General features: G+C 40.7%; 1 long non-coding RNA gene across 1 annotated transcript; it reads right to left on the bottom strand.

The window, feature by feature from the left end:
• Positions 1 to 22,181: 22,181 nt before the first annotated feature.
• Positions 22,182 to 63,806, bottom strand: LOC124556530. Its single transcript, XR_006968618.1, has 3 exons — positions 63,547 to 63,806; positions 46,881 to 46,933; positions 22,182 to 22,538 (listed from the first exon to the last, which is right to left on the bottom strand). It is a non-coding gene; the product is annotated as an uncharacterized LOC124556530 (long non-coding RNA).
• Between the last annotated feature and the right edge of the window lie 8,283 nt (positions 63,807 to 72,089).

The raw sequence follows: 72,089 nt of genomic DNA, 5'->3' as shown, positions 1-72,089 counted from the left end.
GAAATCTAATTTTGATGTTTAATATGCTTAATTATTTTGCACATAATTCCATTGTATTTCTCGATGTCGTAAAAGTATTGATGTCAATGACCTGACATACTTCTGCGACAACAAAAGGAAAAAGATAACGTAAGACTGGATTTCAACATGGAGCCTAAAAGGTCAAACCTGTGCTGCCAGCCACTACTCTACCAACTAGCCTGGTATTACACCATGTGTGTAAACTGATGCAGTTGTGTCCAAAATTTGACATTCCCTTTCTCAGAGCCAACCAAGTGTTCGCACTGAAGTCAAAATTATTCAAGTGTCCATTAATTTTTGTCCTTTCACAATGTGAAGTTCTGGCTGTCAAGACAGCGACCTAGTGTGGCTTCTTTTTGTGAGACATTCTCCCACGAAAGTGCTGCTGTAGTTCCACGCTAGTGAATGGTACACTGACTTCTTGGAGTAAAGCCCGGTCCACACGCAACGATCTGTCTGCGCAGACATCGGCGCAGATGTCTGTAGATGTCTGTACATGCAAAAGATCGCTGCAAATGTGGTGTGTTCACACGACACAAACCCCAATCTACTACTCGCCCGCCATCTGTCGGTGTAGAAAAGAAATATCAGTGGCAAGCGACTACGCTCCCCGAAAACGTCAAAATTTAATTCAGTTATTTTGAAAAATAGAAATGGAGGAAGTTCTGTTGTGGTCTGTGTTCGCAACTTGTGTTGCAAAAAACATTCAGACCAACCGCAGGAAACAGAGAAAGCGGTCAAAATGGTGCAGACAGTGGCTGCTAAAGCGAAAGCAGTTTTGTCACGTAAATTTACTGCGAGAGTTGCACGGCGACCCTGTTTTGTTTTACATAACCTCCTGTTCCATTTCCTCGCACATTGGCACTCCAATTTCATCTTCAATTGTACTCCTGCTTGGTCTTGGCGTTTCTTGATCACTAAGAAAGCCAAGTAGATCAAAATACCATAACGTTGGCTGGTATACTTGATCTACTCCTACACCAGATCTTCTAGATTTCTGAACTTTGGATAACTCTTTTCGGTAAACAGTTCGCTAACAGACTAATTTACTTGACTTGCCTTCATGAACTCATCTTTCAGGAAAGCGTAAATAGCTTCACATGTGTTGGGTATTATTTCACTCAATGCTTGTTTCGATATTGCAGATGAAAATTCCAAATCATTGTAGCTCCTTCCTGTTGCTAGGAATCTTAATGTTACTGCCAGGCGTTCATGAGGAGAAATTTCCCTTCTCATACAAGTATTTTTCTCATAATATGCGGGGTTAGATGCTTTAAGAGATAATTATAAGTTTCGACATCCATCCGCAAATAATTTCGCCAGTTCGAAACGAAATTATTTTTTTTATTACCGTTTCTCTGTTTGCCGAGGCGCCAACTGCCCGCAATTTTTCAATTAGAGCATTGTATGCTGCTGTCTTTTTGTCTCGGTCACTATATTCTTTACTTTTAATCTTCCACAAACATGGCTGGTTTCTGTATATTTCAATGAATTCACTTACAAACTCTCGAGAACACTGACGAGTATCAGCCATTTTAATGCCCTGTGCACACAAATACAAACACTAGACTGAGCAAACAGCTGTTTCGCGCCAGATTTGCGACGATCTCCTGTCCACACGCTCCAACTTGTCTGCGCAGATGTGGTTTGAACCGACAGATTTGAGAGGTTTCGCTCAAACCTCCAACTCCAACTTCCAGGTTTGCACACACCTCAGGTTGGTGCAAATCTTCTGTTCACACGCAACGATCCGTCTGCGCAGATATGATGTGCGCAGACATTTGCGCAGACAGATCGTTGCGTGTGGACGGGCTTTAATACCGCAGCAGAAACATAGGAACTAATATACCACAGAAATTATGCACCACGTCCTGCATCCTTCACCATAATTATGATTTAATTATGCTTGTTTAACTAAGATTAAACCGTATTTATTCCATGGAAAGTGATATTTCATTTCCTGCTATTTGTGGACTTCTTTTATTCTCCCTTGTTGACACTCTTCCCAAAACTGAGCTTTTCAATGAAATTTTACGGTGCTAGTTGGAAACTGCATTGCAACTGTATTAGAATGTCGACAGTATTGGGCGGTGGTGGAAACACCCGTTTCGAGCGACTCAAATAAAATCTTCAGTTACACGTATTTGGCATTTAACTGTCTAGGGGCGATTTCATAACTGAAATACTTATGTAAGAAATGATTTAAGTTTCATCTCAAAATGTTTAATTTATTTCATCAACGTCATTTCATCCGAATTCGTTGACTTGGTAATGCTTCAGTCACTCAAGTTAGGCCATAGGCCTATAAGGAGTGAGGTGCCTAGTCTCTATACCTATTTGTCCTTCTGGTTTTACCCTATTTATGTGACCCTCAACTTTGTAACTGAGCAAGAGCCGATGAGCAATAATCTCCAAGATGAAATTAAATTGCAGTTAGCGTTGTCCACCGAGTCAGATCCGGCCACCAGTGCCATAACATTTAAAATAGCTGTCTGTTTTAACAATTATACCTCGACAATCCACATATGAATGTTGTGATAGCCTAGAGGGGTCGTTAGTGGGAAGTAACCGAGAAATAAACTACGCACATAAAGTGCCAACTGTGAGATACTGCACGGGAACTCTGTGCCACGTTTGCTTGGTATAACATATTCTAGTAATTTTGATTCCTCACTGTCTTAAGTTGGCTGACAATCCTCTATCTGGTTTTTATGGAATGAATGACAGTTCTGCTTAAGGAAAAATGGTTTGAAGTACATAGTATTGAAATGAATGTTATTTACTCATAATATTAATAGCATCTGGTGATGATAAAGAGAATCGCTTCCAGTTAATTTTTAGTGTGCTTAACGCAGAAAAACAAAAATATCTACGATAGGTACAGAAAACGGCAACTGTCCAAATAATGTTCCCTGTTCATTTATGATGTTCGAGTCGCAGTCGGTGTATCTGGATATTATTTGTAACTACACTTCAGACCTAAACCAGTCACAGAAATGCTAATTAAACTAATTGGCCTATTTGGTACTTCTGCTCCCTATCACTGCAGTGGTAGCCGACGACGCCACATCGTTGCCATTGCCAGCAGCTAAAGATTTACATTGGCTGAGCATCCATATTCCGCCTATCGCTTGTCTAATGCAGAATTGACAACATTTTAGTCCGTTTGTCAACTATTTTACCATCGATTTACGTCCTAATTCAGTTCAGAATTATCATGGTAAATTTCTCAATAATTTCTTGTCATTTACAATAAATATTTTGTATTAGGCTACACTCACTTCAGGGATGACACAGAGGTAGCAGTATTATGGTTTTGAATCCAGGAAGCTCGTTCCACAGAATCTGCAGCTTGCTTCGGTACTTACGTTGCGAATTCTGTCTTGGCAATAAATGAGAAACAAGGGAGCCACTGTTTGACGGAGTTGTATGCCAGCGTAGCAGTAAAGTGTTCACCCTTTAAGCGGAAGAGTGCATTAGTTTTCGGTTCTAATCTTGCTGGAGACATGATTTTATCCTCTTCTGTGGATGAGCCTCTAGCAAGCAGATCGACACTCAGTAAAGAAATCCTAAGGTAACTTCTCCCCCACAAGTTTTGTTGCAACCTTGAATCGGTACCCCACAGATCTGCGGGTGAAAACTTTAACTGCACGCTTGTTAGTGCCTACTTTCTCTTCTTCTGTCAATTGTATTTGCATAATTGTGGTACTGAAAGATTTGTAACTGGATTTTGTTATGTATCGTTGTAATCTTTAACGCTACTTCAGTATGACAGTGGACTGAACATATAGACAGACCATTTACGTGCGAGATAGTCTAGTAGTTCTTGAAAATTTGGGAATCTGTTCTATTAAAAAAAAGACTTTTTATAACATTGTCATGGTAAGTTTTAATTCATTTGTGCATACTGAATAATGTATTTTCATTCAACATAGCACATAAGCGTAAGTGATTGATTGTTGTTGATGTTGTTGTTGTTGTGGTCTTCAGTCATGAGACTGGTTTGATGCAGCTCTCCATGCTACTCTATCCTGTGCAAGCTTCTTCATCTCCCAGTACCTACTGCAACCTACATCCTTCTGAATCTGCTTAGTGTATTCATCTCTTCGTCTCCCTCTACGATTTTTACCCTCCACGCTGCCCTCCAATACTAAATTGATGATCCCTTGATGCCTCAGAACATGTTCTACTAACCGATCCCTTCTTCTAGTCAAGTTGTGCAACAAACTTCTCTTCTCCCCAATCCTATTCAGTACTTCCTCATTAGTTATGTGATCAACCCATCTAATCTTCAGCATTCTTCTGTAGCACCACATTTCAAAAGCTTCTATTCTCTTCTTGTCCAAACTATTTATCGTCCATGTTTCACTTCCACACATGGCTACACTCCATACAAATACTTTCAGAAATGACTTCCTGACACTTAAATCTATACTCGATGTTAACAAATTTCTCTTCTTCAGAAACACTTTCCTTCCCATTGCCAGTCTACATTTTATATCCTCTCTACTTTGACCATCATCAGTTATTTTGCTCCCCAAATAGCAAAACTCCTTTACTACTTTAAGTGTCTCATTTCCTAATCTAATTCCCTCAGCATCACCCGATTTAATTTGACTACATTCCATTATCTTCGTTTTGCTTTTGTTGATGTTCATCTTATATCCTCCTTTCAAGACACTGTCCATTCTGTTCAACTGCTCTTCCAAGTCCTTTGCTGTCTCCGACAGAATTACAATGTCATCGGCAAACCTCAAAGTTTTTATTTCTTCTCCCTGGATTTTAATACCTACTCCAAATTTTTCTTTTGTTTCCTTTACAGCTTGCTCAATATACAGACTGAATAACATCTGGGAAAGGCTACAACCCTGTCTCACTCCCTTCACAACCACTGCTTCCCTTTCATGTTCCTCGACTCTTATAAATGCCATCTGGTTTCTGTACAAATTGTGAATAGCCTTTCGCTCCCTGTATTTTACCCCTGCCACCTTTAGAATTTGAAACAGAGTATTCCAATCAATATTGTCAAAAGCTTTCTCTAAGTCTACAAATGCTAGAAACGTAGGTTATCCCCGAGGTCGGCTTCTACCAGTTTTTCCATTCGTCTGTAAGGAATTTGCGATAGTATTTTGCAGCCGTGACTTATTAAACTGAGAGTTCGGTAATTTTCACATCTGTCAACACCTGCTTTCTTTGGGATTATTATATTCTTCTTGAAGTCTGAGGGTATTTCGCCTGTCTCATATGTCTTGCTCACCAGATGATACAGTTTTGTCAGGACTGGCTCTCCCAAGGCCGTCAGTAGTTCTAATGGAATGTTGTCTACTCCTGGGGCCTTGTTTCGACTCAGGTCTTTCAGTGCTCTGTCAAACTCTTCACGCAGTATTGTATCTCCTATTTCGTCTTCATCTACATCCTCTTCCATTTCCATAATATTGTCCTCAAGTACATCACCCTTGTATAGACCCTCTATATAATCCTTCCACCTTTCTGCTTTCCCTTCTTTCCTTAGAACTGGGTTTCCATCTGAGCTCTTGATGTTCATGCAAGTGGTTCTCTTATCTCCAAAGGTCTCTTTAATTTTCCTGTAGGCAGTATCTATCTTACCCCTAGTGAGATAAGCCTCTACATCCTTACACTTGTCCTCTAGCCATCCCTGCTTAGCCATTTTGCACTTCCTGTCGATCTCATTTTTGAGATGTTTGTATTCCTCTTTGCCTGCTTCATTTACTGCATTTTTGTATTTTCTCCTTTCATCAATTAAATTCAGTATCTCTTCTGTTACCCATGGATTTCTACCAGCCCTCGTCTTTTTACCTACTTGATCGTCTGCTGCCTTCACTATTTCATCCCTCAAAGCCATCCATGTTTCTTCTACTGTATTTCTTTCCCCCATTCCTGTCAATTGTTCGCTTATGCTCTCCCTGAAACTCTGTGCAACCTCTGGTTTAGTCAGTTTATCCAGGTCCCATCTCCTTAAATTCCCACCTTTTAGCAGTTTCTTCAGTTTTAATCTACAGTTCATAACCAATAGATTGTGGTCAGAGTCCACATCTGCCCCTGGAAATGTCTTACAATTTAGAATGTGATTCCTAAATCTCTGTCTTACCATTATATAATCTATCTGAAACCTGTCAGTATCTCCAGGCTTCTTCCATGTATACAACCTTCTTTCATGATTCTTGAACCAAGTGTTAACTATGGTTAAGTTATGCTCTGTGCAAAATTCTACCAGGCGGCTTCCTCTTTCATTTCTTAGCCCCAATCCATATTCACCTACTACGTTTCCTTCTCTCCCTTTTCCTACTACCGAATTCCAGTCCCCCATGACTATTAAATTTTCGTCACCCTTCACTACTTGAATAATTTCTTTTATTTCATCATACATTTCTTCAATTTCTTCGTCATCTGCAGAGCTAGTTGGCATATAAACTTGTACTACTGTAGTAGGCGTGGGCTTCGTATCTATCTTTGCCACAATAATGCGTTCACTACGCTGTTTGTAGTAGCTTACCCGCATTCCTATTCATTATTAAACCTACTCCTGCATTACCCGTATTTGATTTTGTGTTTATAACCCTGTAGTCACCTGACCAAAAGTCTTGTTCCTCCTGCCACCGAACTTCACTAATTCCCACTATATCTAACTTTAACCTATCCATTTCCCTTTTTAAATTTTCTAACCTACCTGCCCGATTAAGGGATCTGACATTCCACACTCCGATCCGTAGAACGCCAGTTTTCTTTCTCCTGATAACAACATCCTCTTGAGCAGTCCCCGCGTGGAGATCTGAATGGGGGACTATTTTACCATCGGAATATTTTACCCAAGAGGACGCCATCATCATTTAACCATGCAGTAAAGCTGCATGCCCTCGGGAAAAATTACGGCCGTAGTTTCCCCTTGCTTTCACCCATTTGCAGTACCAGCACAGCAAGGCCGTTTTGGTTAGTGTTACAACACGAGATCAGTCAATCATCTAGACTGTTGCCCTTGCAACTACTGAAAAGGCTGCTGCCCCTCTTCAGGAACCACATGTCTGTCTGGCCTCTCAACAGATACCCCTCCGTTGTGGTTGCACCTACGGTACAGCTATCTGTATCGCTGAGGCATGCAAGCCTCCCCACCAATGGCAAGGTCCATGGTTCATGGGGGGCGGGGGGAGTGATTGATTAATGTGTGTGAAATCTTATGGGACTCAACTGCTAAGGTCTCCAGTCCCTAAGGTTACACACTACTTAACCTAAATTATCCTAAGGACACACACACACACACACACACACACACACACACACACACACACACACACGCCCAAGGGAAGACTCAACCTCCACCAGGACCAGCCGCACAGTCCATGACGGCAGCGTCTTAGACTGCTCGGCTAATCCCGCGCGGCAGCGTAAGTGATAAATCAGCAACAGTATATTATCCCAGATAACCTAAAACAGTCTGACAGTGTTCTGATAGTTTTTCAGCTTTACGTCTATAAACAAAATGTTCGTAGCACTTTGTCTCCTTGCATGTTATGCTGTGTTAATGGACAGTAAAGCTGTCCAGTCTAGCACGAGACACTGTGCTCTCCAGATTTTAGCTGTAAAAAAAAAAAAAAAAAAGGGTAGAAAAGTGAATAACACCTCAATGACTGTCAGAAATAATGTTTATGGGTACTTATAAACACCATTAAATAACAGTAGGAAGGCTAACAAACACTTTCAGTAAAGACTTCCTAACATTTAAATGCATCTTTGACGGTAGCATGTTTGTCTTCTGCAAAAATCTGTTCTTGCTTTTGTTAGTCTACGTTTTATATCCATTTTACTGCTGCAACAGTCAGGTATTTTACTGCCTGCATAGCAAAACTCCATCTGTATCCCCTGACTCAATTTGACTATAGCTTATTGCCCTTCTTTTTACACCTGTACGTCAAAAGAACAGTGTCATCTACATATAATGCTTACTGCGTGGTTATTCAGGAAGCTTGTCCAGTACATGCAAACAGCATCTAGTGAATGAGCTTTTCAATTTGCAGTACACTTCTGACTGAAAGTACTAACATACGAGGTCTGTTCAAAATATTCCATAACTTTGTCCACAACATTTTTCTACACTTACCTTTTACTTACTGCGCATGGTCTCCTTCGAAATACTCTCCTCTATAACTGAAATTCCGCTCCCAATGCCATTTCCACTTCCATAAACTGTCTTGGTACACCTCTTGCTGGATTGCGTGAAGCGCCGTCTGAGCGTTTTCTTTTATCTTGTCTATCGTTCCAAAATCTTCCTCCTTTCAACTTTGAAAATAAGAAAAATCCCGTAGTGGCCTGTCTGGAGAGTACAAAGGATGAGGAATTCAGTGATTTTGGATTTTTGTGCGACAGTCACACACTAACAGGGATGAATGTATGGATGCGTTATCATGATGCAAGAACCATGAATTGTCTCGCCACATTTCAGGCCATTTCCTTCTCATAGATTTCATGACATTACGCAACTGAAATGTTACAGCCTTTTGCAATCTCTGACACTCAGTCTTCAATTGGCACATTGGCAGGCAAAATTTCGTTGATGTTCCTGACATTATCATCATCTTTAGTTGTCTAAGGGCATCCTGAACGAGGGTCACCTTTAACATCTGTCCAGCCATTTTTAAACCCTGTGAACCATTCATAACACTGAACTCCTTAAGCACTCATCACCATAGGCTTCCTGAATCATTTGCTGTGTTTCTGAAGCTTTTCTTTAGTTTTACATACAGTAATGCAGACACATTGGTCCTCTAACTCTGCCATCTCGAAATTCGCGAACTATGCAACACAATGTTCTACTCAATACAGCAAAGAACAATAAGTAACACACATACAACAATGAAACTTCCGTTAGTTACACAATAAACACAGGTGTGTGTAGGGATACCAACCGTGCTTCTCTCCAACACACCACTGGCCCTAAACTACAAATGCTTCGGAATTTTGTGAACAGACCTCGTAATAAGCACAATATGTTTACCAGATTGAACTGGAACAAGGCTTACATGGTGCTTTGAAGTTGGTAGTTTCCTCCCAATTTACTAGACTATTCATGCGTAAGCTATCCCTACTCTCATCTTTCACCTCATGAGCTATTCTATCTCAGTTACAGTTACAGTAGAGTTCACTACAACAATGCCTTGTATGCATAGTAGTTAAGTGCTCCCTTTCTAATACTGTAGCTGCTTTCGAAATCATTTCCACTTTTTTCTGCAAAAGCTGTATTCTAGCAGCTCAATTAAAGTGAAATCATTTCCACTTTTTTCTGCAAAAGCTGTATTCTAGCAGCTCAATTAAAGTGGTGGCAAATGGAAGTGATAACTGACAAAGTTAAGTAACAAATGTGAACACTGTGTCATACGTCCCCTGGCAGCCGCACAAGAGTAGCCACAGTCTGTACCGCAATACCATGTTACATTACCAGTGAAACAAGATAAAGTGACTCAGCAGATTCATGTGACTGACAGTCGCTTTGAACCTGTATTTTGTTCACCATCACAGTATCAAACAAGATGGAATAAATAATGGAAGCAATGAACAAGCTTCTTAGTATGCATTATATACGGTTTATCTGGAGGTGAAAAACCTATGAAAGTTTACAACTGCATATTTGCCTGTTTTGTTCCTACATCAGTAGTTTTATGTTCCATTTTTCTCTGTGAATCCACAATTTGTTTTACTACTCCTTGGAATCAACTTGTTACTGTATTACCCATAATATCTGCACATTTTAGTGATGTTCCTGATGGTCTATTTGTGTATGACACAATACTGGTGGTACACAAACTCCATTTGAGGTCAACAATGTGCAGTATCTTACTGCTTATTTACATTTTGGACAAGATCGTTTTGCTCAATTTTGTTAAAGTAATTTTTTACTGCAAGCCAAACAGGATAAGTGTTCAACTCATTTGTATTTTTCAGTGGTGTAATCCACTGTTGGTTAGAGGCTGTCCCTTAGATCAGCGTTTGGTAGCACACTTCCGCTGAGGGCTGGTTGGAATATGCTGTGGATAGTGAGGACATTGTGAGCTGTCCCTGAAGTTTTTCGTATTGCTAGTGCAGTTAAACCTTGGCAACATTGCTGACGATGTTCGGCACCTCATGATTATTAGCTCACTTTTAGGAATGGTGCTGAATGGTTCAAATGGCTCTGAGCACTATGGGACTTAACATCTGACGTCATCAGTCCCCTAGAACTTAGTACTACTTAAACCTAACTAACCTAAGGGCATCACACACATCCATGCCCGAGGCAGGATTCGAACCTGTGACCGTAGCAGTCACGCGGTTCCAAACTGAAGTGCCTAGAACCGCTCGGCCACACAGGCCGGCAGTGTTGAATGAACCTGCTAAATTCTCATAATATTCTCTTTTCATATTGATGTCATCTGAATAGTTATGTTTATGAGATCAATATAGCAAATTTAATTTTTCAACCCTACACAGGTAACTCCATGCTTATATTTCAGCAGGTTTTATATTTCACATTGTAAACTGACTGCATTAACTACCACCAGAGCTAAACAAAGTAGCATCTTGTTTGCTCCGTGGTGCCTTACTCATCTTGTGATTTAAGGCAAGATTGGTTCCTGGTTCTAATCTCTGACTACCAATGTGTACCACTTCAGTAGAATGCTAAGAAAACGTTTGCATTGCACCCTTTATTACTGTTATCTGTTCACTCAAAACAGCTTTTCTATTCCTATTTGGTGCCAATGCACATAACCAGAGACTTGGGAAGGTTGGATGTTTTGCAACACAGAATACTTGACATTAGAAAGTATTAAGAGATAACTGTGCACAAAAGCCAATGGCACTCAATCCTCCTCTGTGACTGTCCATGCAAGATGAGCATGACAAACATTTCACTACGTACCTGTCCCTAGCACAGTTAAGAATTGGCAACATCATTGCAAATATTTGGCAGCGTTGTGATAATACACTTAACGTCCGTATGTGGTCCTGAATCATTCCACTAAAAACACTTTGAAACTCCCTTCCGCTTTGATGACTTATGCTACATAATCCTCATCTAAGATGAGACCCCAGAACAGAAAACTTAATTCCCGGACTCCAGGAATGCTGTACTTCATGTGAGTAACAGCCGTTCTTATCTTTAACGTCCTCAGCTTCACCACCACATAATTTACTTTTCTTAAAAAAATCTGAGTTATTTGACATCATGGTCTACATTAGTAAAGAAACAAGGCACTTTTCAAAAAATTTTGATGGGTTTTTTGAGAAATTAATGTGTCATAGACAGCACATTGGTACTGAAGGCAGACAATTGTGGAATGAATGTATGTGACTCCATAATTTGTAATATTTATTTATTTACCAACTTTGATTCAGAAACAGATTTAATTGTACAATATCAAAGCATAAACATTTTAGAAACACATCATTTTTACATTAATTTTTTTCATTGAGTTCTGTCTATGTGAAAATATCGAAAACAATTTCTTCCTTTCATCAAGCTGAACTGAATCTTGCACTCTTTGCAGAAAATTCATGCTATTACACTTTTACATCCAGGCCATCTACAGTGATGAGTCTTTTCATCATTTGCAGCCTCTGATATGTGAATAGCACTGTCCTTTCATTTAGAATAACTAGGAATTGTCATTGGAGCACATTTCTTTTAAAGGAGGTACAAACAGTATCCATTTCTATATTTTCATCTACAGATTCATGCTTAATGTTGACTGTGTGGCTCTTCCTGATTGGAAGAGCCGCTCTGATACCTCAATGTGAAACTGCAGATAGTCCTTCATATTTTTTCTTTCTTTTCTTTGGTGCAGTACAATCTCTCCTGTACTCTATCCATGCTGCAGTACATGCAAAATCAAACAAATGCAGTATCATCTGCACTGTCCAGCTTCTTGTTTTTGGACTTTGTACACAGCAATGATATGATCCACTAATTCATCCCCTCCCCTTTTTTTCCATTATATTTTTTGAAAGCAAGAGGCCCACTGATATTTACATATTTTTTGTCTTGCTTTGACCAATGCCTGCATCGGCCCAGAGGCAATTTTCGTTCTGCGGATGAGGCAACAACAAGAGATTTATTGTCATGCCATTTAATAATGGCAACCAGTCCATCATGAACACACTGATCAACTGAGCCCCAACCTGCTTTTTTCCATTTCTAGATCTTATTAGAGATGGCTCTTGCTTGGAATTTTACAAGACAGTTTTGTTCCTGTATGCTGACAGCCCATTTGAGTTGAGACAATCTAGGAGCTCAACTGATGTGATGAATTGGACCATATAAATTACCATGCAGGTAGTCTACTTGTCTGTCTCACTACTACATTTCCACCAATGTCCAAGTGATTGTAGCCCTCCATTATAGTGTCACCTTTCCCTTCATACCTGAAGCCAAGTAGTAATGAGTTTGGAGACATGCAAATGAAATTTCTAAATACACCAGAAAAGAATTATCTGTTCATCAATGAACACCTTCTGTCTCCTAGGAATTAGTAAACAACCGAATCTGACAGTGTTTCATAGAGCACGAATTTTCCAGTACTTATCCTTCAATCTCTTATGACTAGTTACATCACTGTGTGTAACTGGTTTTGGTATACCTCAGATTGCAAAAATCCTCTTGACATTTCCTCCGATACATCAGTTACTCTTTTTTCGAAAGCCCATTACATGTATAATCTGGGCTATCCAACATAAGACATCTTTACTGACATACCAAAAAGATAATAATTTCTTGAAGAGTTGTATTCAGTGATTTCTCTGTGTGTGCGGAAGATTACTGACTGCTTCTGGAGGACACGATCTATATATTTAAGAAAATGGTAATGGCTCAAGCATACACTATGTGATCAAAAGTATCCGGACATCTCCAAAAATATACATTTTTCATATTAGGTGCATTGTGCTGCCACCTACTGCCAGGTACTCCATATCAGCGACCTCAGTAGTCATAAGACATCCTGAGAGAGCAGAATGGGGTGCTCTACAGAACTCACAGACTTCGAATGTTGTCAGATGATTGGGTGTCACTTGTGTCATACGTCTGTACACAAAATTTCCACACTCCTAAACATCCCTAGGGACACTGTTTCCTATGTGATAGTGACGTGGAAACATGAATGGACACATACAGCACAAAAGCATACAGGCCGACCTCGTCTGTTGATTGACCGGGACTGCCGACAGTTTAAGAGAGTTGTAATGTGTAGCAGGCAGACATCTATCCAGACCATCAAACAGGAATTCCAAACAACATCAGGATCCACCGCAAGTACTACGACAGTTAGCCGAGAGGTGCGAAATCTTTGATTTCATGGTCTCGTCGCTGCTCATAAGCCACACATCACGCCAGTAAATGCCAAATGACACCAAGCTTGGAGTAAGGAGCATAAACACTGGACAACAGAACAGTGGAAATACGTTGTGTGGAGTGACGAATCATGGTGCACAATGTGGTGACCCGATGGCACGTTGTGGGTATGGCGAACGCTCGGTGAACACCTTCTGCCAGCGTGTGTAGTGCCAACAGTAAAAGTTGTGTTGTGTTGTGTTGTGTTGTGTTGTGTTGTGTTGTGTTGTGTTGTGTTGTGTTGTGTTGTGTTGTGTTGTGTTGTGTTGTGTTGTGTTGTGTTGTGTTGTGTTGTGTTGTGTTGTGTTGTGTTGTGTTGTGTTGTGTTGTGTTGTGTTGTGTTGTGTTGTGTTGTGTTGTGTTGTGTTGTGTTGTGTTGTGTTGTGTTGTGTTGTGTTGTGTTGTGTTGTGTTGTGTTGTGTTGTGTTGTGTTGTGTTGTGTTGTGTTGTGTTGTGTTGTGTTGTGTTGTGTTGTGTTGTGTTGTGTTGTGTTGTGTTGTGTTGTGTTGTGTTGTGTTGTGTTGTGTTGTGTTGTGTTGTGTTGTGTTGTGTTGTGTTGTGTTGTGTTGTGTTGTGTTGTGTTGTGTTGTGTTGTGTTGTGTTGTGTTGTGTTGTGTTGTGTTGTGTTGTGTTGTGTTGTGTTGTGTTGTGTTGTGTTGTGTTGTGTTGTGTTGTGTTGTGTTGTGTTGTGTTGTGTTGTGTTGTGTTGTGTTGTGTTGTGTTGTGTTGTGTTGTGTTGTGTTGTGTTGTGTTGTGTTGTGTTGTGTTGTGTTGTGTTGTGTTGTGTTGTGTTGTGTTGTGTTGTGTTGTGTTGTGTTGTGTTGTGTTGTGTTGTGTTGTGTTGTGTTGTGTTGTGTTGTGTTGTGTTGTGTTGTGTTGTGTTGTGTTGTGTTGTGTTGTGTTGTGTTGTGTTGTGTTGTGTTGTGTTGTGTTGTGTTGTGTTGTGTTGTGTTGTGTTGTGTTGTGTTGTGTTGTGTTGTGTTGTGTTGTGTTGTGTTGTGTTGTGTTGTGTTGTGTTGTGTTGTGTTGTGTTGTGTTGTGTTGTGTTGTGTTGTGTTGTGTTGTGTTGTGTTGTGTTGTGTTGTGTTGTGTTGTGTTGTGTTGTGTTGTGTTGTGTTGTGTTGTGTTGTGTTGTGTTGTGTTGTGTTGTGTTGTGTTGTGTTGTGTTGTGTTGTGTTGTGTTGTGTTGTGTTGTGTTGTGTTGTGTTGTGTTGTGTTGTGTTGTGTTGTGTTGTGTTGTGTTGTGTTGTGTTGTGTTGTGTTGTGTTGTGTTGTGTTGTGTTGTGTTGTGTTGTGTTGTGTTGTGTTGTGTTGTGTTGTGTTGTGTTGTGTTGTGTTGTGTTGTGTTGTGTTGTGTTGTGTTGTGTTGTGTTGTGTTGTGTTGTGTTGTGTTGTGTTGTGTTGTGTTGTGTTGTGTTGTGTTGTGTTGTGTTGTGTTGTGTTGTGTTGTGTTGTGTTGTGTTGTGTTGTGTTGTGTTGTGTTGTGTTGTGTTGTGTTGTGTTGTGTTGTGTTGTGTTGTGTTGTGTTGTGTTGTGTTGTGTTGTGTTGTGTTGTGTTGTGTTGTGTTGTGTTGTGTTGTGTTGTGTTGTGTTGTGTTGTGTTGTGTTGTGTTGTGTTGTGTTGTGTTGTGTTGTGTTGTGTTGTGTTGTGTTGTGTTGTGTTGTGTTGTGTTGTGTTGTGTTGTGTTGTGTTGTGTTGTGTTGTGTTGTGTTGTGTTGTGTTGTGTTGTGTTGTGTTGTGTTGTGTTGTGTTGTGTTGTGTTGTGTTGTGTTGTGTTGTGTTGTGTTGTGTTGTGTTGTGTTGTGTTGTGTTGTGTTGTGTTGTGTTGTGTTGTGTTGTGTTGTGTTGTGTTGTGTTGTGTTGTGTTGTGTTGTGTTGTGTTGTGTTGTGTTGTGTTGTGTTGTGTTGTGTTGTGTTGTGTTGTGTTGTGTTGTGTTGTGTTGTGTTGTGTTGTGTTGTGTTGTGTTGTGTTGTGTTGTGTTGTGTTGTGTTGTGTTGTGTTGTGTTGTGTTGTGTTGTGTTGTGTTGTGTTGTGTTGTGTTGTGTTGTGTTGTGTTGTGTTGTGTTGTGTTGTGTTGTGTTGTGTTGTGTTGTGTTGTGTTGTGTTGTGTTGTGTTGTGTTGTGTTGTGTTGTGTTGTGTTGTGTTGTGTTGTGTTGTGTTGTGTTGTGTTGTGTTGTGTTGTGTTGTGTTGTGTTGTGTTGTGTTGTGTTGTGTTGTGTTGTGTTGTGTTGTGTTGTGTTGTGTTGTGTTGTGTTGTGTTGTGTTGTGTTGTGTTGTGGTCATGTTTTTCATGGAGGGGGACAGGCCTTGCACCCCTTGTTATTTGTAGGCCACTATCACAACACAGGCCTACATTGATGTTTCAAGCACCTTTTTGCTTCCCACTGTTTAAGAACAATTCGGGGATGGCGATTGCATCTTTCAACATGATTGAGTACCTGTTCATAATGCATAACCTGTGTCGGAGTTGTTACACGTCGGTAATGTCCTTGTAATGGACTGGCCTGCACAGACTCTTGACCTGAATCCTACAGAACACCTTTGGGATGTTTTCGAACGCCGACTTCATGCCAGGCCTCACTGACTGACATCGATACCTCTCCTCAGTGCAGCACTCCATGAAGAATGGGCTGCCATTCCCCAAGAAACTTTTCAGCACCCGATTGAACATATGCCTGTGGGAGTAGAAGCTGCCATCAAGGCTACGGGTGGGCCTACACCATTTTTAATTCCAGCATTACTCATGGAGGGCACCATGTAGTTTTAAGTCATTTTCAGCAAGGTGTGCGGATAATTTTGATCACACATTGTATATGCATGGCGCCAAGCAGGGATGCTTCTTTCTTTCTGTTTACCACAGTATCAGAAACAGCATCACATGAATCACCATCAATTTCCACTTCTAGTGCTAAAATGATATCTGCCTTGTATTCTTTGTCACTGGATATGCCTTGGATTTCTTCGACATCTCCATCGAACTCTTAGAGGTCTGTCCAGCTCTTCAAAAACCTGTGCATGTAACACTGAAGAGGAAAAATTGTTTAATTGTCTTACCCAAAACAAATCCACACTGTAATTATTACATCGAGAGGTAAATACCACCTGTATAAAATAAAACTACAGATATTGACTGAATATCACTAAATAATTTTTGTGACATATTCTTATGTACATAGTAATACGTCGACAGTTCCATTGTGTCCCATCTCACATTTACAAATTCTTTTGTAACACAGTGCAAGATTTTCTTTCATGGTACTACAGGGATCACATATTAATGATAACTATTTGTCTCAAAGATTATGCAAGTTATTGTATTATACAATTTAAATAAATACACAAATATATACTTACAGCAGCTCAACGTCACTTTGTCCTCCTCTTGTTGCATACAGTCAGGAAACAATGATTAGACTTGTCAGTTTAGGCACCAGACAGTTGAGACTCACAGGACTCCATGTAGACAAGTAGCAGGTGCCTGGGAAACTACTTACTGTTGTATCTCTGGCACTACACAGGAGCTGTTTCTATACAAAGTTTACTAATTTGGTGTGTCGTATACGACACACGAGATCTGAGGAGGTAAATGTTGCGTTATTGGGCTCAGTGACCAATACTGCAATGTGTGAGGCCTGCTTCCAGTAGCGTCTCATTAGCTCAGTTGTTGCACATGTATCTTGTGATGCAATACTGTTGGGAGTTTTCAGTTCTAATTGCAGTGCAGACCAGTGCATCCTTGGTTATTATTTTCCAATTAATTTAATGCAGCTGCAAACTGCAAGAAGAAATTCAGTCTGCCTTCAGCAGTGGTGAGGCGAGCCTGTTGTGTTTGCGTCTCCCCTGCTGTGCTGCTTGCGAGTGAGCACATGGGGCAAATGAAGATATGTGGGCTGACATTGCGCACCACCATGCTAACCATCTCAGGTTCCGATACTCTGACAACTATATAAGGGCTGCTGTGGTTGACCGCACGTTTTGCCCTCCAAACTCAAGTTGGAGGTACTGTCAGCTGTTGTGGTGGCCACCTTTAACCCTTACAGCAACCTTGTCAGTCACTTTGTTAAAATGTGGAACACGTTCGAACCCTTCTGTGTTTCCAAAGGTGTCTGTCGGACCATAATTTAAGTGAGAGAACATGGGCCTTCTTACTTGGTTATCGCCAGTTGCAGGGCTGTTGCCATGTGCGATGGCAAGCCACATACTTTTTCAGGTTGTGGCTGGGAAGGTCATATCTGTTCGGAATGTCTCCCATGTAGAATGGTTCAGACACCGATCAGAGTCACTGCTCTCTCTGCAGTGCCCACTTACACATCCATGGTGTGACTGACTACCTGCTGCACCCATTCTGAATCAGCTGGTTCCGGTGTCAAATGCTCTCAATGATGAGATGGATGTTTTGCCTGTCTTTGTTTACACTGCCACTGGTGGCAGTACCAAAGGACAATGGCCGTAAGCAGCTGCAAGATGTTTGTCCTAACCCGATGGTTGGTGTTCATGTAGCTGTACCGACTTCCCCTTTTCTTCCATGTGTCTGAAAACAGCTGTCTACCATTCAACACAGCAGCATATTAGTAATCAAGAGCCATCAAGGAAATGGAAGAAACTACATGATTCGCTGCGTCCTCCGATGCCCCAGGTTTGGATGACACATCACTCCCTGCCACCATCTCTGGTGAGCATCCACCTATGGACACCAACTTCCTCCACCTGCACATGATGTGGTTGTGTCCCTTTCTGTGTCTAACGTTACCTGTGGGTGCACCTCAAGGTGCTCCACAGAACTGGCATGGTTAGATGTCTGTCCCTGTACACTGATGCTGAGAATGAACTTTCTGGATGTGAACAGGGTGATGGAATCCCCTCAGTGGGGTTGACTCCCTCCCCATCACGTTGATGCGCCTTTCCATGGGGCATACCTGCTTTCCAAACTTATTGCATAGCCACAGTCAATGTCAATAACATTTGCGCACGCCAGAAACTGGTATTACTGCATGAAATGCTGCATGCTGTGAATGTTTATGTTGCTATCCTGGAGGTGCATGTTGCAGCTTTTTGTGCCCCCCATGGTTTTACAGCACAAGTCTCTCATGCTTCCCCTTCTTGTAGTGGGGTGGCAATCGTCTTACATGATGGTATCCTCACTGATGCAGTTGCCTATCTCCGGGATGAAAATTCGGTGGCATCAACACCTATGCACCATTTGGCTGGGGTTGCTGCTTTATTCCACTTTATTCTCAGAGACGCTCACACCCCTCTTCCTAGGCTGGGAGGATGCCGACCAAATGCTGCATCACTCTACATGCATTGTGTTAGAGCCATTGTCCAGCACTTCAACCTTGTGGACTCTTTGAGCATCTTCATGGTGCAATCATCCGGGGTTTGCAAGTTTGTGCATTCCACTAGTCATTCTTCCTGTGATCTGTATCGTGTTTATATCTTCTGCGATATTGTTGGTGGTGCACAAAATACTGAAGTCAGGCCTTTGGATTTTATGACCACCACCCATGCCTATATCTGTGCCATCAATCCCTGCTGCTGAAGGATGTGGCATGAAACTGGATATGATCGATCTATCCATCTTACTTCATCCAACTGCTGGCAGGTCACGAAGAACATGTGGACAGCCTGTTGTCAACACCACGATGCGCATCACCCTGCCCCGTCATGGTGGGTCCTCTGCGCAATGTCTGCCCTTTATAAGGCCTTGATTGGTTACGGAAGGGAGGTTGCGGTGTAGCAGCAACGAACACAGGATTTCTAGTTCACTATTCTCCAGGAATGCACTACGAAACTGTATTTGCCAGATCATGAGGTGATAGTGAATTGTGCCAAGCAACAGCTCACTGCCCTTTCTCAGTCCCAGCCTCAGGGAGCTATGGTCAGGACACGCACACATGACGGGTTAGATGAGTGTCCCTCAATGTACCATGTGACAGCAGAATGGCACCACTGTCGGAGGACTTTAATGTTCTTATGACTGATGATGGACAGTGCTTGGATCCCTAATTACATTACACTGTACTCTGCACAGTGTGATAACCCTGCCAACATTGACACTCATTTGCCACAGTTCCTCAGAATGCAATGCTGGACCTGCTTGTTGATGTCACAGAGGAGCAAGTCCATGATGCTGCCAAGGCAGGTTCTACAAAGAAGTGACCCAGCCCTGACAGCCTCCCACTGGAGTTTTATTGGACATTTTGTCCTCTACTGGGGCCAGCTTGGATGGAAATTTGTCGTGAGCTTATGTCAACAACCATGCAAATCCCTGATGGTCTCCTCATTCCCATTCATGAGCCTCATGAATACACATCCTGATCCATCACTAGTGTGTCAGGGCTGCCTGCTATCTTCACCAGAGAACCACTATTCAGCAGCCTCTGTTAATGCCTGTCTGGCATGTGTTTCGGTGGCCATGTCTTTTGCTGCACTGCTTGTGTGGATGACCTCATCCTCATATCTTCATAACAGTGCTGTCCTCATATCTTCGTAACAGTGCTGAGGTCAGAGTCCTTGGCATGAGTCACCACCTTCAGAGACTCTTCTAGTAGCTGCCTTAACATCCACAAATCAAGTGCTATGGCTATAGATGTGGGGCTTCTTGAGGACCAGGCTGCTGCATTGTGTGTAACTGTTACTATTTGATAACTATGACTACTTCACAGGTGATCTGTGGGGCACAATTGCCCTTTAAACAGCCAGTGCCAACTGTTCCAATTATGAGCTGGGCTCAGAGATCATCATTTATGATAACTCTCACCTTCAACAGACACAGTATTTTAATGTATATTTGGCATTATGTATCCCCCACATGGCACTGACACTCACTATTCCACCATCCACTGCCTGCCACATGCTAGTGGCACTGGGTTCGTATATTTGCCACAGTTTGCTGTTCAAAATACAATAAGAGTTCCTCACCTTCCCACGGCGTAGGGGTGGATTAGGCCTATACTGCCTCCTTGACAGAGTGACAGCCCTTTCTGTCAGCTCTCAAATGGTGGTGTAGTGCTGCTGTTTAACACGCCCCACCAGCCTCTTGCTGGAGACCCTTACACCATGCTCTCTCAGCTCCTATCCTACCTTCACACATCCTGTGGCCCTTCTTTTACTTCCGCCATTTTTCTCCTTGAACTGAATTATGTCCATACTGTGCTATTGCCGACACGCTTGACATCCACAAAGGCAATCTACTGCTTTCTCCAGCAGAACAGGATACCAAATTTAGTTGGGGGGAAGCATCCCTAAGTCGACTGGCGTGCTGTATGGCAACTAGTATGCACTCCTTGTTTTGCCACTGATGTCCAATCTGCATGGTACCTTATGGTCAATGGGAAGGGAGTATGCCTGTCATGGTTTCACAAGATTCACATTGCAGACACCCCATTGTGTGTCGCCTGTGACGTTCTGGACACAAACGAGCATTGTCTAGTGCGGGGATCAACTATTGGGTCTGGTTCTTGGTGTGAGAGATGCTGGCCTTTATTCCCCGTACAACTGCTCATTAGAAACCACCTCAACCGCTCCTCTTTCCGGACACTGGACACTTCCCACGAATGAAGATGAACTCTGAAGTGGGTTTGTGGACCCACAGTTAATTACACTTGTTTGCCGATGGTGAGAAAATGTCCTTAATTTTGACTCATCCTTAATGAACGATATTGTGCAGCTGTCCGCAATCCCAAACATCGACAAATTTTCTCTAATTTTCTTTGTAGCATTTTTCTTAACCTACCATAGACTTTGGGCGTTACTGTAATAAGAAGTTAATCCATACATTCTCCACTCTTAGCACTGACTTGTCTGATCATTGGAATATTATTCTCTGGAAAACTATGCATCAATAGCCCCACCGACTGTGGTGAACTGACACTACCCCTACCTCATGATGTCAGTCTCCTGCTATGCTTGGTGATGTTAAAAAGAAAAAGAAAAAAAATCAGAAATCTGGTCTGATTGATGTGCTTTGTACCTTATGCACTGCAAGGTATTCACTATGCTTCCCTTGGTCCCTGGGGGAAGGAACAGGGCATGGTGACCAGGCCTTGGGTTGGGACCCTGGTCCACAATGCCCACGCCCCTCCCTTAAGGTGCCAGGAAGGTTCCACTGGGAAAAAAAAAAGAAGTTTTCACACACCTGTCTTGTGATGAAGCTGCGGCGTGAGTTATTTCTGATCATGGTGCAGACCAGTGCACTTTCTGTATTATTTTCCATTTCATTTACTGCAGCTGCAAATTGCTAGAAGAAATTCTTTAACGAAATCTAAAGGAAATCTTTAATCAGTAAGTCTTCCCGCAGGATCGACTCTGTAAACTGTGCTAAAAGTCATAGATGTCTACTTTGTGAATAGCAAGCTTCTTCATTATATAAACGTCCCTGAAGAACTTCGTCAACCACACTAATTAGAGTTTTGTTCATCATATAAGACCCATATTTTGGGCTGAATCTGTGAGATAGCGGTCAGGCATCCGGTAAACATTTGCTGACACTGACGTTTAGCAGATTCCTTCCATTCTGAATGACACAAAAAAATGGGCAGTTTTGTTGATTTAAATCTAATTCAACACCTTAAATATCACTTTGGGTCAGTGTTAACTTCTTTATGAATCCATATGTCAACCTCAAAATATGCAGTGTTCCTGTGTTGCTATAGAGTATGCACTGCAAGACATTCACATAGTTTATCACATGTATTTACAATTAGAAATCAAACTATGACAGAAAAACTGTATACACAAATTACTAAGTGTGGCTTGACAAAAACCTACAAATTTCTGAAGAAAAACTGCATGATGAATCCCTCATAAAACGGAAAAAATAGATATAAATCACTAAGAATAAAACTAAACAATGTAGCAAGGTAGTCAGATGGGATCACAAACTATAACAATTTTGAGATGTATGTGCATGTCTGCTTTTGATGCTATTGAGCATGAAATACAAATCATAGACTTTTTTGTGGAGCATCATTCAAAAATAGCAAACATTTTATACTCTCCAAAGTGATTAGCGGCAGCTGATGTCTTCGACGAAATGTGAGGGAGTGGAGTGCCGCCACGGAGCCACTGCTGGCTGGCAGCAAGTGGGGACCGTAGAGCTCTGACGCACGTGGTATTCACAGGTAGACAGTCTGTGAGAAATCTTTTGAAAAAAAAAGTGTTATTGGACAGAATTATTACCAGTGTATCAGAAAGTGAAATACGTTGTAAATGTGCTATTCTTACACTAAGAACTTCAAGCATTTGAGCAATAGGTGCTATAAAAATTTAGCAATGACAGTTTCAACTGCAAGAATTTGCATTAAGACAATGTGCTGTTTACTACTAGACCATGGGCATAAAAATAGCATAACAACTCTAACAGAAGACAAGACTTCCTCCAGGAACTGCTGCAGCCTACAGTGTTGCCAGATTGTGCAGGTAGCCAGACTAACTGTATTATCGGCCTAAACATGTTATTTGTCCCCTTTTGCGATCAGTGCAGACAGACTCTGAGGTGCCTGGCTGCCGGCCAGGTTTTGTGTCACTATGTTAGTCACTCACTGTAATGTTGCCCAGAATTCTTTCAATTTATCCAAGCCCATCTCCTTAATTTTTTTACTTTTCTGCAATTCCTTCAATTTCAATTTGCAGTTTGTAACCAATATAATTTATGATTAGAGTCCACACCTGCTCCAGAAATTTTTTAAATTTGAACTCTTGTTTTGAGATCTCTGCCTTACAATTACATAATCTACATGAAACCTAGAGTTTCCATGTCTCTTCCACATATACAGTCTTTTCCCATTATTCCTAAACTGAGACTAAGGAATGATTAAATTTTTTTCTGTGTAAAATTCTACCAGGCAACCTACACTTTCGTACCCACCACTGCTGAGCAATCTCCTACTAGTTTTTCCTCTCTTCCTTTTCCTGCTATTGAATTCCAGTTCTGCATCACAAATTTTCATCATTATTCATAATCTGCATAAATTATTTTATCTCGTCATAACTTCTTTCAATTTCTACCCCTTCCGTGGAGCTATTAAGCCGACAAACATTTACTAGTGAGGTGGGTATTGGTTTTGTATCTGTCTTGCCAATGATTACTTACATTCCAGTTTTCTTATTCATTAGTAGATTTACCCGTGTGTTACCCCTATTTAACTTGGTATTAGTAACACTGTATCACGTGACCAGAAGTTCTGTTCTTGCTAAAATGACACTTCACAGATATATTAACTTCTCTTTTTAAATTCCTTAACTTAACAACCTGATAAAGTGATCTAACATTCCATACTTCTCTCTGTAGACTGCCAGTTTTGTTTTCTCAGATCATGGAATTGTCCTGAAGAGTTCCCGCCCAAAATTCCAAATAGAGGGCTATTTTATCTATGGGATATTTTAACCACTAGGATGCCATATAGTAGAGCTGCATGTCTTTAGGCAGAATAAGTGCTGTAGTTTCCTCTTTTGGTCTGAAAATTTCAGAACTAACAGAGGATAAATTGTCACGCCAAGTGCTGCTGCCACTCTGAAACCCGTACAATGTAATTGTGCCTACAGTAAAGCTATCTATACTGTTGAGGTACGCAAGCCACCTCACTGGGGAGAGGTCGATGTTTCTTGGGAGACATATCTTTCAACAAAGTGAAAGACGCAAATTTAAAAGCCAAAGTTTTACAAGAGTAAATCTGATGATAACACTACAAAATGCTGAACTGGTCACAAAGGATGATGTGGCAGTCTCAACTGTCAGAGGTTGTAGAATTGTTCATTTACTTGCTGGCACATTGTTAGGGCTTTAGTCCCAGGTGTAAACTACTTTTCAGATTATAGCAAACAATGCCATGAAGAACTGATTCATGGCATATTTTGAAATTTATTTGAAAATCCTTTGCTTCCAAATTCAGAAAATCCTGCCAGTAGTTATTCTTGGTATCATTCAATATTACATCATTATAAAAATAAAGCTCTAAACCTGTGCTCTTGAAAGGAAGTCATTTTTCAGTTTTTATGGCAGTGCAGAGTTATTGTTGATGACATTTAACTGAAAAAAAGGGGTGTTACCAAAAATGGAGTTATTTCAGAAGTGACAATTCCCAACATATATTATTGTTAACGCATTTCTCTACATCCACCTCCAGGTGGGTCATTCCCCAGAACAATGTTTGCAGTACCCACCTGGAGGAGTAAGTAGAGAAACATGTATGTTAGGAATTGTCACTTGTGAAATGACTAGTTCTAGCAATACAACATCAGTTTGTCATCAACAGTTACCTCATACTGTCACAAAAACTGAAAAAAAAGACTTCCTTTCAAAGCCAAAGGATTAGGGCCTTATTTTTTATGATGATGTGATACTGAGTGTTATCAAGAATAACTACTGACAAAATTTTCTGAATTTGGATGCAAAAGCTTTTCAAATCAATTTAAAAATGTGTGATGAGTCAGTTCTTCATGGTCTTCGTAGGTCTGCCATAATCTGAAAAATAGTAGAGAGCTGGGAATAAAGCTTTGTCATGTGGCAGCACGCAAAAGAATAATTCTACCACCTCTGATACTTGAGAATGCTGTACCCTCCACCTTTGTTATCAGTTCCACATTTTGTAACATGATGACTACCACAAGAAACATCACTACATAAACCATGCCACCTGTGTCCCACAGAGCCACACAGCAGCTGATGGCAAATGTGGCAGAGCTGTAGAGTCATGTGACAAAAATCAGGGCGTAGTTCCATTTATACATAAGTGGTTGTTCTACAAACAGAGATTTGGGAATGACAAATCTAACTTTAATATAACATATGGTATATACTGTAGATATCATTAGGAACAAATATCTGAGAAAAGTCAGCAGGTATGGATGGAATCAGAATTCAGTTTCACACTGGCCCCTTACCTAGCTTGCATGTATCACGAATCTCTCACCCAGTGCAAAGTCCCAAATGGCTGGAAAAAAAGCACAGATGACTCTTGTATATAGAAAGGGTAAAAGAATGGATCTGCAAAATTACGGACCAATATCTGTAACTTCACTTTGCTGCAGAATCCTTTAACATATTCTCAGTTCAAATATAATACATTTTCTTGAGACAAAGAAGCTTATTTCCATGAATGAGCATAGCTTTAGAAAAAATTGCTCATGCAAAACTCTGCTTCTCCTCTTCTTACATGATATACTGCAAACTATGAACGAAGGGCCACAGGCAGATTCCATACTTCTAGATTTCCAGAAATCATCTGACACAGTGTCCCACTGCAGGCTGTTAAAGGTACGAGCATATGGAATAATATCACAGATATGTGAGTGGCTCCAAGACTTCTTAAATAATAGAACCCAATATGTTGTTCTCGATGGCAAGTGTGTCATCAGGAGTGGCCTGGGGAAGTGTGATAGGGCCACTGTTGTTCTCTATATACATAAATGATTTGGCAGACAGAGTGGGCAGTAGTCTGTGGTTGTTTGCTGGTGTCACAATGGTGTACGGAAAGGTGTCAAAGTTCAGTGACTGTAAGAGGATACAAGATGAGTTGGAGAAAATTTCTGGTTGATGTGATGAATGGCAGCTAGCTTTAAATGTGGAAAAATGTAAGCTAATGTGGATGAGTAAGAAAAACAAACCCAAAATCTTCAGATACAGCATTTGTATTGTCCTACTGGACAGTCACGTCATTTAAACATCTGGGTGTAACACTGTGAAGTGATATGAAATGGAACAGCGTGTGAGGACTGTGGTAGGGATGCCGAATAGCCAAGTTTGGTGTATTGGGAGGCATTTTAGAAAAGTGTGGTCCTCTATAAAGGAGACCTCAAATAGGACATGGGTGCAACCTATTCTTGAGTACTGCTTGGGTGTTTGGGATCCATACCAGGTTGGATTAAAGGAAGACATCGAAGCAATTAAATTCAGAGGCAGGCTCCCAGATTTGTTACCTGTAGGTTTGAACAACATGTAAACGTTACAGAGACACTACGGGAACTCAAATAGAAATCCCTGGAGGGAAGGCAATGTTCTTTTTGAGAAACACTATTGAGAAAATTTAGATAACTAGCACCTGAAGCTGACTGCTGGACGACTACTGCCGCCAATATACACAGTGTGTAAGGACCATGAAGATATGATGTGAGAAATTAGAGACCATACAAAGGCAGACAGATAGTCACTTTTTCCTCTTCTATTTGCAAGTGGAACAGGAAAGGAAATTATTATTAGTGGCACACGGTAACCTCAGTCATGTCCTGTATGATGGCTTGCAGAGTACCTATGAAGATTTAGATGAGTGAGAGTCAAGTTCTTTTATTACACTAGCCTTGAGTAGAACATTCTCAGTCTTCTAACTCAGCATAAACTAACCATAAGCTTACTGCTGCTCTTCCCAATTAAATGCCTTATTTTCTACCCAAATTTGATGTGACGAGAAGACATAATATATTTTATACAAAGAGGTATGTGGCTAGTAATTGTAAGTATTGTGCGTGCCTTTCATACCCGATATTATTTTCACCTATCTGGGTACGGCAATACTTCGTATGTTGTGTAACAATATACGAAACTAGCAGGAAAATATGTCACACAGAGGTGTCAAAAGAACATGACTGATCACACGGTTGCATTTGTTTTTGACATATACATGTATCATCTATAGTATGATGAAACAGATTAAGTAACTCATATGTAACAAAATGAGCAATTTCACAAACACATGCATATTTCTGAACTAAATGATGCTTCCAGTAAAGAACTGAACAGCAATTTGGTCAAAGAGTTTGGAGTCAAAATTCTACTGAATGCATGTACTATACTGTACGAAAGAGACTGTAAGAAGGTGATGCAAACACACCTTTAAAGTGCCTCACCAAGAGTCCTGAGTAACAAAGGACTCAAAAAAAAATCCTTTGAGCGATGTGTTACAAAAACGTACGGCCAAACTTTCAGGAAACATTCCTCACACACAAATAAAGAAAAGATGTTATGTGGACATGTGTCCCGAAATGCTTAATTTCCATGTTAGAGCTCATTTTAGTTTCGTCAGTATGTACTGTACTTCCTCGATTCACCGCCACGATTTCATGCGGGATACTCTACCTGTGCTGATAGAACATGTGCCTTTACAAGTACGACACAACATGTGGTTCATGCACGATAGAGCTCCTGCACATTTCAGTCTAAGCGTTCGTACGCTTCTCAACAACAGATTTGGTGACCGATGGATTGGTAGAGGCGGACCAATTCCATGGCCTCCACGCTCTCCTGACCTCAACACTCTTGACTTTCATTTATGGGGGCATTTGAAAGCTCTTGTCAACGCAACCCTGGTACCAAATGTAGAGACTCTTCGTGCTCGTATTGTGGACGGCTGTGATACAATACGCCATTCTCCAGGGCTGCATCAGCACATCAGGGATTCCATGCGACGGAGGGTGGATGCACGTATCCTCGCTAATGGAGGACATTTTGAACATTTCCTGTAACAAAATGTTTGAAGTCGTGCTGGTACGTTCTGTTGCTATGTGTTTCCATTCCATGATTAATGTGATTTGAAGAGAAGTAATAAAATGAGCTCTAACATGGAAAGTAAGCGTTTCCGGACACATGTCCCCATAACATATTTTCTTTCTTTGTGTGTGAGGAATGTTTCCTGAAAGTTTGACCGTACCTTTTTGTAACACCCTGTATAAAGCACACCAAGAGTCCGATTCACATTACATGATGACACCAGCTACGGGAATGTGGCAACTTGCAGAATGAGACAACCTATAATGGAAGGGATAAGTAATTAAAGCAATCATCAATCTCAAGATTGTTCTTAACACCGCAGGTGTGGTCCTGTCGCAGCACATTACACTTGTCTGCTTTGAGATTCAATTGCCATTCCCTGCACCATGCGTCAATTCGCTGCAGATCCTCCTGCATTTCAGTACAATTTTCCATTGTTGCAACCTCTCGATATACCACAGCATCATCCACAAAAAGCCTCAGAGAACTTCCGGTCATCCACAAGGTCATTTATGTATAATGTGAATAGCAACGGTCCTACGACACTCCCCTGCAGCACACCTGAAATCACTCTTACTTTGGAAGACTTCTCTCCATTGAGAACGACATGCTGCATTCTGTTATCTAGGAACTCTTCAATCCAATCACACAATTGGTCTGATAGTCCACATGCTCTTACTTTGTTTATTAAACAACTGTGGGGAACTGTATCGAATGCCTTGCGGAAGTCAAGAAACACTGCATCTACCTGGGAACCCGTGTCTATGGCCCTCCGAGTCTCGTGGATGAATAGTGCGAGCTGGGTTTCACACGACCGTCTTTTTCGAAACCCATGCTGATTCCTACAGAGTAGATTTCTAGTCTCCAGAAAAGTCATTATACTCTTAACATAATACGTGTTCCAAGATTCTACAACTGATCGACGTTAGAGATATAGGTCTATAGTTCTGCACATCTGTTCGACGTCCCTTCTTGAAAACGGGGATGACCTGTGCCCTTTTCCAATCCTTTGGAACGCTTCGCTGTTCTAGAGACCTACGGCACTCGCTGCAAGAAGGGGAGCAAGTTCCTTCGCGTACTCTGTCTAAATTCGAACTGGTATCCCATCAGGTCCAGCGGCCTTTCCTCTTTTGAGCGAATATAATTGTTTCTCTATCCCTCTGTTGTCTATTTCGATATCTACCATTTTGTCATCTGTGCGACAATCTAGAGAAGGAACTACAGTGCAGTCTTCCACTGTGAAACAGCTTTGGAAAAAGACATTTAGTATTTCGGCCTTTAGTCTGTCATCCTCTGTTTCAGTACCATTTTGGTCACAGAGTGTCTGGACATTTTCTTTTGATCCACCTACCACTTTGACATAAGATGAAAATTTCTTAGGATTTTCTGCCAAGTCAGTACATAGAACTTTACTTTCGAATTCATTGAAAACCTCTCGCATAGCCCTCCTCACACTACATTTCGCTTTGTGTAATTTTTGTTTGTCTGCAAGGCTTTGGCTATGTTTATGTTTGCTGTGAAGTTCCCTTTGCTTCCGCAGCAGTTTTTTAACTCGGGTGTTGTACCACAGTGGCTCTTTTCCATCTCTTACGATCTTGCTCAGCACATACTCATCTAACACATATTGTATGACGGTTTTGAACTTTGTCCACTGATCCTCAACACTATCTGTACTTGAGACAAAACTTTTGTGTTGAGCCATCAGGTACTCTGAAATCTGCTTTTTGTCACTTTTGCTAAACAGAAAAATCTTCCTACCTTTTTTAATATTTCTATTTACGGCTGAAATCATCAATGCAGTAACCGCTTTATGATTGCATGGAAAACCTGAATCAGGACAACTGGACGTGGGTTTGAATTGTCAACTTCCTGCATACGAGTCCTGTGCGGCTAGCCAATGTACAGGCTATGAGGCAAGAAACACCACATATGTTCCCAACATTGATTTTAGCCAATTTCTGAACCATATTAAAAAGTGTTCAGATTCAATTTTACCATCACTGCTTGCTATGTAATATAAAATTCTTAGTGTCTGTAATATACCTGCACACAGGTGGCAATTATAGTCAGTGACCTTATAATTTTAGACAACACAATATTTTTTTCCAAATAATCTGCCATCTAACTTACTGGTCCAGGTAATAGTATACACATGAATCAAACCACTTGTATTTGTCGCATCTCCTTTGCAACATGACAGTGAGTCAGCACTGCCTAAGCAAAGAACATGAAAGTTGGGTAAGTCAGCTCTGAAAAAGAATTTTGTATTTGATTTTGCAAGTAGCACAATTACCTCATCTATTTATGCTCTGGCTGCAGCTGTCTTCAATCCACTGTATATGTGGCAGAGGATATGGAGTATACCAGAATCACTCTCATTCACTGGCAGATGGAGCAGGTGAATAATTGTAGTCACTCCTCTGTATGAGGAGAGATCCTCTGATTTTACTCTCATGGTGATTGCACGAAATGTACACTGGAGAAAGTATACATTTCCTGACTCATACTGAAAACTGGCTCTTGGGATTTTAAGGTTAATGTTCAACACAATACACAATTCCTATCTCGTAATGGCTCTCACTGGAACTTGTTAAGAATTTCTGTTCTGCTCTGTCACAAATTGTTCACCTCTCTCTCTCTCTCTCTCTCTCTCTCTCTCTCTCCCCCCCCTCTCTCTCTCTCTCTCTCTCTCTCTCTCTCTCTCTCTCTCTCTCTCTCTCTCTCTCTTCCCCCCCCCCTTCCCATAACTATTTTTAATGATGTGTGCTTCTCATATACAAATGATTTACCACCACCACCACCGTTATATGCAGTTCTGGTTTAGGCATCATTGCATGTTCCAATTTCAAGTATAATGCAACTGATCTTTCAATCTCTTCTTATGACACCCAAAATTTCTTTCCCCTTATGGCTTCAAACCAAGGGTGGGGGGAGTGTGACAAGGCAGCCTGCAAATTTACAAATAAGTGACAGGAACCAGGAAAAAGCAATACATCATCAGCTAATGGCAAAAGTAAAAATACTTGCAAAACTGGATAATGCCTCAGAATATTTAGTGCCTCAAGAACAAAGTGTTAGATTTAGAAGTAGCTATGAATAACTTTGCAGTTCTCTCTCTCTCTCTCTCAATTGTTTATGTGAACAGTGATACCAGGTTTATGAACCAAGACACACACACACACACACACACACACACACACACACTATCCAGTCACATTAATGTAACCACCACCTATGTTTGATATCAGCATGCAATAACCATTCTCAGATGGCAGCATTAGTAATGGAGGGTATATAAAGCATGTTGAGAGGGGGAGAGCGCAAAACTGCAATCATAATGCACATCTGAAGTCCAAAAAGCATGATCATTGGCTTTTGGGACAAGAGTGTAAGCATTTTCAAAACAGCTATGTGTGTAAACTGTTTGCATGTCACAGTGGTTAAAGTATACTGAGTATGGCAAAATGGCACTGCCCAAAATCAGCTTTGATGTAACTGTAGTGCATCACATGCTATAGATGAAAGGGTGAATGATGGCTACAGAGATGTGTATGGATGAATAAAAGTGCTACTGTTCAGCAACTGACAGCTCAGATGAACTAAGGGGCTACCAACAGTGTCTCCTCAATAACAACTCAGTGAACATTGCTACGTACAGGCCTTCTGGTTCGTACACCCACACTGACTCCTGGTTGTCAATTATGAAGGCTGGAATTTGCATGCCTGTGTCGCAACTCTCCTTCCACTGAGTGGCAACAAGTGGCCTTTTCAGATGAATCACATTCCCTTCTCCACTGGACAGATGGCCGTTGATGTGTTCAGCCCTGTAACAATTGCCAGTATGGTCTTGGCTGGAGGAGAGAGTGTTATGGTCTGAGGAATGTTTTAGCGGCATCCCCTCGTCTTTCTGGAAGGCACAATGTCTCAATACAAGTATTCATTTATCCTTGGGGACCATGTCCACTCTTAATTGCAGTTGTGTTTTGCCTCAGCATGATGGTATCTAGTAGCAGAACAATGCATTGTGTAACACAGCTGGCAGTGTGTGCGCATTGCTCAAAAAGCATCAGAGGGAGTTCACTGCACTCGCCTACACTAAAAACTGCCCAGATTTAAACCGAATCAAGAATATGTGGTACCACCTTGATCAGCATGTTCACACCATGTATCCTTAACCAAGAAACCTAGTGCAGCTGGCCTCGGAGTTGACATGGCTCCACATCCCTGTCGGTAACTTCCAGAACCTTACTGACACTCTTCCTGCATGTCTTACAGCCATCTGCACTGAAAAAGGTGGTTACTCAGGCTTTTGTCTTCACATTACTGTGTCTGGACAGCATACAAGCAATTTTAAATTAGCATCTCATTAGTGCCACAATGAGTTTAAAAATGGTGGAGTACATGCATTTACACAAGAGTTGTATTAGAATTCAAAGTAAAAACAGAAGAAGACAATTTGAATATTGAAAAACCATTTTGAATCATGCTATAAACAGAAAAAGGGAGGAGAAAAGAAACAAACTAAATGTCCTTATCGATATATAGATCACCACTGGGTGATAAAAACATGTTTTTAAAAACATGGAAGCAGAATTAAACACTTTCTATAATAATGAAGTGAAATTATTATTATGTGATGATTTTAATGTCACTCGTTCACTGAAAATAAAGAAAAAAGGAAATTTTTGAACACTATAAGCAATTTTCACATGAAACCACTCTTTTCAGACGTTAATAGAATAACAGTTGTCATCCTCCCCATTAGAAAACATCTTCACAAATATTGAGTATTGTGTCACTGAGGCTATAAATGTACATTTAGGTCTTCCAGATCACAACACGTTAGTAACACACATAAATTGTTCTGCACCAAAGATATTAAAAAACCTGGGGGAATATGAAAAGCACTACAACATAGAAAAGGTGACTATGTTTATTAAAATATTAGCAAAAGACACGTGGGAAAATGCATAATGCATTTTCAAAACAAAATTGTACAATATGAACGCTTTTGTTTGTACACAGGTTCACTTTTAAAGAGTAAAACACACGCAGAAAGGTTAAGTTGGCATTTTAGGTTTAGGGGAAATATCTTCAGAATAATGATATACAAAAAACAGTGTCTTCATATACAAGTTGATACATAATTAATGTTCTCCAAAACTGTATAATTAGCTTTTGGAATATTGTGAAATTCTGCAAAATACCCCACCACCATTAATTAATTAATGGTGAAAACAGGAAACTTTTGTTGTAAACATAAATTAAAGAAGTTTTCAAACCACATATAACCCTGTGAAAAAGCCAGTTTCTGAAATACTGTTTTTGGAAAATAAGCTGTACATAATGACTATCTCAGTATTTTCAACATACCTAATTCAAATATTTAAATGTTCATTACTATTCTAATTATTTATTTTACTTGTATTTGTTTTATGTTCTAAATTGTTATTTTATGTTTTACATTCCTTCTTTTGTTTTCTTTTTTTCCATTTTACATACGTGTTGTTGTTAGCTGAAAATCATGAGTAACTTATTATTATGGTAGAAAATAATTACAATTATAACAACCTGTGTAGAAAACTTAAAACACAGAACTTTTTTTTACACTATACACACAAAATGAATGAAATTTCTTCATGTAATAAACACGGTGGAGAAGAAAATATAAAACAAAATTGAACAGGATTTCAAAATTGTCACTTGAATACCCTAAATATCCTGATGTGTGTTGCGGCATATTTCTGTACACTAGTTAGCCTTGGCAAAGAGAATTGGTTACATACTAATGACTGCAGATTTATAATATTGTTTCTCAAGTGGAGATTAACATCATAATCAGTCAACAGAGATCTGAAAGTCTAGAAACATTGAAAGCTGCACACGTCCCACAGCTATACCTGTGACACCAAGTCTTTGGAATCACCAGATGAACAAGTGTTTTGTCCTGGGTTGTGATACTCAGAACAGTTCTTTCACAATGACCACTACAAGAATCTAACAATAATACAGTTTTTTCTCCCTCAGCTGGAAAGAAAATATCTTGCAAACATCTTAGGACCTGCCCAAACACCATTTGTTTACCACATTTTGACAGTGGCACAATGTCATTTGGGACTTCAAATAGAGATTCTCGGATTCTCAATTCAAACTCATCATCAGTTTTTAACTAAGAAAAGATGAGTGACCAGTGTGACAAACTGTTGAGTAACACACCTGAGAACAAGAAACATCTGGTGATGCCTAAGGGATCAATGGCACTGGTACAGCTGTGGACCACATGTGGCTTCTAATATTGGAAAAACTTTGTGAGAAGATTTTCAGACCTATTTCTGTTGATTGATTACGATGCCAATCTCCACTTGACAAACAACAGAATCAAGCTGCAGTCACTAGTGTGTAATCAATTGTCCTCATGATGACTTACCAATATACTGAAATATGCTCGATACAAATCGGGATACTTAGATGATCACCGATGACAATTTGAAATCCCGCTGAATTTTGTTTCATATTGTCTTCTCCATCATGTATATTACGTGAATAAATTTCATACATCTTATGTGGATGGCACAAAAAACATTATGTTTTAAGCATTTCCTTACATATTATCATCATGGTAATTATTTTCTATCATAACAATGAGTTATTTATTATAAACAAAATACATCTATGTAAAATGGCAAACTAAAAATAAAAAACAAAGAATGTAAAATATAAAAAACTGTACAAGCTACAAGAACACACAGATAATAGTGAACAATACTTTATTACTTCAAGTATTTTGGTACAGAAAAAAACACTTGCCACAGAGTGGCTGCGCAACTATACTTCAGTCATCATAAGAATAAACCTGATGTAAACAAACACAAACGCAATGATTGCTCAGAAACCGTAGCGCATGTACACTGGTGTTGCGCTCTTTGAAGTAGATTCTACTTATGTATTAGATATATTATTACTAAGTTATATTAAATGAAACTATGATATTCAAATGTATTAACAGCCATCAACATTTTTCTTAATCATGCTTTAGTTATGTAGTTTATATTTAAAAAATTGTGTACACACTGCTGTGCTCAGATTGTCATGCTGTTATTGCACAGTATGGAAATGGTTGAGATTGGTACCTGTTCTGTAGTGAAACATGCATCTCGAGCACGGTTAAAAATGCCGAGAAATAGGTTGTTCTTAATGTTTTTCATAAATTTACAGAGATAGTTGGCTTTGAAGTTTACGAAGGGGCTGTATTAGATACCATTGAGACACAAACACATACTGATTCTATAGCAGAGTCGGCAGCGTAATAGACTGTAAAAAGTATTACAGTTCGCGGTTTGCTAGTCCAAATCTTGTCAGAGTCATTGTTTCTTCTCTTTCAATTTGAAATACCTACATTTCATAACTATACAGTTCATTGTGATTTTTTTTTTTAATGAACAATGCACATCATCTTGCTTCTAATTACATATTGTACATGAAATTACTGTTTTCATTTCAAATATAAATTCTTAATTATCGATATTTTACGAAATACTTAATATGCATTTTTACGTTTTCCATTGTACCATTACAATATGAATCAAACAGAACTGGTCTGGAGCCAAGTTACAAGATTTGAGCTGAGAAGTAACAAGACTTTTTAGCTGCCAGACGCACTGGAACTAAAAAATGTAGGTTTTTCAGTCTCATTGCCAAATCCTGGTGCAATATAGAATGGCTCATCTTTGTGGATTCTGTTGTTGATAGGCTTATTATCAATGTAGCAGGTGAAACTTTCAAAACTGAAATGTATTTCTCCGATTCGGGTAACGAAGGAGCTACATTACGAGATGACTGGCTGTCATTAATACCTCCAGTGGCTTCAGTATTCAACAGTACGGTGACATCCCTGGAGTATGCTTTTGCAGCACACTCAGAAAAATTACCCTGTGCTTAAGTTAGAAATTTTCATCACTCTTGTTTGTAATTAGAATACCATGTCAGGTGAGAAAGAGACCGTTTTATGCTTTCCGTCTGGTCTCCTAAGAAGTGCGCGGCAGTGCTGGAGTTTTGCTGAATATTATTTCATTCTCTTTAAAAAAATTAAATGACATTCAATGCTATATTGTTTCTTTGCTTGTCCCTTTTTACACTTGAACTGCAACTGCTCACATCATTACATGTTAGTTGGACCACTGTCCCAAGTTTAATGCGACGGTAAAGCTGTTGTCCCGTTTTATTGCTCAGTATATGTGCCTGTAACACAGCATAAAACATATCCTTGTGATCATACTTGACTGTACTGGTCATTCTTATGATAAACACAGTATAGCCCTACTTAAACTGGCTGAAGTAAACATCAGACAGAGCAAGGCTGGCTGTGCCCAACTCTATAAGCTATCAGCCACCTGGTAGGGTGCACTACAGAAACACTGTATGTGCATCCAAGAGTGGAATCACCTACTGGTGCTGGCATTGTGCAACCTCTGTTGTGTGCCATACAGCTGCACACCAGGATTGCAGGTGTGGAACATTATGCGGGTCACTACACCTGCTGAGAATGAAGCATCACTGATTCCCGAGGCCAAGTTGTGGAGATGGATCCCACATTCATGGACATCTGTGAGCCAAGATGGGAGAGGGGAGAGCAACTTCTGGTTGGCAGAGACCTTAGAATATGAACGAAAGTGGCCAGCATGAAGAGTGCCCCAATGCTCCCTTGTAGGAGCACGAGATGACAGGACTGGTGATGGGCAATCAAAACCAGGATATGAGACAACATCCGACTGTGGTGGGGACGGTGGACATGACTTTGCTGCAGACTGAGGCCACATAGCAGACATTGAACAGGTGAGGGGTGTGAGTGTCAGCTGGGAGGGGGGGGGGGGGGGCGTCAGCACCATATCCCCTGCCAGAGGCTGTGATGTTTAAGGCCCACTGGATGGCACTGACTCAGGCAGAAAGTGAGGCTAGAACTCGGTATATAGGAAGCATCAAGTGACCGGGGGGTGGGGGGGGGGGGGGGTGGGGGGGGGGGGCACCAGCGAAGGAGCAAAGGTAGTGGTGCAGCCAGGTGGGGTTGATGGGTGACCACCCGGTTTCCCATCCAGATAGTTTAGACATGGAGGCCATTCCAACACATGATGTTTGCCAGTAACCAATCAAAACCACATGCTCAGACTGTTATCCCTGGTGGAAAGCATGGAACAGTGGATGACGTGGAGCAGTGTGTCTGCAGCTGGCACCTGTGGAGAAGCTTGACAGGGCCTTTTAAAAACCTGAACAGCAATCCCAGTAGTGGCCAAGAAACACCGGACCACATATGGAAAACGTGAACACACATCAGTGACTATCAGCCAAAACACATTCAGAAACTGAGCCGTAAAATCCTCATGGAGGCATTCCCAGAGCTGGTTGCTGGAGGCCATGGGGAAAACAAAGCCTTGGGAGCCACCTTCTGACTAGCACACTGGGGAAATGCAGCCATCAAATGCTCCAGCTACCAGTCAATGCCAGACCAGTACACGTGTATGTGAGCCAAGGCTTTGGTGTGGGAAACCTCCCAGTGACCCCGATGCAACAGTTGTAAGAGCTCCCACACAAGCTCCTGGGAATGACCACCCTGGGAGCAGCATCATCCCGTGGACAGCAGAAGGATTTTGGCTAAGACAGAGACTATGGTACAAGACAAAATAGTTACAAAGTTGATCGGAAGTGCAGTCCAGAAGTCAAGACAACGAACGGTGTTGGATGAGGTGGATGACACGCTTGAGAATGGGGTCAGACACTATGGCCTGGCGATGCTGGTACTAGTGATCGAAAAGCTGTCTACCACGTGGAGGGAGACAACATCCAAATGGAAACACATAAGCTCCTCTCTATCAAACTCAGGGTCCAGACTGACGGGCAGCCTGGGTAAGGTGTCCACCATGGCATGGTGTCCTGTGTGGTGAAAACGGATGTCGTAGCAGTATTTGGAGAGGAACAATGCCAACCTGTGGACTGCCTTATCGCGGACCCATGCAGATAGACTGAATAATGAAACTAATGGCTTGTGTTCTGTAATGAGTTGGAATTTGGTGCCATACAAGAACACGTGAAATTTGATGACTGCATACACAATGGCCAGAGCTTCCTCCTTCACTATAGGGCAATGGACCTGTGCTGGAGTGAGAGTTTTGGATTCAAACGTCAGTGGCAGTTCTGAGCCACCTGTATTCTGATTGACGAGGACTAGCCCCACGCCATATTGTGAGGTGTCCATAGCCAAAATCAATGTTTTGCTAGGATCAAAAGTAGCTAGACACGGTGCCAACCTGAGGCAATCCTTCATTGTAGGAAAGGCCTGGTCACACGTGGGAGACCAGCACCCTAGGAGCGAAGACGGTAGATAACTGGTGATGACAGGCAATTTTACCCAAGAAAGCCTGCAGTTCTTGCAAGGTGAGGGATGCAGCAGGTCTGTAATGGCTGTAACCAGACTCACCAGGGGTTAGACACCCTGCTGTGATGTGGCCCAGATACTCAAGATACGATTGGAAAAATTTAGACTTCTGTAGAATGCATCACAGACCCATGGCGCGAAGTTTTCAAAAAGAGCCTGGAGATCATGCAGGTGGTCACTCTTGGTATGTCTGGTAATGATAATGTCATACTGGTAGTTGAAACATTGCAGAATAGTCTATACGACCTGCTTCAGGTGGCACTAAAAATTGTAGGGGTACTTGCCACACCAAACGCTAAACATTGGTGTTCATACAGGCCGAAAGGTATATTAAGAACTGTTACACCATGGACTCATCATCGAGGGGTACCTGATGATACACTTCAGAAAGATCAAGTTTACAGAAAAACTGACCCCCTGCTAAGCATGGGAACAGCTCCTCTGAATGTGGCAATGGGTATGTGTTGACCGCAGATTGTAAATTCTGAAGCACAATCCCGAGAGATGCAAGCCAGTCTAACTCCACCTTGACTTGGAAGTGGAGGGCTATCTGAACTGGCTGAGCATGAAAAAATCTAGGCTGAGCTGACTGCTTCAAGGTTATGTGGGCTTTAAAGTTTGTGGTGCATTCTAGGCCTTCCACAAAAATATCCTGAAATTCAGAGCACAAAGATTCCAATGACTGATAGGGGACATTGGCAGATACTAACTGTATGGGGTTTGTTCTTTCTTTTACTGCTTGCTCAATACAGATTGAACAACATTGGGGATAGACTCAACCATGTCTCACTCCCTTCTCAACCACTGCTTCCATTTTGTGCCCCTTGAGTCTTATAACTGCTGTCTGCTTTCTGTACAAATTATAAACAGCCTTTGCTCCCCATATTTTACCCCTGCCACTGTCAGAATTTGACAGAGTATTCCAGTCAACATTGTCCAAAGCTTTCTCTAAGTCTACACATGCTGTAAACACAGGTTTGCTTTCCTTTAACTATCTTATAAGGCAAGTCGCAGGGTCAGTATTGCCTCGTGTGTTCCTACATTTCTCCATAGTCCAAACTGGTCTTCCCCAATATTTGCTTCTACCAGTTTTTACATTCTCTGTAAATACTTTGTGTTAGTCTATGGCAATCCCATCCGAGAGTAGGTATCAGGAGGGAGACATCCCCCCCATCTGCAAAGAGGATGGGGTACATGGGATGGTCAGGGAATCTGAATGGCGATTGTGTAAGAAACCAGGGGTTTGCTCTGTCTTATTTGTAGAGGGGGAAGCCCCACTTCTGTGAGGAGGCTATTGGACGGGACTAGTGCAGGAGGCTCTGACAACCGTACACACCCAATAATTATGAACAGAGTCAAGCAGTTTCAGAAGCGAAGAAGCAGCTGAGCCATAAACCTGACAATTGTAATCTAGTCTGGACAAAACCAGAGTATGGTAAGGATGGAGAAGAGTAGCATGGTCAACAATCCAAGATGTGTGTGCCAGGAGGTGGAGAGCATAGGTTTCCGGATGCCTGTAGTCTTCAGGTGGCGAATATGGGGCAGACGTCAGTTTTTATCAGAAATAAGGCCCAAGAAATGGAACTTTGCTACAACATCTAGGGGCTGGTTGCCTAAATAAAGCTCCAGATCAGGGTGTACTGTAGGTCTACGGCAAAAATGCATAACCCGTGTTTTGGAGGGAGAAAACTGAAAGCCATGGGAAAGGGCCTACGCAAAGGTCCATCGGATGGTGCCTTGGACCTGGCATTCAGCAGATGCTACTGAGTGGGAGCTGCACCAGATGCAAAAATCGTCGGCATACAACGCCGGGTACTAGTGGCTCAACAAAAGGTACAAGCCAATTAATAGCGATGAGGGAAAGTGTGACTTCTAACACAGAACCCTGTGGGATACCATTCTCCTGGGTCCGAGGGGTGCCGAGTGAGGTGCTGACTTCAACCCGGAAGAGCCGGTGGGATAAAACCTCGTGGATAAAAATTGGAAGCAGGCCGCGAAAGCCCCAGTCATGGAGGATACCTAAAATGTGATGGCGATGTGCTATGTTGTATGCCTTACATAGGTCAAAGAAGGTGTCTGTAGTTAGTAAAAGCCTGTCAGATTGCTGTTTCCAATTTGAGTAAATGGTCAGTTGGAGATCATCGTTCCCGGAACCAACACTGATACAGGGACAAAATGTCCCGAGATTCAAGTACCCAACATAATTGTAAACTGACCATCCTCTCAAGCGGTTTACAAAGTATGTCAGATTAATAGGTCAGAAGCTGTTGAGAGGTGTTGGGTTCTTCCTGGGAGTAAGGAAGGAGATAACTATGCTGCCTCACCACTGCAAGGGGGAAGGCACCTGTGAGCCAAATGTGGTTGAAGACTGAGTAGATGTTCCTTCTAGGTAAGGTCCAAGTGATGGATCATCTGGTTGTGGATGGAATCCGGGCCTGGGGCCATGTCATGTGAAGAGGTAAGAGCCTGCACAAATTTCAGTTCAGTGAAGGGTTCATTATAGGCTTCAGCTTGGTGGGGGTTGAAACAGGGGGGGGGGGGGGGGAGTTTCTTCAACTTGTCATTTCCGTCAGAGAGAGGTTGGAGGATAGGAACACAATGTCAATGTTATCGCAAAGTGTGTCGCGAGGTGTTCTGCACGGACTGATGAATCAGTACACAGAGCACCCAGTAGGATAAGACACTGGACAGTTGATTGTCACTGGCAGCCCAGAAGGCTATGTTGCTTGGACCAAACCTGCGAGGAAGAAGGGTATGTACCAAAGGAGGAAACATAGCACTCCCAGCATTCTTTTGTACTCTGCTTAAAAAGATAGTGGGTCTTAGCATGGCGACGCTTGTAAGTGATAAGGTTGGTCTTTGAAGGGTATCTTTTTGATCGTTGCAGTCCTGGACAGTGACTGCTACATCCTTGGTTGACCACAGTACTGATCAACAATGAGGGGGATCTGTTGATAGGGGGATAGCAGTGCCAGCAGAGTGTCAATGTCTTGCACAGCCGCATCAATGCTTCAGAGAGAGGTGCCCAAGTGCACAACAGACATATGTAAACGCCAATTAGCTGTGCAGAATCCCCATCCTGGGGATCTGTCTGTCTGGTGGCGGCAGGGGTACTAAATTTGGTGTTCAACCACCAACTGGCAAAAGCATTAGCCATTGGTTTAAGCAATTTAAACAAACCGGGAGCATAAGCAAAGGAAGAAGCACAGGTTGACTGTGTGTGTCAGAGGATGTTGTCCGACGGAGTGAAGAAAGTTTTGTGCGCAGTCCAAGTAAGTCTACCAATAAAGCCAGACAAGAATTTTGAATACTCCAATCTACATCTACATCTACATTTATTCTCCGCAAGCCACCCAACGGTGTGTGGCGGAGGGCACTTTACGTGCCACTGTCACTACCTCCCTTTCCGGTTCCAGTCGCGTATGGTTCGCGGGAAGAACGACTGTTTGAAAGCCTCCGTGCGCGCTCTAATCTCTCTAATTTTACATTCGTGATCTTCTCGGGAGGTATAAGTAGGGGGAAGCAATATATTCGATACCTCATCCAGAAACGCACCCTCTCGAAACCTGGCAAGCAAGCTACACCGCGATGCAGAGCGCCTCTCTTGCAGAGTCTGCCACTTGAGTTTATTAAATATCTCCGTAACGCTATCACGGTTACCAAACAACCCTGTGACGAAACGCGCCGCTCTTCCTTGGATCTTCTCTATCTCCTCCGTCAAACCGATCTGGTACGGATCCCACACTGATGAGCAATACTCAAGTATAGTTCGAACGAGTGTTTTGTAAGCCACCTCCTTTGTTGATGGACTACATTTTCTAAGCACTCTCCCAATGAATCTCAACCTGGTACCCGCCTTACCAACAATTAATTTTATATGATCATTCCACTTCAAATCGTTCCGCACGCATACTCCCAGATATTTTATAGAAGTAACTGCTACCAGTGTTTGTTCCGCTATCATATAATCATACAATAAAGGATCCTTCTTTCTATGTATTCGCAATACATTACATTTGTCTATGTTAAGGGTCAGTTGCCACTCCCTGCACCAAGTGCCTATCCGCTGCAGATCTTCCTGCATTTCGCTACAATTTTCTAATGCTGCAACTTCTCTGTATACTACAGCATCATCCGTGAAAAGCCGCATGGAACTTCCGACACTATCTACCAGATCATTTATATATATTGTGAAAAGCAATGGTCCCATAACACTCCCCTGTGGAACGCCAGAGGTTACTTTAACGTCTGTAGACGTCTCTCCATTGATAACAACATGCTGTGTTCTGTTTGCTAAAAACTCTTCAATCCAGCCACACAACTGGTCTGATATTCCATAGGCTCTTACTTTGTTTATCAGGCGACAGTGCGGAATTGTATCGAACGCCTTCCGGAAGTCAAGAAAAATAGCATCTACCTGGGAGCCTGTATCTATTATTTTCTGGGTCTCATGAACAAATAAAGCGAGTTGGGTCTCACACGATCGCTGTTTCCGCAATCCATGTTGATTCCTACATAGTAGATTCTGGGTTTCCAAAAACGACATGATACTCGAGCAAAAAACACGTTCTAAAATTCTACAACAGATCGACGTCAGAGACATAGGTCTATAGTTTTGCGCATCTGCTCGACGACCCTTCTTGAAGACTGGGACTATCTGTGCTCTTTTCCAATCATTTGGAACCCTCCGTTCCTCTAGAGACTTGCGGTACACGGCTGTTAGAAGGGGGGCAAGTTGTTTCGCGTACTCTGTGTAGAATCTAATTGGTATCCCGTCAGGTCCAGTGGACTTTCCTCTATTGAGTGATTCCAGTTGCTTTTCTATTCCTTGGACACTTATTTCGATGTCAGCCATTTTTTCGTTTGTGCGAGGATTTAGAGAAGGAACTGCAGTGCGGTCTTCCTCTGTGAAACAGCTTTGGAAAAAGGTGTTTAGTATTTTAGCTTTACGCGTGTCATCCTCTGTTTCAATGCCATCATCATCCCATAGTGTCTGGATATGCTGTTTCGAGCCACTTACTGATTTAACATAAGACCAGAACTTCCTAGGATTTTCTGTCAAGTCGGTACATAGAATTTTACTTTCAAATTCACTGAACGCTTCACACATAGCCCTCCTTACGCTAACTTTGACATCGTTTAGCTTCTGTTTGTCTGAGAGGTTTTGGCTGCGTTTAAACTTGGAGTGGAGCCCTCTTTGCTTTCGCAGTAGTTTCCTAACTTTGTTGTTGTACCATGGTGGGTTTTTCCCGTCCCTCACAGTTTTACTCGGCACGTACCTGTCTAAAACGCATTTTACGATTGCCTTGAACTTTTTCCATAAACACTCAACATTGTCAGTGTCGGAACAGAAATTTTTGTTTTGATCTGTTAGGTAGTCTGAAATCTGCCTTCTATTACTCTTGCTAAACAGATAAACCTTCCTCCCTTTTTTTATATTCCTATTAACTTCCATATTCAGGGATGCTGCAACGGCCTTATGATCACCGATTCCCTGTTCTGTACATACAGAGTCGAAAAGTTCGGGTCTGTTTGTTATCAGTAGGTCCAAGATGTTATCTCCACGAGTCGGTTCTCTGTTTAATTGCTCGAGGTAATTTTCGGATTGTGCACTCAGTATAATATTACTCGATGCTCTGTCCCTACCACCCGTCCTAAACATCTGAGTGTCCCAGTCTATATCTGGTAAATTGAAATCTCCACCTAAGACTATAATATGCTGAGAAAATTTATGTGAAATGTATTCCAAATTTTCTCTCAGTTGTTCTGCCACTAATGCTGCTGAGTCGGGAGGTCGGTAAAAGGAGCCAATTATTAACCTAGTTCGGTTGTTGAGTGTAACCTCCACCCATAATAATTCACAGGAACTATCCACTTCTACTTCACTACAGGATAAACTACTACTAACAGCGACGAACACTCCACCACCGGTTGCATGCAATCTATCCTTTCTAAACACCGTCTGTACCTTTGTAAAAATTTCGGCAGAATTTATCTCTGGCTTAAGCCAGCTTTCTGTACCTATAATGATTTCAGCTTTGGTGCTTTCTATCAGCGCTTGAAGTTTTGGTACTTTACCAACGCAGCTTCGACAGTTGACAATTACAATACCGATTGCTGCTTGGTCCCCGCATGTCCTGACTTTGCCCCGCACCCGTTGAGGCTGTTGCCCTTTCTGTACTTGCCCAAGGCCATCTAACCTAAAAAACCGCCCAGCCCACGCCACACAACCCCTGCTACCCGTGTAGCCGCTTGTTGCGTGTAGTGGACTCCTGACCTATCCAGCGGAACCCGAAACCCCACCACCCTATGGCGCAAGTCGAGGAATCTGCAGCCCACACAGTCGCAGAACCGTCTCAGCCTCTGATTCAGACCCTCCACTCGGCTCTGTACCAAAGGTCCACAGTCAGTCCTGTCGACGATGCTGCAGATGGTGAGCTCTGCTTTCATCCCGCTAGCGAGACTGGCAGTCTTCACCAAATCAGAGAGCCGCCGGAAGCCAGAGAGGATTTCCTCCGATCCATAGCGACACACATCATTGGTGCCGACATGAGCGACCACCTGCAGGTGGGTGCACCCTGTACCCTTCATGGCATCCGGAAGGACCCTTTCCACATCTGGAATGACTCCCCCCGGTATGCACACGGACTGCACATTGGTTTTCTTCCCCTCTCTTGCTGCCATTTCCCTAAGGGGCCCCATTACGCGCCTGACGTTGGAGCTCCCAACTACCAGTAAGCCCACCCTCTGCGACTGCCCGGATCTTGCAGACTGAGGGGCAACCTCTGGAACAGGACAAGGAGCCATGTCAGGCCGAAGATCAGTATCAGCCTGAGACAGAGCCTGAAACCGGTTCGTCAGACAAACTGGAGAGGCTTTCCGTTCAGCCCTCCGGAATGTCTTCCGCCCCCTGCCACACCTTGAGACGACCTCCCACTCTACCACAGGTGAGGGATCAGCCTCAATGCAGGCAGTATCCTGGGCAACCACAGTCGTAGTCCGATCAGGGGATGCGTGGGACGAGCTGGCCGTCCCCGACAAACCCCCATCAGGACCCCCACAGTGATGCCCATTGGCAACAGCCTCAAGCTGTGTGACCGAAGCCAACACTGCTTGAAGCTGGGAGCGAAGGGATGCCAACTCAGCCTGCATCCGAACACAGCAGTTGCAGTCCCTATCCATGCTAAAAACTGTTTTGCAAAGAACGTCTGAACTAATCTACAGAGAGCGCAAACAAATCGACAAAATTTAAACGGTTATTAAAATACAAGATTGCCTAGTAAATGCAGTAATGCTGCTACTTGCGCACTGCTGACACTGCTCGGCGGCGGAAGGAGACAACGCGAATTTACACTATTCAGGTACTAAAACGCGATGCTACACTCTCAAATACTATAATACGCCCGAAATTTATGAATTAAACAATGCAAGTACCAAAAACACGCAAAGAAATGAACTGTATGGAAAGCTCTGAGATGGCGTTTGCTGTACAGGCCCTACTGATTACAACTTGTGCAGGATCTCAAAACCAATTACAATGGAAAGCGTCTTGCATTTTGTGGTTATGTGCTATCAAAGATTGAGAATGAAGCATTTCTACAGTGTGTAATTTTTATTGATGAAGCGACGTTCCGCCTTCATCGAAAAGTCAGCAGACACAATGTTCATATATGGGGTTTGTAAAATCCACATTCACCATTGCAACACAAAGAGACTTATTGAAGATCTGTACTGTATCCCATACAAAGTTTTATAGACCATTTTCCTTTGTAGAAAGAACTGTAATGGGTATCACATACCTGGACATGTTGGAACAATGGCCGTTTCCCCAAGTTATGAAAGATTCCCATGACTTCATTTTCCAACAGGATGGAGCTGTGCCCCATTGGCACATTATTGTATGAGGCTTTGAATTGCTCCCTTCCTCAGTGCTCTATCGGTCACAGGGGACTTCGGAACATGGCTCTGCACTTCTGGGCACCGAGATCTCCTGATCTCACACCCTGCAACTATCTCTTGTGGGGTTATGTGAAGGAAGCTACTTACCAACCACTCTGAATGATCTGTGGAACTGGACCACTGCTGCCGCACATTCAGTAACAGCAGATACGCTTTCACATGTGTGGGACAAGTTCGACTACAGCGTCTATGTTCACCGTGCAGCCAACGGAGGCCACATTGAACATTTATAACATATATCACATTTCTAATTATTAAATAATTATTAAAAACTAATTAATTGCAAATATTTATTAATTATTACATTTATTAAATTGACATAAAACATTATGGAAAAAAAACTTTGACACTTCCTCTTTTCATTGGTATAACGCGTGTTCATTTTGGATTTGTACTTGAATAAATACGAACTTTTGAAAATGGGTCCACCATTTAGAATAACCTTGTATTATTGGTGTATGCCTGGGTTTGTTAAAAGCATTCAGTATTATAGATCATGAGGCATTACTACGAAAATAAAAATCAACTAGGCATCAGACACACCTTTGCAGACATTAACAAACATGGAAATACAACACATTGCATGCAACAAAATTACAAACCGTTACTCAGCTTACCAAGACAAGGATAAGTACTGGGAGCAGTGCTGTTCCTCCTATGTGCAAATGGCCTGCAAACAAACATATATTGTCAAAATATTGATCAGTTTGCTGATGCTACAAGCTTTCTCATCAGTGCAAAGATAGAGAACCTACTATACAAAAACAAAGACAATGGATAACATAGCAGAATGGTTTACATCAAACTAACTGATCACAAATGACGGAAAAACTGTAACTCTATTTCCTTAATGTCATGGAAAATGTCCCATAAACTATAAACATCCAGTTGTCAAACAAAGCTGTAAACAGCTGACCTGTCAACGTTTCTTGGGATCAGGAACCAGTATAATGTCAGGTGCAAACTCATATTGACAACCTCCAAAAAAAAAAAAAAAGAGAGAGCACATCCTGCTACATGATGAGGATCCTTGAAAGCTGCTGCAGTAAAGACCATGTACTATGAAAATGCTCAGTCACTTCTTATGTATGGAGTCATTTTCTGGAGAGCTTTCCCAAACAGTATTAAGCTATTCAGAATACAAAAAGAATCATATGAATAACAGAGGTATCACAACCACAAAATCTTGCAAACTACTCTTAAAAAAAACTGCAAATCCTTCTACTGAAGCAGTGGACAACGGAAAATCTCACTCATCCTCAAAAATGGAGGTCACATATCCACAATCAAAGACAAACAATGGGTCTCCATATGAACTGTGCAAAAACTGAGCTCTGCCAAAATGAAGATGTGCATCTTCAAACAAGATATTTAGAAAGTTATCAAATAACATATAGTCAATCAATAATGTTACAGGATTCAAGTTGCAGTGAGGGCATATCTAACTGACCAATTCTGTGTCCTGACAGATATTTTTGGTAAATAATAATGTACCACTACCAACAATAATGTATCAGTATTAGGCATTATCACCATAGTAGCATTGTAACAACTGAACGAATACTAAAAATAACATACCGGTAATCTGTATTATAAATGTAAGTAATAAAGGATGTATTATAATGATAGAAACAATGTGTTAAATGATTTCCAACATCTTACTGTACATTCGATGTAGCCACAAGATCCTATACACAAATCAATGAAGCAAACATCATCTGTCTTACTAATGAGCTAAGCTCTGCTTGCATTGCATAGTAGTTAGTACTGTGTGTAGTTGACAATATAGCAGAATTGTCTACTTTGCTTACATCCATTTTGCTATATCCTATGGCCTCACTTTCTGGGGGTCACAATAGAACAAACCTGAAAAACCATCTTCACTATACAAAAAATGAGAATAATTACCAGTAGTTCAAGGTTAACACCCTCCAAACAATTATTTCAACAGCTAAATATTTCACCCATGCCATGTCTATACATACAAAACAGTGTAATTAATATAAAAAAGGTACTATGGCAGTTTCAAAATTAACTCAAATCTTCATCAAGAATGTGCAATGTCATCCATACAAAACAGTTAAACAAGACTTTAGCACAGAACCAAACAGACCGACATTCAGAGCACTTAATTGTACATCAAATTTCTGTCACAAATAAAATAAATTAAAAAATTGTCTTCATTTTAAGAAGCAGTATTCAATTTTTTTATGACCAATTGCTATCATATTGTAAATGAATACCTGCAATAAACTTGTAGCAAGTAACTTCTCATGTAATGTATGTCAACAGTATCTCTAATCAAGGGTTTGCTTTTATGTGAATGGGTATTTTAAATAAAAGTGTTATAACTCAGATCATATTTGCATGTAAATGTCATCCATATGCTACATATCAAATTTTGCATACATTTCTGTAATTAGTTAAAGTTGTATGTGCAATTTTGAATGCGATATTGTGCAGGGCACTATGCACCCTTGCAAATTTGTGTGTGTGTGTGTGTGTGTGTGTGTGTGTGTGTGTGTAGTATTTTCTGACAAAATCTATGCAGTGTATATTGTTTCTGGACAAAAACTACTAACTACTACTAACTACTACTACTACTACTACTACTAAATTCTTCACATTCATGTTCCCAGAGTTAAATATTTGCTGTTAACTGCTCAGATAATTTGAAAAAAATGTAACACCACTTGACAATGTGATCACCAATAAGATGCTGGATGAATTTAATGTGTAATTATCATACTGATTTTGGCATGGGAAGTCCAGATACCAAACGGAGATTTCCTGGAAGAATCTCACAGAACAGCATTTCACTCATGAAGGAGTCATCAATCCTTGAGTGCTGTTCATCAGCTTCACCGAGTTGCATTACTGTAGGTGATGAAGACTGAAATAAGATGTACTCAATCCATCAGAGGTTTGTTTAATCAGTGTGAAAACAATTTTAATACTCAATAAACTACAGTAGGTGCTATGTTATTGTGCAACACAGACTGCCTTAGTCTCAAAATTCTGAGATACCACATTCTGATGTCAACCAATAAACATATTTCCTTCTCTAACACTTGCATAAAGACCACTACAGGAAAGTTACAGAAATGAGATCTTAAACAGAGGGGTATTGACAACTGGCCATCAACCATGCCATCTACATATGGAATAGAAAGGAAGGAAATGATTAAAGCACACTTTGTACCCTCTGCTGCAAACTTTAAGGTGGGTTGTGGGGTACAAATATACTTGTAAAAGTAGTAGTCCATGACAGAGGAAAGTTATATCTGCACAACATAATGTAAAACTAACTATGGCTGTCAAAGATGAAATTCATGGACGTTGGGAGGGGATTGGGGGATCAAAGTTGTTTTTACAATATTTTCTTGATAGTTACATGTCTTAAACCTCATAGTTTGATAGTGGAATGTTTTATGTATAGTATTAGTTGGTAGCAACATGCCATATAATTTGGTTGGCAGTAACACACTATGTCCCACACCCTGTTTTCATCCTATATATAATGAATGAATGAATGAATGAATGAAGACTTGACACAATGCACAGTACCACATCCATCTCATAACGCTAATCTTGGAAAAACACTTTTTAGGGGCATTTATTTGATAAGTTTGCAACAGTGTTCAAGACAGCATTTGAATCTAAAGGACCTGAAGAATAATGGATTGTGCTATGTATTCAAGGACTTACAGAAGTGTTGTGAAAAGTGCATCAAAGTAGAAGGGATACCTACAACAGTTGTGAAAATAGAATGATAAGTAAATATCTGTGAAATAAACTCTAAGTCATTCAGATGTAATATGTGATGACCCTCTTAGCATGCATAAAGGAAATATGTATGTGTCATTCTCACGATAACACAGTGACATTACCGGTGCCAGACAATGGTAGGTAGTAAAGTACTTTCATTTTAATGAAAGTTCTACGTTATACATCTGGTTCAAAAATGGTTGGCTCTGAGCACTATGGGACTCAACTGCTGTGGTCATCAGTCCCCTAGAACTTAGAACTACTTAAACCTAACTAACCTAAGAACATCACACACACCCATGCCCGAAGCAGCATTCGAACCTGCGACCGTAGCAGCAGCGCGGCTCCAGACTGGAGCGCCTAGAACCGCACAGCCACCGCGGCCGGCATCTGGTTCTTTATTACTATACTGAGAAAGGTGTGTGTGTGTGTGTGTGTGTGTGTGTGTATTATCTTCAGTCCCTCGAGTTTTTGCTTTGGTTAGGTTGTCAGATGATGACAAGATGTGCACAGATATGCGAGTGGCTCAAAGACTTCTTAAGTAATAGAACCCAGTATGTTGTCCTTGCCAGTGGCATGTGTTCACCAGAGATATGGGTTTCATCAAGAGTGCCTCAGGGAAGTGTAATAGAACTGCTGATGTTGTCTATATACATAGATTATTTGGCCGACAGGGTTGGCAGCAATGTACGTCTGTTTTCTGATGCCTTGGTGTACAATAAGGTAGTGACGTTTAGTAACTGCAGGAAGATATAGGAGGACTCTGACAAAATTTCCAGTTGGTGTGATGAATGGCAGCTAGCCCTAAATGTGGAAAAATTTTAGTTAATGCAGATGGGTAGGAAGATCAAAGCTGTAACATTTGGATACAGTATTATTAGTGTCCTGCTTGGCAGTGTCAAGTCATTTAAATATATGGGCTTAGCATTGTAAAGCAATACGAGATGGAATGTGCATGTGAGAAGTGTGGTAGGGAAGGCAAATGGTCGGCTTTGCTTTATTGGCAGAATTTTAGGAAAGATTGGTCCACCTGTAAAGGAGACCACATATAGGACACTGGTGCGACCTATTCTTGAGCACTGCTAAAGTGTCTGGGATTTGTATCACATTGCATTGAAGGCGGGCTGCTAGATTTGTTACTGGTAGGTACGAACAACATATAAGTTTCACGGAGATGTTTTGGGAACTCAAATGGGAATCCCTGGTGGGAAGATGACCTTTTTGAGAAACACTAATGAGAAAATTTAGAGAACCAGTATTTGAAGCTGACTGCTTAATGATTCTACTGCCGCCAACATACATTGGGCGTAAGTAGCACGAAGATAAGATACTAGAAATTAGGGCTCATATGATGGCATATAGACAGCTGTTTTTCCCTTGCTCTATTTGTGAGTGGAACAGGAAAGGAAATGTCAAGTAGTGGTACAGGGTACCCTCACACTGTATGGCAGCTTGCGGAGAATGTATGTAGATGTGGAGAGTAGGTCACTTTGACACTTTCACATAGTAAAGCTGTCCTCAACCCAAACGTTGTTTCGAACACTGAAGTGCTTTATTTAGCATGGTCCAAATGGAGGTGTTATTCCTTTGCTTCCTCCAACATTGACCTGACTTTCTAGTCACATGAGAGTCCACAGTTCATTGTAGACTCCAAGTCACAGTGAATCTTGACATTTTTCAAACCAGCTAATCATTGCCAGATGTGAAAGAACTGATATCTGACAGAAAAAAACCAACTGTGGATTAAACCCTGGACTTTTGAATATGTAATCTGACACTTAGCCACTGAACCACACACCAGTTACATCTTTGGACCTCTACATAAGGAAAATACTGGAATGATTATAATTAACAGTTTCTCAATAACTGTAATTTGAAACAGAAAGAATGCAAACCTGAAACTTTCAGTTGAACTTCATATTATTTATCATGCAGTATAGTACGTAGAGGTGGTGGGAGAGGAACCACACACTTGGTTATCTCCTGTATAATCATTCAAATATGCCCCATGAAGTAAAGTTACAGGGTGAGCCAGTAGAACTGTTCAAGATTATACGCATGTTTACCAAACCATGTCTGAGCAAAGCTAACAGAACATTAAGGATGTATCATCTTAGAAGTGAGCTTTCTCCATACATGCCATAGAAGTACAGGGTGTACATAAAGTCCAGGAAAGAACTAAACATTGTACAGGTGTCATACATATTGCATTTTGAAGAAAATGCTCCGAAAGTTTTTCTTATAAACATTCAGTATGCAAAACATGTGTGACCTGGCAGATGTCAATATGGTAATCTAATTCTTGCCATACCCATCCCTATTATTTCTCAGAGTTACAATGGTGCATCTCTCACAAACAGTCATCCTTTAGGTGTACAGACTCTTCTTAAAAAGCGTTTTAGACATGCTTGTTATTTTAGGAGTTGTGCTCATAAACATAACACCAACAACAGTTCCCCTCCTCTCCCCCCTCCCCCTTTGCTGGCACCAGTAAGATTTCTAGCTTCCCCTTACCCACCTCTTCCATATGAACTATGACACTACACGATATAGTGAGTAGGGAAGTCTCATGTTTCCAACAAAATGGAATTTTAAATCGAGAACAATGCAAATTGAATACAAAAACTGTCACAGAGACAACCAAACTTTCATCTCAACAAACTAGTAAGATTACACCTGCAAGAAGGTGCCATCTAATATGACAACTATCACAACTACCATCACTTTAATGGTGCATGCAGTTCTGCCACAATCTCACTAAGACCCCAGGTGTCTGTTGTACACTGGAACACGCAGGGAGTTTGTTTGTACATCACAGGAGGATCGTCACTAAAGGTTGGTTGGTTGATTTGCAGGAGGGCACCAGACAGTGGGGTCATCGCTCCCAGCAGATTAGGAAAGCATATGGAAGGAATTCGGCCATGCCCTTTCAGAGGAACCATTCCAGCATTTGCTAACCACTGTGCCACCTTGCTAGGGCAGGCAGCGAGCGATAAAAATTATACACCACTGATCACAGCAGGCATACTGTACACACCTTAGCGCGCAGCATGTATGTCATGCGACAATTGCATGCTTTCCATCAACATGTTAACCTGTGCCACATGCACGCCACTATTGCTGGTGTCAGTTGCCCATCACGTCAGACACCTTGTGATGCACCCACGGAGGTGTGTGTGTGTGGGGGGGGGGGGGGGGGGGGGGGCGGGGGAGGGAGGGGGGGGGGGGCGCACTGTGCATGACACACAGTTAAAGATGGAACATTACTCATCATGAGACTTGGCAGACATGCATTTAATGTACCTTGGGGCAGGATGTGGTGCCCACAAAGTAGCAAGAATGTACATAGAACACTTTCCCCAATGTGTCATCCTAACTGGAAGAAGTGTATCTCCCTGGATCTTACGAGAGAGGGGGGTCATTCACACCATAGAGAGCCGGATAAGATTCCCACCAAGGACATGTCCGAACACCAGACTGGCATTGGATCATGTGGTTGACCACCCAGCAATAAGGAGCCATCAACTTACCCGTGAAATGCATGATTTGAAGGATACAGTAAGGAGAGTACTGGTGGAACAGGTACAACACCACTATAATAAAGAGTGAGTGCAACCAGTGGGACCAATGGATTTTGACCACCCCATTCACTCCTGTCAATGGACTATCCACTGCAGTGCTGAATTTCGTACTGTTTTTAGTATGAAGAGGCCTCATTCACCCAAGATGGTGTTTTCAACAGCTACAACAGTCATATCTGGAATGAGGACAATCCCCATGCCATCCACATTGGTGGCCACCAGCAACAATTCTCTGTCAATGTATGGGCGCGCATTGTCCAAGAGCACCTAACAGGACCTTATTTTCTGCCTCTTAATTCCACTGGCCCATTTTAGCTGGTGTTCCTACAAGATGTACTGTCACAGTTCTTGGAGACTATACAACTTTTTGTCAATGAAAGGATGTGGCTTTAACAAGATGGTGCACCAGTCCACTTTGATGTTAACATCTGTGAGCACCCAAACAACATGTACCTTGGATGAGATTTTCACTCTGCAGCAAAGTGCGTGCTGATATGAAACTTCCTGGCAAATTAAAACTGTGTGCCGGACTGAGACTCGAACTCAGGACTTTTGCCTTTTGTGGGCAATTGCTCTAACAACTGAGCTACCCACGCACGACTCACAACCCGTGCTCGGTCCCGCACACGTTTTAATTTGCCAGGAAATTTCAAACTGTACCCTCATCGCTGGACTGGAAGGGGAGGTCCTGTCCCATGGCCAGCACAATCATCACATCTAACACCTCTATACTTTTTCCTCTGGGGCTATGTCAAGATGTTGGCTGTATGAAAACCCTGTAGAAATGGATGAAAATCTGCTTGCTAACGTCCAAGTTGCCTGCCTCCTGGTAGAATGGACACCAGGGATCTTTGAGAGAATGCAGCAGGACTTCATGCGCCATTGACAAGCTTGCACTGAGACTGGCGGTAATCATTCTGAACTATTATTATGAGCTTTGTTGTTATTATGTGGTGTATAATGTGGATGTTCATAACACAATAAATATGCATTTCTCACAATTTTTTCCGTATCTTAGTGTTATCAGTTGTAGATCCACTATCACCCATTTCAATTTGAGTGAAAAGGTTTCTAACACACTGTGTAGTGGTTTTCAGCAGCAGTGTAGAATGCAGGAGCTGGAGGTCAATATTTCACTAAATATATTTATAGCAAGAGCATCATTTATCCCTACATTGATCACAAAACAAGTGAAATATTTGCTTCATGCAATATATTGTCTTCCAAACAATCATGAAACATAGTGTGTAAAAAGCTTTTTTATACTCTATAATCTGCAGATTGACACTATCAAGAATTTGCATGGTCAAAATCACAAAGGGAATTCCATCACATGAAATGATTTATTATCTTCTGTTCCTTCTTAAAGTTAATTGCATACCATTTTATTTGAAACAGCAAGCAAAACCAGTTTTTTGATGAATCATGAAAGTGAAACTTCCTGGCAGATTAAAACTGTGTGCCCGGCCGAGACTCGAACTCGGGACCTTTGCCTTTTGCAGGTAAGTGCTCTACCATCTGAGCTACTGAAGCACAACTCACACCCGGTCCTCACAGCTTTACTTCTGCCAGTTTCATATCAGCGCACACTCCGCTGCAGAGTGAAAATCTCATTCTGGAAACATCCCCCAGGCTGTGGCTAAGCCATGTCTCCACAGTATCCTTTCTTTCAGGAGTGCTAGTTCTGCAAGGTTCGCAGGAGAGCTTCTGTAAAGTTTGGAAGGTAGGATACGAGATACTGGCAGAAGTAAAGCTGTGAGGACCGGAAGTGAGTCGTGCTTCGGCAGCTCAGATGGTAGAGCACTTGCCCGCGAAAGGTAAAGGTCCCGAGTTCGAGTCTCGGTCGGGCACAAAGTTTTAATCTGCTAGGAAGTTTCATATAAGTGCACACTCCGCCGCAGAGTGAAAATCTCATTCTGCAATCATGAAAGTGTTCCATAATCGTATATGTAACTTATGTTTTCCTCTTGTATCGTTATTTATTTATTTATCTTAACCAGAGTGGAGCAATACCCATAAAATATCAGTTGTTCCGCATCAAGGTGGGCTCAATCACAGAAACTACTATGAAAATCACCAGTCCATTCTAGTTTTCAAGATAATGTGTGGTTATGGATAGAAATGTATCGGGGTCAGATGAGTAGCTTACACAACAACATAAAACAATGTAGTGTAAACTGAATGATGAGGTAAATGTCTCAAATTGTGTAGAAGTAAAGTTGAACTGTAGCTGTGACTTATGCGACAGCTATACTCCATCTCCAAAATATTTAGGAAGGGTTGGTCACTCAAACCCCAGGATGAGAGCAGCCCACCTGTTGGCAACAGTTTACTTGCCCTTCCCTTTCAACCTTCTCCCAATCTATTCCACTAATATTTCTGAAAGCTAGGATAATGCAATGTACTTTTATATATGACTATCTGCAATACTAATTAGCAGAATTAGTTTTTTCTGCCGATGACACTACTATTGTAATCAATCCAAGTATGTGTAAAGAAACAAGAGAAAAGGTAAACAATATTCTCAAAAGTATCAGTGACTGGTTTCCTGCGAATGATCTCACCCTCAGTTTTAAAATGACCCAGCACAATCTTTTCAGTTCATCTAGATGTATTACACCAACGGTAAGGAAATAATAAACAGGGTAAAAACTTCAAAATTCTTAGGTATCCATATTAATAAGATTTTAAACTGGGAAAAGCACATTTTGGGACTCTAAAACAACATAGGTTAATCGTATTTGCACTTGGAATCATTGCAAAAATGGGAAGAGAAACCAGTAAGTTGACGTTTTGGATTAGGCCCATTCAATCAATAATGTCATATAGAATAATGTTCTTAGATAACTCATCTTTAAGAACCAATGGAAAGTCTAGGATAGAATAACAAATATATTATGAAAAGGGTAGATTACTACTTGCCATATAGAGGTGAAGTTGAATTGCCAACAGACACTGAATCTATCCATTTAAGCTTTCAGCAGGTCTTTTGAATTAGAAAACATACACACATCAACAGAAGCATAAAGCACACACAGTGTGGCTGCTGAGCTGTGTGTGTGTGTGTGTGTGTGTGTGTGTGTGTGTGTGTGTGTGTGTGTGTAGTATAAAACATTAAGTTTGTCTTTAGCAAAAAAAAGGGTATACAATGTTGGAACTAAAATTTTTGATCACTTACCCAGTAATATAAAATGTCTGACAGACAGCAAAGTAAAATTAGGAAAAAAAATTGAATAAGTTTCTCCACAGAAGAATTTCTATTAGTGTAATCTGTAAAATCGTCACAACATGCAACATAAGGCAACTGTTATGCACAGTGGGATATGATATGGTAAAGGGACAGATTTTCACAACACTATTTTACTTTTTATACAGGGTGTATATAATATTTTGAATAAGAACTCATGTCTGTAAACATACCAGTTCTATTCTACGGCTGCTTCAATTCAGATGTTTACCTCATCCACTTCTATCTCAGGAACTGCATTAGGCATGACACAGTATGATTATTAGCAAACAATTATAAAGGAAACTTAATGAAAAATCCATGTATTATTTTTGGAAGGTGACTATCAACAGCAGTCAAGTTATGTATAAAACGCATGTTTGACCATCATCTGCTTTTATTTTAAACCCAAATATAAACCGGTTTCAGTCATTGACTATCTTCACAGATAAGGATTAAAATGGTTTAAGCAACCACATTGGTTGGTTGGTTGGTTTGTTTTGGGGTAGGAGACCAGACAGCGTCGTCATCGGTCTCATCGGATTAGGGAAGGATGGGGAAGGAAGTCGGCCGTGCCCTTTCGGAGGAACCATCCCGGCATTTGCCTGGAGTGATTTAGGGAAATCACGGAAAACCTAAATCAGGATGGCCGGACGCGGGATTGAACCGTCGTCCTTCCGAATGCGAGTCCAGTGTAAGCCACCACATTATATTGTTCATTACTTAAATAATGTGTAGAGCATGTCATGAACATAAATAAATGACACAGGACTTAAGCAAACATACCAAGTGTACACAGAGCAGTTCTGAAGATATGATCAGAACTATAGATGTTACATTGTACCTATGCAACACTCTTCAGCACTGCTCTGTGTACACTTGGTATGTTTGCTTAAGTCCTGTGTCATTTATTGATATTCATGTCATGCTCTACACATTATTTAAGTAATGGCAAATTTAACGTGGTTGCTTAAACCATTTTAACCCTTATCCTTAAGGATAGTCCATGACTGAACCCAGCTGATATTTGAGTTTAAAATAAAAGCAGCTGATTGTCGAACATGCATTTTATACATCCATTTATCACTTAAGTACATTTATTTGTATTAACACTTCCACATAGTGTGCTTACATTATTGCAAAACAAAAGGGAACACAACACACTGTACACACAGAATGTAATGTTTAAGTGTTAATACAAACAAACATTCTAGAATCATAAATGGATGTTTTGTTATGTTTCCTTTTGAATGTTATCTAATAATTTTACTGTGTCACGCCTAAATCAGTTCCTCAAGCAGAAGTGGATGAGTTAAACATTTGAACTGAAACCATTATAGAACAGAAATGGTTATTTCTGGAGATGGATTTCTACTGAAATTATTATGTACTCATGCTTTTCTACAAGTACTAGAAGTTCGTAATGGAAATTTCTTAACAACCTATACCTGTGGGGAAGCAAATTTATACTGTTCTTCATGAAAAGTGGGTTTTAATTTTATTTTCTTTCCCCAAACAATGGACAAGACAAGACTGTAACTGTAGTAGAAATTAAAACTTTAGCGAGTCCAAAATAAAGAATGGATTTTTCCATTGATCTGCAGATATACAAGATGTTCAAGGATGAACTTCCCAATATCTCACAGGTGATCAGAAATTAGCCTGGAAAAGCACAAAAACAGAAAACTGTAAATATCTAACAAAAATACCTTCTGGAGTGCTATGACACTTCTTTAAGTTACATTTCTTAAATTTTCACCAAGACAACTATTCAGACAACAGTGGAGCTATCAATGACAAAGACAGGAAACTTTTCCCCAATGAATCTTTGCAGAAGAAAGGATGATTAGAGTTTATAATCTCGTTGATAACAAGGATGTTAGATATGGAGCAAAAAGTTTGGACCTAGGAAAGGAAACAGTTGACTCCTTTTCAAGTGGCATTTGTTGTAGGCAAGCTAGAGAAACCACAGAAAACTTATCAGGATGGACGAACAGGAATTAAAAATGGAGTCCTCCTGAATATGAGTCCAGCATCCCATAAAGGAATCTTCAAACCCTGAATGAAGGCATCATGAATAGTGAGATCAATGATAGCCGACAGGGTGAATATTCATTGGTGAATCAACATTAATGTTAATCTTATGGCATGTATAATGTGCCTTTGATGAAACGGCTCTGAAGTAGAAGGGTATGGGAAATACATACCTTTTGTTTTAAGCATAATTCTGGCAGCATGGACTACCTAATAAGAACCACAGCTGAGCTCTCATCTTAATGTCCATTTTAGAGCGCAGTACCCGGCTAAAGTTACAAACTGGACCCACCCTGAAATATAGGGTTGTTGTTGGAGACTGATTTGTAGTGTATCCTGAGGTCTAAGTTAGGTTGGAAGGTGACAATATCGTTTTAATTTGGTGAAGCCAATAAATCTTAAAGTAGAAAATCTGGTTGTGGGAACAAATTAACCGGTAACAAAGCTTAACATGAAAACTGCGCCATGAAAAAGGGAAGGAGGGGACGGGGTCCAGTACATAACTTTTACCCATAATTTTGTCATTCAGAAGGGATCCTCTGTTAAATTCTCGATATATCTCGCACATCACTAAGAATTGAAAAATTGCTGAGAACCATTAAATTAGAGTATGTAGGATAAACTTTGAGACAATATTTTAATTTGCGCATTCTATCAGACACTGTTACAGCACTTTTACTATACCTGGTTCCTAAACTATCCAACAAGCAACCCAACTTGTGCAAATATGCGTTCATTGGACAGTTCACCCTCCGGATACAGTACAAAGCAGCAAGGGCTAGCCTCTCTGGCCTCCACTCATTCGTAAGATATTTTGAGGCAAAAAATGCTTTTACCCATGAAGTGAGATATGCTTGTGACAAAATGTTAGTTTAAAGGAGAGACTTACCAACTTCAATCTTAGTTGCAGTAAGAGTTAAGAAGCATAAAATTTTTAAATTCATACGACTAGTGACCATAGGTGGAAAATTACATATCAAGTTACGTCTGGTCTTACACACATCATCGGTAAATAAGAGGTAACATGCAATGAAACTATTTTCCAGAATAAATGAAATGGCAAACCTGCTATCAGATAATCAGAAACTAGGAAACATCAGAAAGATAGTACGAGGGCTATGTGTAATAGTGGTGAAGGAAATCGATAATGATGAAGACAACAACAACAACAACAACAACAACCCAATTTTGGCAGTTTCCACGCATAGCATCATAAACAAATGATGCATCTTACAGCACCAACATTGACAGTTAAATCATCAGAACGAGTCAAAAAATGGTCCAACATGTTTATCTCAGCTAGGTTCTTCGAAGGAACATTTCCATAAATATGTTGAGAAACAATCATTTCAAATGGTAGCATATTTACTGATAGAATGCATAATAATCCATAGAATATTTGAATTCCATGTCTTAGAGGCTTATTTCTCATAATTTAACAAATATTTTGTAATTTATTTTGTTTTATAAATGTAAAGCCTCAAGTACAACCAGGCCACATTAAACCTAGAACACTAATGAGGAGAAAATGTTGCACTGCCACTAAACTATCATCATAAATTGCACTACTATAAATTTAGTCAACTCAAGTCATAATTTGCAGGTTATACGTTAGTTAGTTACAACTAGTATATCTCCAATGGTATGTTACATACCAAAATAAGTACAAAATTCCTTGTTTTATACGCCACTGCAATCAAATTTGACAAGGGTTTAGTAATCTACGGTTAAATTACATAACATACGAAGAAAGTTACTGAAAGGTTAGCTGCAAAATGATTGCTATAATTCTATAAGCTATAGGTATTGATTTAATTCTGTAGTGATCATGCATTTTTAGTTTCCTTCATTACTGTTGTTGCTGTCACAAGCTCATGTTCATTGCCTTCACAAGTGGTGTCCAACTATTTCAAAGCAGGTATATGTTACAGAGTGTTGTAGCTAAGTGTTGACTGCTCTGCTGAAAATAATGTAGAAGAAATTTTAGTGTTTTGTGGTATTATAGAATGATTAACTCACGTCCAATTTCATTTTCGTGAGTATGAAAGACATAAGATAGAGAAGATAATTAACTTCTTGCAAACAAGAGAAACAAAGCATAAATACATTGACCCAGGTCCAGGTTTAATTTCATGGGCACAACAAACACAGAATATTTCGATCATCTCATTTACATTAGATACTATGATGATACACAAATTTGTAACAGTGCCAATACTCTCACTTTTTATTAATTTCTTCATAGTTTTACATAGACCAAAGATCACATATAAAGGAAACAAGCTGTTAAAGTTACAGCTTTGATACAACACCACCAAGAATTGTCTTTAAAGCAGCTATACTAAGTATTTAGTAAAGCTTACACAAAATGCCGAAAATCCAGTGACAGCAGTGCAATGTGATACATATGAGAAATTCATACAGTATATTTTCTTCTAGATTCATGTCACAATTTGAAATGTGATTCCCTAAGAAATCAGTGAGGGCTAATTGTTCAGAACAAAATAATAAAATACATAAACTTTGGATAACTACAGGTATTAGGATTTCCAGTATAACCACGAGAATACTGAACAAAGAAATCAAAATATACACAGATCCACAGTTTGTGAAATATGTAAAAACATTATAGAGAAATAAACCAAAAGACAACAGTGAAGAGAGTTGCTATAAATTGACAATTTTATGGAAAACTCTGACAACAAATCAAAAACTATATGGGAAACTATAAGAAATGAACTAATATCATTGGAGAAGAGGAACAAATAACATCCTACAATTGTGAAAATTATAATACAGAAAACAAGGAAAGGGCATACTACATTAATAACTATATTCTAAATGTTAACTTAAAATTTTCAAAAAAAAATAGGCTCCTAGGGTTGCCTGTAGCATGAACATTCCTTCAACAAATGAACAGGAAGTAATTAGGGTGACTAGGAGCTTAAAAGCAAAAATGCAGCAGTTTTAGATGAGGTACTAGTTTCAACCGTAATAAAAAAAATTCTGTGCTGATTGCAAAACCTTTAGCACATATTCAAAATTTATCCTTTAGTGAAGGATGCTGCTAAAAAGTTACCTGCTAAAAGGTCTCAAAAGTGAGACCACTACTTAAATCTGGAGACAGACATAATATAAAACTACTGTCCCATATCTGTTTTCTCAAAAATATTAGAAAAACTGGTAAACTTTAGAGTCACTATTTACCTACACAATAATGAACTTGTTATCAACACTATTTTCATTCAAAAAACAGCATACAAATGGCAGTCTTAGACTACACCCAGGAAATTATTAAAAATTTGGAGAAAAACAAAAATGTACCAGGAATCAATTTAGATGTGTCTAAAGCCTTCAGTACCATCTGCCATGAAATCATCCTTGGTAAGCTGAAAACAACAGGTATTACACGATGGGCTAAAATGTGGTTTCAGTCATACGTCACAAACAAACTTCAGATTGTACAGCTTACCACTGTTAATTCAAATCAAAAAGTATGCTTAGTTTCAGAGGCAAAAAGAATTCTTTAGGAGTACTCCAGGGCAGCATCTTTGGGCCACTACTTTTTCTCATATTTGTCAATGATTTAAAGTTGCAGTACAATACAGCCAAAACTGTATTCTCTACAATTGACAAGTCTAATAGTGAGCAGTTTTGAAAATGCATTACATTCACTACTGATAAAATCCAACAAGTATTGGGACTTCATTCAGTGCAAATAAACTTATGCTGAATGCAAAGAAAACAACTTGGTAAAATGATCCAGGATGAAGACATTAATGCAGAGCTGGACAGCAGACTAATGGAGAGTGTGCAGTTTGTAAAACTGTTAGCAATGCATATACATGAAGTTACAAATTGAAAACACCATGTAAGATTCCTTACACACAGAATTAATTCTTGTCTGCTCTGCACTGAGAATTATCACAAATGTTTACATCTTAGAAGGCATCAGAATGGCTTACTTTGGATATTTTCATTCTGTTGCCTCATATCCTTTAAGATTAACAAACTTATCTCGGATATATGTAATGTATGTGATAAATCCTGTGAGAAGTTTCTGTGTGCATATATCTCAGTTTACAATGTACTGCCATGATATCTATATTACTATTTATTCGACATGTAGTTATTACTGGGAAACAAATTATTACAGATTATTCATATGCAATGAAATTGTAAATTTACTAGTATCGTTGGCAGCTTCATTTAGTTCATTCCGTGTTTTTAATTTCTATGTACGACATTTCCAACATCGTATGTACAATGAGGCGGTTGCGAAATAAATAATTCTACAACACAAAACATCGCACACTAGCTGACAAGAATTTTTCTGTGTTAACAATGGAACTATTTTGAAGCAAACTGTTGTCCACAAGTACCTCAAACAATAATAATGTTATGATTTTGTCTCATTCTCAATCACAGCAGCAATACAACATAACTTTGCAGTTACAATGACAATTACAAAATGTACTCACGTATGAACAAACACAACCTTGAAATATTCTTTAAATGTGTCCGTACACAACCTCTACTCAAAAACAGTACAGTTTTTCCTACTCTCATTTAACATTTTATGAAATTACCCAGCAATCTATTCCCAAAAAACCACTATATCTCCAAAAGCATTACTACAAAAACAAGGCAAAACAAAATTTAAGCTTTCCTTACTTCTGTCTTTCTCGAAGCAACTGCGACGAATCTCTGTCCACTACTTCATGCACATGATAGTTCGTCGGACGTCGAAGTTGACTCACTAACTCACTATTGATCCAGTCTCCAATATAAACGACGCCTGCCTTCGACAAGAACTTTGCCGTATCAACAGAGACAAAAAACATGAGGTAGTCCCTCGAATACTGGGATTGTCTCGCGCCAGTGAAACGTCTGGCTGCGCTGACGTTTTAGACCAAAAACTGACATAACGTGACCACACTCACATGGCTTCACAAAACAGCTGGCTGCGCGCGGTCTACCATTCTAAAAGTATCTTCTAGACGTGTGCTACGCTTGCCTACTCCCATGTCGCTTGCTTATTCTCATTTCGCTCGCTTTCTTTATTATTTTTGTTTCTGTTTTATATTTGCTGCCGGAATTTACTGATTTTTATATACATTACGCTATTAAAGAGATGAATACAGTAAACAGGTTGAAAATTATCTAGGTTGCAGTAGTTATTCGGAGATAAAGAGGTGTGCACGGGATAGAGCAGCGTGAAGAGCTGCATCAAATCAGTCTTAGGACGGAAGGTAACAACAACATTGTTATGGAGATGATCGTCACTGTTTAAATAGTCTACTATTCCTTGTCCATTACGTTGGTTTTAAGAAACGAGTGTTTTCATACTGTAAAAACATGGTAAAGGTAAAATACCTGGAAACTTAAAAAGGGGGTTACAGGAGTTTCTAGATTTACATCCTTTATGATCCTAATGGCCTTTTTTTATTCTGAAAATTAATTTCGCTGCCACCCAGTATTCAAGATGGGAATATTCAAGATGGGAAACACAGCAGACACAATAGATACTCTTAATTGTTTTTTTTCACATGACATCCATGTTTTAAATAACATTGAAGCTGACGTTGTTTACGTTTGCCATCACAAACTGTGATAGACTTAATAAATACGGTCATTTAGACGGCTAGTCATTTACATACATCTCAATTTGATATGGTAGGCGCACACTCAAAATGTATATAACAAGCTATTAAAAGTGGTTTCATCCTTCACCAATTAGGAACCGTTGCAAGTGAAAAACAGTTGCTTACATGTTACATTTTCTTCTGATAGCATTTTCTGCTTTGTATTAGTCTCTGTGGAACTGGTATAGGCATGCATAGTCAAATACAGAGAGATGTAAACAGCACTATATGGCGCCGCGATCGGCAACGCCTATATAAGACAACAAGTGTCCGGCGGCTATGCCTGCTCTACCCCCTCATCAATCCCACCTCTTCACTCCCTACACACCTTGCTGTCAGATTGTACTCCTCCCTTGTACGTCCCATCCTTGAATACACGGCGGTGGTATGGGGCAATGCTGCCCCCACTCACACCCGCCGACTCCAAACCGTCCAAAATCGGGGTCTCCGGCGTGCACTCCACCTCCCTTTCGACTTCCCTACCCAAGATTAGATTAGATTAGATTAATACTAGTTCCATGGATCATGAATACGATATTTCGTAATGATGTGGAACGAGTCGAATTTTCCAATACATGACATAATTAGGTTAATTTAACAACATACTTAAGTTAATATAACTACTTTTTTTTGTGTTTTTTTATTTTTATTTTTTTTTATTTTTTTAATTTTTTTTTCTTAATTTATATCTAAAAATTCCTCTATGGAGTAGAAGGAGTTGTCATTCAGAAATTCTTTTAATTTCTTCTTAAATACTTGTTGGTTATCTGTCAGACTTTTGATACTATTTGGTAAGTGACCAAAGACTTTAGTGCCAGTATAATTCACCCCTTTCTGTGCCAAAGTTAGATTTAATCTTGAATAGTGAAGATCGTCCTTTCTCCTAGTATTGTAGTTATGCACACTGCTATTACTTTTGAATTGGGTTTGGTTGTTAATAACAAATTTCAGAAGAGAGTATATATACTGAGAAGCTACTGTGAATATCCCTAGATCCTTAAATAAATGTCTGCAGGATGATCTTGGCTGCACTCCAGCTATTATTCTGATTACACGCTTCTGTGCAATAAATACTTTATTCCTCAGTGATGAATTACCCCAAAATATGATGCCATATGAAATCAATGAGTGAAAATATGCGTAGTAAGCTAATTTACTAAGATGTTTATCACCAAAATTTGCAATGACCCTTATTGCATAAGTAGCTGAACTCAAACGTTTCAGCAGATCATCAATGTGTTTCTTCCAATTTAATCTCTCATCAATGGACATACCTAAAAATTTGGAATATTCTACCTTAGCTATATGCTTCTGATTAAGGTCTATATTTATTAATGGCGTCATACCATTCACTGTGCGGAACTGTATGTACTGTGTCTTATCAAAATTCAGTGAGAGTCCGTTTACAAGGAACCACTTAGTAATTTTCTGAAAGACAGTATTGACAATTTCATCAGTTAATTCTTGTTTCTCAGGTGTGATTACTATACTTGTATCATCAGCAAAGAGAACTAACTTTGCCTCTTCATGAATATAGAATGGCAAGTCATTAATATATAATAAGAACAACAAAGGACCCAAGACTGACCCTTGTGGAACCCCATTCTTGATAGTTCCCCACATCCTGGCCGAGGTGCCACTCCTTCACTCCTGCATCCATTCCGCAGCCGCTTCCTTCTACCAATAAACCCGCCACTCTCCCAATCCTTTAATCCTTTCCCTGGGCTCCCATGTCCACCGTCTGGCCACCACCCGCTGGCCTGACCTTCTCTTCCGCTCCTCATGACTCCCTATTCACTAGGCACTTTCATTTCATGTCACCTTATCTTTCTCATATCATCGCTCCATCTCATCACCACGACATAACATCCAAATGGCTCTGAGCACTATGGGACTCAACTGCTGAGGTCATTAGTCCCCTAGAACTTAGAACTAGTTAAACCTAACTAACCTAAGGACATCACAAACATCCATGCCCGAGGCAGGATTCGAACCTGCGACCGTAGCGGTCTTGCGGTTCCAGACTGCAGCACCTTTAATCGCACGGCCACTTCGGCCGGCGACATAACATCCAGTCCCCCCTCACGCCACCCCCACTATCCCTCACGCCCCCGTCCCCCAATGTCGGCGTAATCTTTAAATGCCCTTCCCTTTTCACTTCTCCACTTGTCACTCTCCGACTTCTTTCTCTCCCCCCCCCCCCCCTCCCCGACTTTGTCTCTCCTCATGTCTGTCTGCCACTGCCGTCACAGACGCCGCCATGAAGATGAGGCCAGGATAATGGCCTTTTCGTTTTCATTCAACTCTTACTGTCCCTCCTCCTTTCCTTTAATCTGTCATCTACTTGCAAGCTACCAGCTAGCCAATGGGCCGTCCGTTTTCCTCACTTTCCTACTGTTACTTCTACTGTTCCTTCTACTGTCATTTTTAAATATTACGATGGCCAGCCAATTGGGCCATTCGTTTTCCTGCTTCTTCTGCTATCCCTCTAACTATTCTTTCATCTTAAAAAAACAGCTCAAAGCCAATTCCAACTCAGCACCACCATGTAATTTCCCCCACACCACATCAAGCGAGAAGGAGAAGCGCCCTAGGGGCACTAGCAGTTCACCAACAGCCGACGTTCAAGCCTCAGTTATGTGCGTCTGCGTCTGTACAGCTGCTACAGTGGCAGGTTATCAACATTTGAGTCTGAACATGATGTTATATCAGCGCACGAGTGATGGGACACGGCATCTCCAAGATAGGGATGAAACGGGGATTTTCCCGTACGACTATTTCGCGAGTGTACCGTGAATGTCATGAATCTCATAAAACATCAAACCTCCGACATCGCTGCGACCGGAAAAAGATCCTTGCAAGACCGGGACCATTGACGACTAAAGAGAATCGTTCAACGGGACTGAAGTGCAACCCTTCTGCAAATTGCTGCAGATTTGAATGCTGGGCCATCATCAAGTGTCAGCATGTGAATCATTCGATGAAACATTATGAATATGGGCTTTCGGAGCTAAAGGCCCACTTGTGTACCCTTGACGACTGCACAGCACAAAGCTTTACGCCTCGCTTGTGCCCGTCAACACTGACATGGGGCTGTTGATGACTGGAAACATGTTGCCTGGACAGACGAGTCTCATTTCAAATTGTGTTAAGTGGATGGACGTGTCTGGGTATGGAGACACGCTCATGAATTCATGGACGCTGCATGTCAGCAGGGGACTGTTCAAGCTGGTGGAGGCTCTGTAATGGTATGGGCTGTATACAGTTGGAGTGATATGGGACCCCTGATACATCTAGATACGACTCTGACAGGTGACACATGCATAAGCATCTGGTCTGATCTCCTGTATCCATTCATGTCAATTGTGCATCCGATGGACTTGTGCAATTCCAGCAGGACAATGGGACACCCCACATGCCCAGAATTACTACAGAGTTTAAACACTTCCGCTGGCCACCGAACTCCCCAGAGATGACTATTATCGAGCATATCTGGGATGTGTTGCAACGTGCTGTTCAGAAGCGATCTCCACCCCCTCATACTCTTACGGATTTATTGACAGCCCTGCAGGATTCATGCTGTCAATTCCCTCCATCACTATTTCAGACATTAGAAGAGTCCATACCACATTGTGTTGTGGCACCTCTGCGTGCTTGTGGGTGCTTTACACCATATTAGGCAGGTGTACCAGTTTGTTTGTCTCTTCAGTGTATGTTGAGCAGTAACAGTATTCCTGTGGCAAAAGGAAACAACCAGAGCTATCTAAGGAATATTAAATACGTGACTGAATCATATAGAGCACTCTTTTCAGTGATTTACAACATTAATTATATTACCACTGTACTCTAAAAAATGCCTAATTCCAAAAGCAACAAAATTAGGTGAGTGATTATCACATGTACATAGACACTACTCTACATATAAAAGGCACCAAACGCTAACAGAGACGTGTTTATGAAATTTGAAGATTTTTTTACTTGGTTTAGACAAACAGTTAGACAATATTAAAGTAATTTCTTGGCATAGAGTTATAATTACATTTCAAATATCCATCAAATGTATTTAAAGTAATTCTCAATGTGCCAGCAGCATATTGTATGGTCTTCTTTTAATTTTGTGTGAATATCTCCAATGCCATAATACATTTCTCAGTAGTTAATATGCAGACAATTAACTTGACTATGTATGTTACAACAGATGTTGACTACCATTTGAAGGGCTTATTTCAATAATGGTACAAGTCCATTACCTCCACTTTTCTGCCTATAGTGCTTCTGAAATTAATGATCCAAACAAACAGAAAGAAAGGTTCATCTCTAGCAAGAAGCCATATGCTCGAATATTTCTGGTATCTCAACTCCAGATTTTTCAGCGCTCATTTAACTTTAGGACTCTGTGTCTCACAATCAACAAAAATGGGGCTTGGACCACTATTGAAATAAGCCCTTCATTTGATCTCAGGTCTACTTCTGCAACAAGGTTACGCAAGTGTTACAGAAGTGATGAACACACGGTTTCTTTCAGCCAAGTGAACGGTCTTATGCACAACTGAAACATAATTCACAGAATATTTTTCCCTTCAGTAGCAGTCAGCCATTTTAGTATGCTCACTAATTTCTTTAGTGCCTATAGATAACTTAGGGATCGAAATGAGCAAATTTGTTGTTATTATTTATTTATTTATTTATTTTATTTCCAATGAACAATACATGCATGTACAAATTGCATAAGCAATGTCAAGGTATAAATGTATGCAACAGTATACAATTTAAATCACGATAAAATTATAAATAGGTACATTTAGAATTTATGGCCATTCAATTCCTACAGAGTATAAAAACGATTTTGAATCAACAAATTCTTGACAGAGTCCTTAAATTTCGTCAGCTCTTAATTAAGTGTGGTAGCTTGTTGAACAGAAAAACTGATGTGATCTTAAAACTGTGTTATATTTTAGAATAAAAACTGTGTCCTTTTTAATATCATTACATTGCCTTGTGTTATAGCTGTATACATCAGAATTTAGAGTAAAATTGGACGAGTTTTTCTTGATGTATAAAAAACGCGGATGTACTTTGCAAATTAGTCTGACTGCTTTTTTGTGCTATAAAGAGTCATTTGGAGTAACAGTTGTTACACCACAGGGTAGTCCCATTGGTCAGGTGGGAATGAATGCAGATATAGTATACAGAAAGCAGGGCTTTTTCATCTACTGTCTTTTGCAATATTATAATCATAAAAATACACTTAGAAATTGTCGACATCAAATAATTAATATGTTCCTGCCACATGAGGTTATTCTGTAACACTATCCCAAGGAACTTAATGGACAGCTCTGCATTCTCTGTTGTTCTTTTTTTGTAGGAAATATTTAATTCCTGCATTTTTCTATTCATATATAGTTTATTGGAATTGAACCAGTCAGACAGTATATTTGTTTTAAGTAAGGCAGTGTCATCAGTGCTGTTGTTGAGAGTACTGGATGTCATACTTAAACAGATATCATCTGCACATAAACAGCAGTTTGAAAAATCATCTGTCATATTGCTTGGAAGGTCATTCATGTACAATAAGAAGAGGAGGGGCCCAGGACTGACTCTTGTGGTACACCATGATTGACACAGAAGAAACAGGAAGTTGCTGAAGAAAAGAGTATGAGTTCCATTCCATAAGTATAACTTGATAATTTCAGCAGCAGGGTAGACGTGAGCCGTATGTGCAGTTGACGGACGTTGAGCGAGGGCGTATAGTGGGCATGCGGGAGGCCGGGTGGACGTACCGCCGAATTGCTCAACACGTGGGGCGTGAGGTCTCCACAGTACATCGATGTTGTCGCCAGTGGTCGGCGGAAGGTGCACGTGCCCGTCGACCTGGGACCGGACCGCAGCAACGCACGGATGCACGCCAAGACCGTAGGATCCTACGCAGTGCCGTAGGGGACCGCACCGCCACTTCCCAGCAAATTAGGGACACTGTTGCTCCTGGGGTATCGGCGAGGACCATTCGTAACCGTCTCCATGAAGCTGGGCTACGGTCCCGCACACCGTTAGGCCGTCTTCCGCTCACGCCCCAACATCGTGCAGCCCGCCTCCAGTGGTGTCGCGACAGACGTGAATGGAGGGACGAATGGAGACGTGTCGTCTTCAGCGATGAGAGTTGCTTCTGCCTTGGTGCCAATGATGGTAGTATGCGTGTTTGGCACCGTGCAGGTGAGCGCCACAATCAGGACTGCATACGACCGAGGCACACAGGGCCAACACCCGGCATCATGGTGTGGGGAGCGATCTCCTACACTGGCCGTACACCACTGGTGATCGTCGAGGGGACACTGAATAGTGCACGGTACATCCAAACCGTCATCGAACCCATCGTTCTACCATTCCTAGACCGGCAAGGGAACTTGCTGTTCCAACAGGACAATGCACGTCCGCATGTATCCCGTGCCACCCAACGTGCTCTAGAAGGTGTAAGTCAACTACCCTGGCCAGCAAGATCTCCGGATCTGTCCCCCATTGAGCATGTTTGGGACTGGATGAAGCGTCGTCTCACGCGGTCTGCACGTCCAGCACGAACGCTGGTCCAACTGAGGCGCCAGGTGGAAATGGCATGGCAAGCCGTTCCACAGGACTACATCCAGCATCTCCACGATCGTCTCCATGGGAGAATAGCAGCCTGCATTGCTGCGAAAGGTGGATATACACTGTACTAGTGCCGACATTGTGCATGCTCTGTTGCCTGTGTCTATGTGCCTGTGGTTCTGTCAGTGTGATCATGTGATGTATCTGACCCCAGGAATGTGTCAATAAAGTTTCCCCTTCCTGGGACAATGAATTCACGGTGTTCTTATTTCAATTTCCAGGAGTGTAATATGTTAGTGTGTTTTTATTTTTTCAGATGTGTTTGATATCAAAGTTTCACATTCTAGTTATATCATTGATCTACTTATCATGCATATTGTACTTTCTAGCAGTGTTACATAATGGATTCATGTGTTATCATTTTTCAGTGGCGTTTATCAAAAGTCATGTCAAGATTTTGAATATGGCCGTGGTTCAGCTACTATGCATGCAAGAGCTTCAGTGGATTAGAAATAACAGCCGACCAGTTACAAAATACAGATTTACTGTACCTTGGCCAGGTTTCAACAGTTTTAAAACCGTCTTCTTCTGAAGATGTAGTACCTATTAACAAGATTACAGCATTGTGTATGGAACAAATATAGGAACATCACAATAAACGAAATTAGAGGAAATGTTTACTCATATAATATCACATTATCTATAGTCAATGTGGGAGTCATTGACTCTGTCTAGTACATGTCATCCACTTTATCACCATTTAGAATACGTTACATGAAGTAGTCACCGTCCACTGAATGGATTCGTCTTAAAACTTTCGTAATTTTTTTTCTAAATATCACGAATTTTACGCCAGATACAGCAGCATATAATATGCTACTTGAAAGATTTGTATAAAACTGACATTTAAATATAAAACGTGGCATCAGATCCTACAGGGCGTAAATATGTCATGTTCAGAGCTATTGACATGCAGCAACTGGCTAAAGAGTA

This window comes from Schistocerca americana, chromosome X, assembly GCF_021461395.2.
Source record: "Schistocerca americana isolate TAMUIC-IGC-003095 chromosome X, iqSchAmer2.1, whole genome shotgun sequence".
Lineage (NCBI taxonomy): Eukaryota > Metazoa > Arthropoda > Insecta > Orthoptera > Acrididae > Schistocerca > Schistocerca americana.
The sequence above is the reverse complement of the archived record's forward strand: the minus strand, read 5'-3'. Positions and strand labels throughout refer to the sequence as shown.